General features: G+C 32.0%; 3 protein-coding genes, 2 long non-coding RNA genes and 1 pseudogene across 8 annotated transcripts in view; 2 read left to right on the forward strand and 4 right to left on the reverse strand.

Annotated features, from left to right (window-relative positions):
* The window catches only part of LOC115987610, a 1,593-nt gene extending 646 nt beyond the window's left edge, over positions 1 to 947 (reverse strand). Inside the window, exon 1 of the mRNA XM_031111197.1 lies at positions 534 to 947. Within this exon, the coding sequence (XP_030967057.1) occupies positions 534 to 867 (334 nt within the window). The 5' untranslated portion in view covers positions 868 to 947. The remainder of the gene's footprint in view (positions 1 to 533) is intronic.
* A 4,539-nt stretch (positions 948 to 5,486) lies between these two features.
* Positions 5,487 to 7,594, forward strand: LOC115987611. Its single transcript, XR_004091159.1, has 2 exons — positions 5,487 to 6,120; positions 7,342 to 7,594. It is a non-coding gene; the product is annotated as an uncharacterized LOC115987611 (long non-coding RNA).
* Positions 7,595 to 22,963: 15,369 nt separating this feature from the next.
* Positions 22,964 to 35,083, forward strand: LOC115983308 (crossover junction endonuclease MUS81). 2 transcript variants are annotated; one of them, XM_031105953.1, is made up of 15 exons: positions 22,964 to 23,275; positions 25,909 to 25,997; positions 26,108 to 26,186; positions 26,262 to 26,348; positions 26,445 to 26,570; positions 27,136 to 27,361; positions 28,773 to 28,974; positions 29,051 to 29,163; positions 29,626 to 29,774; positions 30,659 to 30,716; positions 31,639 to 31,797; positions 33,302 to 33,381; positions 33,546 to 33,783; positions 34,376 to 34,462; positions 34,699 to 35,083. In XM_031105953.1, the coding sequence occupies exons 1-15, from the start codon at positions 23,079 to 23,081 to the stop codon at positions 34,801 to 34,803; spliced, it is 1,995 nt and encodes a 664-aa protein (XP_030961813.1). In that variant the 5' UTR covers positions 22,964 to 23,078; the 3' UTR covers positions 34,804 to 35,083. The 2 variants fall into 2 exon arrangements, with proteins under 2 accessions (XP_030961813.1, XP_030961814.1); XM_031105954.1 differs by lacking the exon at positions 34,699 to 35,083 and adding an exon at positions 34,191 to 34,287 and having other exon boundaries at positions 34,376 to 34,463.
* Positions 35,084 to 35,944: 861 nt separating this feature from the next.
* LOC115984038 (probable inactive purple acid phosphatase 27) lies at positions 35,945 to 43,558 on the reverse strand. Of its 2 annotated transcripts, XM_031106914.1 has the most exons (13): positions 42,983 to 43,556; positions 42,782 to 42,869; positions 40,184 to 40,450; positions 39,809 to 39,917; positions 39,341 to 39,455; positions 38,827 to 38,959; positions 38,307 to 38,494; positions 37,747 to 37,933; positions 37,555 to 37,622; positions 37,055 to 37,145; positions 36,774 to 36,962; positions 36,506 to 36,592; positions 35,945 to 36,293 (listed from the first exon to the last, which is right to left on the reverse strand). In XM_031106914.1, the coding sequence occupies exons 1-13, from the start codon at positions 43,333 to 43,335 to the stop codon at positions 36,237 to 36,239; spliced, it is 1,932 nt and encodes a 643-aa protein (XP_030962774.1). In that variant the 5' UTR covers positions 43,336 to 43,556; the 3' UTR covers positions 35,945 to 36,236. The 2 variants fall into 2 exon arrangements, with proteins under 2 accessions (XP_030962774.1, XP_030962775.1); XM_031106915.1 differs by lacking the exons at positions 35,945 to 36,293; positions 37,055 to 37,145 and having other exon boundaries at positions 42,983 to 43,558.
* Positions 43,559 to 49,089: 5,531 nt separating this feature from the next.
* LOC115983950 lies at positions 49,090 to 52,523 on the reverse strand. Its single transcript, XR_004090314.1, has 3 exons — positions 52,208 to 52,523; positions 51,907 to 51,992; positions 49,090 to 49,310 (listed from the first exon to the last, which is right to left on the reverse strand). It is a non-coding gene; the product is annotated as an uncharacterized LOC115983950 (long non-coding RNA).
* Positions 52,524 to 62,893: 10,370 nt separating this feature from the next.
* Positions 62,894 to 72,089, reverse strand: part of LOC115987174 — a 12,030-nt pseudogene continuing 2,834 nt past the window's right edge. The window contains exons 3-13 of the transcript XR_004090997.1: positions 68,343 to 68,609; positions 68,064 to 68,169; positions 67,736 to 67,850; positions 67,083 to 67,215; positions 66,498 to 66,685; positions 65,781 to 65,967; positions 65,603 to 65,670; positions 65,148 to 65,238; positions 64,876 to 65,067; positions 64,691 to 64,771; positions 62,894 to 63,206 (exon numbers count right to left, since the gene is read on the reverse strand). The product of XR_004090997.1 is annotated as a probable inactive purple acid phosphatase 27 (transcript). The remainder of the gene's footprint in view (positions 63,207 to 64,690; positions 64,772 to 64,875; positions 65,068 to 65,147; positions 65,239 to 65,602; positions 65,671 to 65,780; positions 65,968 to 66,497; positions 66,686 to 67,082; positions 67,216 to 67,735; positions 67,851 to 68,063; positions 68,170 to 68,342; positions 68,610 to 72,089) is intronic.

Raw genomic sequence — 72,089 nt, forward strand, 5'->3', positions numbered from 1 at the left:
TTTTTTAATGCTAAACTATGATACACTAATCCCAAAAAAATAAAAATAAAAAACATTATAAAATAAGTTAAAAACTTTAAAAAGTTGTACTTAACCAAATAACCAAAATAAAAAACTAATCCAAACTATGCTAATTTACCAACTCATCACCAAACAAAAAACATACGCACGCACAACATTCATTTCCAATTACCATACGGAATAAAAGGAACACATAAATCGTGGAGAATAGGTTCATATATATATATATATATATATATATATATGAGAAATGTTAACAAATACCAACCAGTGTTTGTTAAGGTGCAAAAAAGACAAAAAAAAAGTTAAAAAATACACCAAGCAGTATTTATAAAGCTGAAAAAATGAGATAAAATTGTAAAAAAAAAAAAAAAAAAAAAAAAAAAAAAAAAAAAAAACAAAACAAAAAACAAAAAATTTGTCAAAAAAATTTCAAAAAAGTTGTTAACTTGCCGTGCCCATTAATACAACCCTCTCTCTTATATATATAAAGAGTTTTAGGAGTTTCTTACTTCCACAGGTGGTTCCAGGGGCCACTGGCCTGCCACAGTACTGTGCTACAAAGATCACTTTGTCCATGTCAATCATCTTCTCAACATCCGCGGTCATGTGCTGGCACACGCATGGCATGTCCGCCTTCTGGATAACACTGCAGCATTGTTGAGATGGGTTCATCTTTGGCATACCCTTTTGAACGTACATAGAACATTGAGCTACCAAACCCTGCATGTCACCTTGGCAGTCGTCGCCAACAACCATGTTGTTGTTGTTGTTACCGGAGAACAGAATCCCAGTAATGGCGAAGAAAGCCAAGAGCAAGATGTTAGTATTGAAGTACATTGCCATATCTCTCTTACTATATTGTATGTGTGTGTGTTGGTTGGTTCATTGGGGTGGTGAGAGATGGTTTTTATAGGGGTTTTGAGGGAAAGATTAGGATGAAAAACTTAGCTTTTGAGCCTTGAAATTGGGCTCATTTTATGCAGAACCATGCGTTACTTACGGTTTTGGTGGTGCAAATGGGTTGACATGCATGTGAACAAACTTATTTCGTCACACTAAAATACAAGCAAAAAGCTTACTTTTTTGTTACCTTTTTTGGAAGTAGGAGCCTTTCGCATGCAATGCATGCATAACGTTCAAAATTCTCTGTCGATGACGTGTAAAAAGCTAGCTTAAACTTGTTTGTTTCCTTTTTATCTTTTTGGACTGAAAAAGAACATGATAGAAACCCCACTATTTTGTAAAAGGAAATGAGGAATATATAAAATTGATGTATAAGAAAAATTTATAAGAGGTACAAACATATTTAAAATTTACAGTCTTTATAGCAAAGTAATATTACCTGATCTATTTCATAAAATAAAAAATAAAAAAAGGTTTGAATAATTTTTTCCACTCTTATTGTAACAATTGAATCAGGGACTGAAGAGTATATATAGGTAATTAACCACTAAATTACCAATATATAGCTAATATATATAGGTAAATTTTTTTTTTTTCCGTTCTTACCTATATTTAGCTAAGGTTTGAGTAATTTGCTTTTTCCATTCTTATTTGTACTGTTAAAGTCTAACTTTTTTTTTTTGGGGGTTGATGCTTTATTTCAATTGCTTTGAATGCATGAATATTTAATTATTTGAAAGTAAAGACTTTGGGTCTATTTGGATACTGCTTATTATTGAAAACTAAAAACATTATAGCAAAATAATTTTTAAATATATGAATAGTGTTGTGGGATTCAATTTTAAAGTTGTTTTTGTTGAAAAAAAGTAATTTGTAGGTCCCATGAACAGTATACGGGACTCACTGTTTTTAAACGCAGACGCAGACGTGCACTGAATAATCTGTATTCAAACTCCACCTTTGTATTTGTTTGGATTTGGCGTCTGCATTTTCCAAGTCTGCGTTTTTGGCATTTTTTTTTTTTTTAAGTCCAGCGCCTGTTGCACTATTCATGGGACATGAACCATGAACAGTGCAATCAAGCATATGAACAATAACCAAAGCTCAAATAGTAACTTTTTCATTGTTTTCAATTTTCAGTTTCTAATTTTCAAAGAAATAGCACACTTTACATTAAGTTATTGTAAAGTTTTTTGAAAAGACATTTAATGTGAAGTTGATTGAGTTTGAAAGTTTTGACTGGTTTGTTGCTGAAAGTTTTGGTGTGCATTAGAGCATCCGTAGCAGCTAGTGCAAAAATTATGCCATTTTGTCACACCAAATGCTTACTTTATTATTTTACCACATCATTTTACAATATCTCATTTATCAGATATTTTATAATTCAATTCTATATATTAAAATAATATTTACTACACATTAAAATACATTATTTTGGTTTACCACATTTGTCCGTACCATTGCAAATCGGACACAAAATGGTATATGTGCCAAATATATGCAACATATGCAACATCTGCTAGGGAGCTATTTTTTGTGTTTGGTGTGAGATATGTGCCAAATATTTAGCATTTGGCACATATTCCATATCTACTGTGGATGCTCTTAGACTTACTGAAATTTTGAGGTGTACAGCTCAAATTTTCAATAAGTCTAAACCCCGGCCCTATGTGGTCTGTGTGGATTGTAGTGCCGTGCACACTGCGTAGTGTTGGAGTGGGTATCTTGTTTGTTTGTTTGTCCTCCTTTTGTTTATTTATTTGTGATTTGTCCTGACATACTTTATAATTAATTAATCTTAGTAGTATAATTAATATTTTTGTTAGAACATTATTGAAACTTTTATTGGATTTGTAGATTTGGGGGAAAAATAACTACAATATTTGACTTTTTTTACAAAAATAATTCAAATAATATTAGTTCATTGAACCAGCATCTCAAATTGCGTATGCATATATGTGAGTATCATGCTGTTCAACGGGACGAAATTCAATTCAACAAGATTACATTAAATTTGTTCCATACTAACCTCCTCTTACAACATTCAAAAAACTCAGACAACCAAATCATCATTGTAGCTTTTAAGACTCTTTCTTTCATAAATTTTTTTAATACTTCACCCCACTCCCCCCACCCCCAATCAATGTCCTGGCCCCATCCCTGAATTGAATTATTAAAAAAGACAAAAGAAAAAAAAATATATTTATAAGTTAAGAGATCATGATCACATGTATTCAATCTGACGATCTTATTCTTTTATTGTGTAGTTTTAGCCAAATGTTTCTTTTACAATAAATTTTAGGAAAAATTACAAATTACTCCCTTTTAGTTTGGTTTTATCATAATTCAATAAATATTTGAATTTTCAATTGCTATATTTGATCTCTCAAAAGTTTGAATTAAAATATAAATTGTTTGGGTTTCTTCAAATTATTAGATTTTGTAGTTGTGGATAAAAATTTCCCCTTTTGGTATGGCCTAACACAATCTAGCTTCACAAGTTTTCTCAATTAATTACTACATGTTGACTCCCTAAAGTTTGATTTTTTTTATTTTTTATTTTTTATATTCAATAGTTACAATAATGAGGAGGAGAGATTCAAATTGTACTTCTCTTAATAAAGAAGAATGTGCTATGCTACTAAGTTACATGATTCTTGACCCTAAAACTTGGATTGAAATGAAACTGTTAGGGATAATTTGGAGAAAACTCTAACGATTTCATTTTAGTGTAAATCTTAGGGATCAAATGTAATATAAATATTTGTGATTTTGTGTTCCAAATTGTGATAGAGTGCAAATCATAGAAACATGGTACGTAATTATCCTTAACTTTTATTTTCAAGATCATACTTGTTTTAAACCTAAAGTAATTATTGAGGCAACTTGTTCTCAACTTAGATCAACTAGTCTAATAATTTACTTATTCCATTCCTTTATATAAGTTGTAACAACGACCAAGTTTGTCACAATATAGTAATCTAATATTTTATTTTCAGTTTTTTCTAATATAAAATGTTTTATGTTGAAAAATGCAAGAAAAATAATATATTTGCTAGCAGGGCACACTACTTTTTGTTAGCTTTAAAGGACCTACACACGGGAAGAGTGATGAACATATATGAGTTGATACCTTCTCTAGTTGGAGTTCATATTAATTTCTTTATTTTAAATTTATGTAGATTTATTTCTAAATGTACTCAACATTAAATAGATCTGCTAAGATAATATATTTATTGGTCCAGAGCCTTGTAGTTTAGTTACATCGTCAAATTCTTCCATGCATGAAAGAAAATATAGGCTCAACTATACGAATATGTTAAATAAGATATAGCACAAGCTGAATGTTAGAGCAAAAAATGCGGTCGCTTAAGGCTCCAAGTAAAAAAAAGGCCCCTCAAATTTTAACCAATAGGGTTATTTATAATCAATAAATAAAATAATATTTTTTTACCAGATAAAAAACAAATAAAAAAGAGAGAAAAATGCAACGTTCACAATATTTTTCACAACACTTTTACAACTAATGTTAAGTAGTAGGTTGTTATTGATGACAAAAAAATAATTATAGTGATATTTTCAAATAGAAAACAAAAGGTAACTTAAAACCAAGGATTTGTTGTAAAAAATATTATGAATGTTGCACTTCTAAAAAAAAAAGAATAATAATAAGAGTTGAGTTTGCAAACTTTTACTAGTTCTCATCTAAATCTACTACTAATATTATTTTTTTTACTTATCACTATCAATTTGCCACATCAACAAGTATGAAAAATTTTGTCAAACTTTTTCTATCTATAAAATTTCTAAAAAAAAAAAAAATTCTATGTAGTTCATATTAATTAGTAGAAAATTTGTATTTAAAATAAGATAATCAATTTTCGTCTTAGGCCCCCAAATGCATTAAGCCGCCCCTGATAAGATATATGCTTAAATGATTAACTCTAAACTACTTACAAATAGCATTGCCTGTTGTTTGGTTAGGTGCTTAAATGATTAACTCTAAACTACTTACAAATAGCATTGCCTGTTGTTTGGTTAGGGAGAATTTAATTACGTAATACTTTTGTTTTTCACTTACTTGATGCGAAAATCCTAAGTTTGATTTAGTCTAAAAAATCGCCAAGAATAAGGCATTTCGTGGAAACTTCACAGATTCCCAATACGAAAGCAATCATGAGTAATCACGCACGCAAGCAATTACTCTTGTTGACCAATACGAACACCTAAAACTCTCCACCTCTACCTTTTTATCTTCTTAGCTTTCTTTTTCTTTTCTTTTTTCTTTTTTTCCAAGTACTTGAAGCTTGAAATGGACTTTTCTCTGTTTCCAGCTCCTCTCTGCCCTATAAATAATAGCCGTATTCTCTTCGTTTGTCTCTCACTATATACATTATTAGACAATATCCATATTATTCATAGAGCTAGCCAATGAGCTTTAAGAAAAAATATTGGAATCTCAAAAAGAGAAACAACATATTATTGAAGACATGGCGTTGAGTAAAGAATCAGCAACTTTCTGTCTAAGATTGCAACCAAAAACTGTTGATTATTGCAATCTTAGGCAAAAGTTGTTGATTCATACTCAACGCCAAAAGATAAATCCATATCCACAATGCTATGTTGTTGTCTAGAAAGCGAACATTTCATGCGTGTGCAAGTTTGCGCCTGCAAGACGATTGACATAGACAAAGTGGTCTTTGTACCAAAGTCCTGTGGCAAAGCCACTAGCCCCTGTGGAGGTAAGAAATTCTTTCGGCCATAAAACTCTTTATGTAAAAGTCTTTTCCTCCACAATTTATGTGTCCCTTTTACTTCACATGGTAATTGGAAATATCAATATTCTACTTGGATTAATAATATCAATAATCCACACATACAATGTCAAGATCCCATATTTCGATAGAAGGTCCTATTGAGCCAACAGCTTTCACCAAGCTTTGAAAAGAAAAAGCATCAGATTTCTTTGGAGACCCACCTATCCCATCTATTTGACTATTTCCCCGCCGCCACACAAATATCATCTCATATCTCTCTCTTGGCTGGCCAACTAAGCATAAACACAAACACACTCCTCACACCTCTCTCTCACTCTCTCGCCGGTGCTCACTCCACCATTGTTTTTCTGACGGGATTCACCCGAAAACACCATATATAGGAAGCTCTTAGGCTCCACTATCTCATTTTTTTAAGGTAAACTCTTAACTTTTTGGTGGATTTTCATGTTGTGGTTAGATTTCTTTCTAATATGAGCTTCTTGGGTGATATCTATGTGATTCAATTTAGGATTTTGATTTTGTGTACTTTCATTGTGAATGGTTGTGGATATTTTTTTTTTTTAAATGGTGGCCAGTTGAGGTTTACCGATGGTAAATTTGACTTTGGCCTTCTAATGTGAAATAATTGGTAAATCTAATTTTTATTTCTATAGAGCTTGATTTGGAGCTAGTTGAAAGTTTAGATTTGGCTTGTAATGGTGGATTTTGTGATATATCTTGTTTCATGGGTCTATATTAGTTATGTTCGGTAAATCTTTTTTTTTTTTTTTTGAGAATGATGTTCGGTAAATCTTAAGGGAGCAACTTATAAAGTATTAGGACTTTTATTATAAAAGGAGTGAGTAGGATGGAATCCAAGACGTTTTAAATATTTAGGTTTGCTAATTTAGTTGCTTAGTTAGTAACTTTCCATTTCATAGCTAGACATATTATCAAGAGTGATACTTATCGTGATAGGTTTGCTTGACATTGTTTAGGTCTTAGTTGACTCATTTTTGAAGCTTTGGAAGTTAGGTTTTTTGCGGATTACAAGGTAAATAGCTCCTTAATGGGATTTTTTTAGAAAGATAATCATATTGCATAAAACTTTGGTTTTGGGTAACATATTTTGGAAAATTATTTGTGGAGCTATGTTTTTCTAAAAAGTGTCGTGTTGTAACCCTACTATATATGATTATATATGAAAAACACATTATATTTAATATTGCATATGGGAAAATGCATAAATATTTGGCATGACAAAGACAAGCATCTTTGAATTCTTTTGATAATGGATTTCATGAAATTATTGTATTGTTGCAATTTCTAAAGATGCGTTTACCTTGACTAGTAATATTTGGAAAAATTGATAGAAAATATTATTGATAATGAACAGTTTTAGAGACCTTGTAAATTTTATGGATGTCTTGGTTATTGGACAATTTTATGAAAATACTTGAAGTAAAATATGTGTTTTGAATACTTGTGAGCTTTTGATATGATTTTGCCACTGTAACAACATCTTTTTGACGTCTTTGTGGCTATAATCATCTTAATGGAATTTGCATTTCCTCCATCCCTATTAATTATGTTATTTACTGAGCTATGTCTCATCCCATTCTTTCACTAACTTTTTAGAGCGACCCTTTTGTAATAGGTTTTTGTGGCTAGCAATAGTTAGACAACTACTGATGGAGGCTGGACTTTTGTGGCAATGATCCTTAGGTGTTGTACATTCTAGAGAATACTTGACACATTTTTTTGTAACTAATAGTAGTGATGACTTTTATCCCTAATGGGACAAGTTATTGATGTGTAATTATAATTTTTCAAACCTCCATTCTTTTGTGGTCAGTGGTCCTTATAATTATTTAGACCTTTAACTTACTTTGGAAGCACTCTTAATGAAATTGTTGTCAAAATTTCTTGATGTTGATGGAAATTCTTTGGATTGAATTGTAAAAAAATTTACAAGTACTTTTGGGTTGTAGTTTCCTCAAGCTTTGGACCTTTTTTTGGGTTTGGGGCATGACACTTCGAGTGTAAAATATGTTGTTATAAGTGTAACGCTCCAAAATCATAAATAATAAATGTCTATTCAATCTAAATGATCCATAAAAATATTAAATAAATGTAATGAACAAACTAAAATTTCATCACAATTGTCAGAGCTCTAATTCCACCAAAAATAAAATATCCTCAAAATAATTCTCTAATACAATATTCAATACCATAAAAATAATAATGAAATCTTCAGTTTCACAATATAATTTGTAATTGTTGGCTTCCAAGAATCTCTACTCCAATGATCCCTCTAATGTATCTTTAAGGGGGAATAAAAGGGGTGAGATAACTCAATAAGTGGAATTCACTAACATTGGGGTGTGGGAATAAATAATTCTTACAACAAATTCATAACTTGTAACTCATCAACATTTTATCATCAAATATTTCATATAAAAAAAATATCTTTATATTGTGAGCCATCATGATATATATATATATATATATATATATCAATACCATCATATATAACAATTTCCTAGGCTTTTCTCGTGGTCAACATTTACGCCCCATTGTTAGGGTTGTGTTGTCCCCTTTTAAGACTGGAACCCCATTTTCATCCCCTTTCTTAAGAGTGGCTCCTTTGGAACCTAAATGTGCACTTCCTTACTAAGGAGCTTACTTTTTGGATCCTTAATAGTATCCCTTGCCACTGTCCCCTTTTCTAGGACCGTCCCTTACTAAGGACTAGTTGCAGTATGATTATCCCTTACTAAGAACTAAATACAATACTGAGATTTTAATCACGACTTACCATAGGTTTTCAAAACATATTCTAGATGCTTACAAAAATAATCCATTCAAGATGCTCACAAAAATAATCCATTCATAATTCTAAAAAAAATGTAAGGATATATTCACACATACAAGTTTAAATAAATTTAGATAGTCCCACAAGTTTTTCATAAAACGAATAGTCAATGTGCACATCAAATATTTATAAAATATCAATTTATTTAAAGAATATCAACATATTTCTTTGATATAGAATAGTTTAATGATCAACACTATTTTGGGAAAACCCCCAAAATTAGTAAACACCACTTACCTTTTATTTGCAAAAATAAAAGAAATCAACCACCCTTAAGTCATAATAAATCAGTAGAATTAGGACCTAGCAACACAAAAAATAAGTCCATCAATACAAAATTTTCCCACTTAAGAATCTGTTTTCACATTTAAAGAGTTTAACCTGTCATCATTAAGGCCTACGGAGGTGTCTAGTTTCTTTGAAATACATTTCAGCTTTGTCAATGGGCTTGGCTATTGAATTCGTGGCCATCACTACTTGGGATTGCAATTATTAAATTGATAAATGGGAGCATTGAAATGGCCTGTTTGATGCCTGAACTTGTCAATCAGGTTTCAAAAATTTTCACAACTATTCTAATTATAGTGTCCGCCTAGATCTGCCACCAAAAATCCCTTGATGCCACAAAACATAAGATATTGCTAGTCAATTTTCTGAACAATGGCAGTGTGTGGATGGCAAATTGGTTAACTTAAATAATATATAATTTCTTATTCCTTCGTTATAGGGGCTAACAAGATATTCTAGGCTTGAAAAGCATTGCTGCCTTCTACAATAATTTAGAGTTGAATACACGTCACTAGAAGGATGATAAGAAGATAAATATCAATCATAAAGCAACCTTTTCCCTTTCACATGGTGACAAACTTGAATTGATAAGGTCCAAGCCTATTACTGTATTAAGTTCAATTTCAAAGCATGTGGAGTACCCTTTGCTAACATACAGCCATATTGAACATTCCTAATCTAATATAATAACAATTATAGGAGCCTTTTTTCTATTAATATAATGATAGTTTAGGTTTATGACAATTGCTAGCTATTGAATATTCAAACTTCTTAAATTTAGAGCATAAAAAAATCATACCTGTAGGTTTCCACGCACAGCCGCACAGAAGAAAAGAAAACTTTAATAGTGTGTTGCGGCTAAAACAAAAGAAATCTTATATACACGTGTAACTTAAGAGGTAAAAGGCTAGGTTTTTTAAAAGCTTATCAAGGCTCATATATTTACTTATGCCACCTTACTTGAGCTTCATATACCATAGTAATTATCTTATTTTTAATATTTTAGCCCCAAATCAATTAAATCCATTTAATTGAAATTCTCTCCAAAAAAAAAAAATCCATTTAATTATGGAACTCCTCTTTAATTTACGCATATGAAATAAATTTATATAAAATTATGGGGTGTTACATCCTTCCCCCCTTAAAAAAAATTCCTTCCTCGAAATTATACATATCTTCATTAAAAAACAACTCTGGATAATTTGATTTCATCTCATCTTCTCGCTCCCAAGATGCCTCCTCCACTGTGCGATTCTTCCAAAGGACCTTAACCAATGATATGGTCTTGGTGCGTAGCACTTGATCCTTGCGGTCAAGAATTTGGATTGGAACTTCCTCATAAGTCAAGTTGTCTTTGATCTTGAGTGGCTCATAGTTCAAAACATGTGAAGGATCCGGGATGTACTTCCTTAGCATGGAAACATGAAACACGTTATGCACTCCTACAAGTGTAGGCAGTAAGGCCAACTCGTAAGCAACTTTACCAATGCGTTTTAGGATCTCAAATGGACCAACAATTCTGGGACTCAACTTCCCCTTCTTCCCAAATCTCATCACACCCTTCGTTGGGGCGACTTTCAAAAATACCTTATCTCCAACTTCAAATTCTACTTCCCTTCTCGAGTAGTCATAATAACTCTTTTGTTGACTTTGTGCTGTTTGCAATCTTTTACGAATTAGATTAATCTTCTCAGATGTCATCTGAATGATTTTTGGTCCCAACAATTGTCTCTCACCAATCTCTTCCCAACACAATGGGGACCTGCATTTTCTACCATACAAAGCCTCACAGGAACCATCTCAATACTAGAGTGGTAACTATTATTATAGGCAAATCCCACTAAAGACAAGTATTTTTCCCAACTTCCTTTGAAATCCAATACACAAGCCCTTAACATATCCTCCTAAGTCCAAATAGTCCTTTCTGATAGTCCATCTGCTTGCGGGTGGAAGGTTGGACTAAAACTGAGATTAGTACCCAAGGTCTTATGTAAGCTTTCCCAAAACTTAGAGGTGAATTTTGGGGCTCGATTAGACACAATTGATACCGGAACTCCATGAAGACTCACAATCTCATCAATATATATCTGTGCTAATTGATTAAGTAAGTAATTTATCTTAACTAGAATAAAATGTGATATTTTCATCATCCTATTCATAATTACCCAAATGGCCTCATGTCCCTTTAGAGATCTTGGCAAACCAGTCACAAAATCCATACATATATGCTCCCACTTCCATTTGGGAATAGGAAGTGGTTGCAATAATCTTGAAGGTCTATGGTGTAGTGCCTTAATTTGTTGACAAGTCAAGCATTGCTCCACAAATTGAGTTATCTCTCTCTTTATGTTATTCCACTAATAAGTTTCTTGAATGTCACGATATATTTTAGTGGTACCAGGGTGCATGAAATATGGGGTACGATGGGCTTTTTCCATAATCTCCTTCTTTAATGCAAAATCATTTGGCACACAAAGTCTATTTTCAAACCTTAAACACCATCATTCAACACATTAAATTCGGGTTTCTTCCCTTCTTGTACTTCTGCTATGATCTTTACAATTTATGCATAATCAACTTGTGAAGTCTTAATTCTCTCAATCAAAGTGGGTTGTATTGTCAAACTAGCCATAAAAGCTTGGGAATCACCCTTGACAATTTCAACTTCCATCCTCTCCAAATCATCAATAATCTCCTTTTGAGTAGTTAACAAGGCAGTTAAGCAACTGGAAGGCTTCTGACTAAGTGCATTAGCCACCACATTAGCCTTGCTTGGATGGTAATTGATTGAGTAATCATAATCTTTAATCAACTCAAGCCACCTTCGTTGTCTCATATTCAATTTTTTCTGAGTAAAGAAGTACTTCAAGCTTTTATGATCTGTATAAATCTCACACCTTCCACCATACAGATAATGTCTCCAAATCATCAATGCAAACACCACTGTAGCCAACTCCAAATCATGAGTGGGATAATTTTGTTCATAACTTTTTAATTGGTGAGAAGCATAAGCTATGACTTTACCATGCTACATCAACACACAACCAAGCCCTTTTCTTGAAGCATCACTATAAATGACAAAGCCTCCTAAGTTGCTAGGGATGGTTAGTACTGGTGTAGTGACCAACCTTTGCTTAAGTCTTGAAAACTCTTTTCACATCCTTCTGTCCACACAAACTTGGCATTCTTACAAGTTAATTGAGTCAATGGGGCTACAATACGGGAAAATCCCTCCACAAACCTCCTATAATAGGTAGCAAGGTCCAAAAAGCTTCTAACCTCACTCACATTCATCAGTCTTGCCCAATCAACCACAACTTCAACCTTATTAGGGTCTAGAGAAATCCCTACCTCAGATATCACATGCCCTAGGAACATCACTTGGTCTAGCCAAAATTCACACTTCTTAAACTTTTAATATAGCTTCTTCTCCCTCAAAATTTGAAAAAAAATTCTCAAGTGCTCTTCATGTTCTTCCATGCTTTTGGAGAAGATTAGAATGTCATCAATAAAGACAATAACAAAGCGGTCTAAGTACTTATGAAACACCTTATTTATCAAGTCCATAAATGCAGTAGGAGTATTGGTCAATCCAAATGCATTACCAAGAATTCATAGTGCCCATACCTGGTCTTGAAAACTATCTTAGGTATGTCTTCACTCTTGATTTTCAATTGGTGATACCTAGAACGTAGGTAAATCTTAGGGAAGACTTGTGCCCCTTGCAATTGATCAAATAGGTCATCATTACAAGGGAAAAGTTATTTGTTTCTCACAGTAACCCGATTTAACTCATGGTAGTCAATACACAACCTCATAGTCCCATCCTTCTTCTTCACAAATAAAATTGGTGCACTCCAAGGAGATGCACTTGGTCTGATGAACCCCCTATTAAGAAGTTCTTGTAACTATTCCTTGAGTTTTTTAAGTTCAGTTGGTGCCATCCGATATGGTGCTTTCGATATAAGAGAAGTTCCGGGGAGCACATCAATGGAGAATTCAATCTCCCTATCTACAGGTATCCCTAGTAGGTCTTCAGGAAAGACATCAAGAAAATCCCTCACAACAAGGATATCATCCAACTTCAATACCTCTTTCCTAGTGTCCACCACATGAGCTAGGCACCCTTGGCATCCTTTCCATAATAGACGCTTAGCTCAAAGGGCTGATATCACCCTAGGTAAAGCATGCATCATAGAGCCCTTAAATCAAAATTTGTGTTCTCCTGGAGGCTGAAATACCACCTCCTTTCCAAAATAATCTACACTAGCATGATCAGTTGCCAACTTGTCCATCCCCAAAATTATATCATAATCATACATGTCCATCAAAATTAACTCTGCTAACATTTCCCTATTCTCAATTTGGATGACACAAGACTTAAGCATAGAATTACACACCAAAGTCTCAAAAGAGCAACCAACCCTTGCCTCTACTCTACCTACACCTCTACTAGAGGCATGGGTCAACTTGTCCAATAGTCGGGTTACAGCTTGATCCAAAGGATTAGTGCGTGTCACCCTAGGATGTTCATTATCTTTCACGTTTTGAGTGACTTCAACCTCAGTATCAACCCTTGCTTTGGTTGACCTTTGCAAATTAACAATAGGTTCCTCCCTATTGGAATTAGCTACTCTCTTCTTTTTGGGTGGCATGATAGCTAGTTAACAAAAAAATCAAGAAATATGGACAATGCAACAATTATTACTACCAAACATAAGAAGTAACATTGCCAAAATTATTTAAAATTTCTCATCAAACATAACCTAGATACCAAATGCTCTGACAAAAAAAAAAAAAAAAAAAATCAAGATCATAACCTAGTTTCAAGTGTCTACAGGATCATAACCTAGTTTTCAAGTGTCTACAGAATCATAACTTGGCTCTAATACCACAATTGTAACGCCCCAAAATCATAAATAATAAATGTTTGTTCAATCTAAATAATCCATGAAAATATTAAATAAATGTAACCAACAACCCTAAAATCTCATTACAATTGTCAGAGCTCTGATTCCACCAAAGACAAAATATTCTCAAAATAATTCTCCAGTACAATATTCAATATCATAAAAATAATAATGAAATCCTTAGTTTCACAATATAATTTGTAACTATTGTCTTCCAAGAATCTCTACTTTAATGATCCCTCTAATGTATCTGTAAGGAGGAATAAAGGGGGTGAGATAACTCAAAAAGTGGAATTCGCTAACATTGGGGTGTAGGGACAAACCTTTCAAATAAATAATTCTTACAACAAATTCATAACTTGTAACTCATCAACATTTTATTATTAAATATTTCATTTATAAAAAAAATATCTTTATATTGTGAGCCATCATAATATATATATATATATATATATATCAATACCATCATATATAACAATTTCCTAGGCTTTTCTAGTGGTCAACGTTTACACCCCGTTGATAGGGTTGTGTTGTCCCCTTTTAGGACTAGAATCCCCTTTTCGTCCCCTTTCTTAAGGGTGGCTTCTTTGGAATCTAAATGTGCACTCCTTTGCTAAAGAGCTTTCTTTTTGGATCCTCAATAGTATACTCCCTTACTAAGGAGCTATCAAATGTCCACTGTCCCCTTTTTAGAGACCATCCCTTGCTAAGGACTAGCTGCAGTATGATTATCCCTTACTAAGGACTAAATACAATATTGAGCTTTTAATCATGACTTGCCATAGGTTTTCAAAACATATTCAAGATGCTCACAAAAATAATTCATTCATAATTCTAAAAAATATAAGGATATATTCACGCATACAAATTTAAATAAATTTAGGTTGTCCCACAAGTTTTTCATAAAACGAATAGTCAATGTGCATATCAAACATTTATAAAATATCAATATATTTCTTTGATATAGAATAGTTTAATAATCAACACTGTTTTGGAAAAACCCCCAAAATTAGTAAACACCACTTACCTCTTATTTGCAAAAATAAAAGAAATCAACCACCCTTGAGTCACAATAAATCAGTAGAATTAGGACCTAGCAAAAATAGGTCCTTCAATACAAAATTTTCCCACTTAACAATCTATTTTCACATTTACAGAGTTTAACTTATCATCATTAAGGCCTACGGAGGTGTCTAGTTTCTTTGAAATACATTTCAACTTTGTCAGTGGGCTTGGCTATTGGATTTGTGGCCATCACTACTTGGGATTGCAGCTATTAAATTGATAAATGGGAGCATTGAAATGCCCTGTTTGTTGCCTGAACTTGTCAATCAGGTTTCCAAAATTTTCACAACTATTCTAATTATAGTGTTCACCTATATCTGCCACCATAAATCCCTTGATGCCACAAAACATAAGATATTGCTAGTCAATTTTCTGAACAATGGCAGTGCATGGATGGCAAATTGGTTAACTTAAATAATATATAATATCTTATTCCTACGTTATAGGGGCTAACAAGATATTCTAGGCTTGAAAAGCATTCTACCTTCTACAATAATTTAGAGCTGAATACACGTCACTAGAAGGATGATAAGAAGATAAATATCAACCATAAAGCAACCTTTTCCCTTTCACATGGTGACAAAATTGAGTTGATAAGGTCAAAGCCTATTACTCTATTATGTACAATTTCAAAGCCTGTGGAGTACCCTTTCTTGACATACAACCATATTGACCATTCCTAATCTAATATAATAACAATTATAGGAGCCATTTTTCTATTAATATAATGATAGTCTAGGTTTATGACAATTGCTAGCTATTGAATATTCAAACTTCTTAAATTTAGAGCATGAGAAAATCATACCTATAGGTTTCCATGCACAGCCGCATAGAAGAAAAGAAAACTTTAATAGTGTGTTGCGACTGAAACAAAAGGAACCTTCTTATGTATATATACCTATAACTTAAGAGGTAAAAGGCTAGGGTTTTTAAAAACTTATCAAGGTCCATATATTTACTTATGCCACCTTACTTGGGTTTTATATACCATAATATTTATCTTATTTTTAATATCTTAGGGCCAAATCAATTGAATCTATTTAATTATTGGACTCCTCTTTAATTTATGCATATGAAATAAATTTATATAAAATTATGGGGTGTTACAATAAGACCATCGTTTATGATGTGAATGATTAACTTCATCCAAAAGAAAGCTAATGTTAAGAAAAAAAAAATGATATGTTGCATTGTTTGTAATAGTTTTCTCTTCGGATCAATCATATTATTTTTATAATTTAATAGAACAAGTATTGGGAAACATTTTCAAAGATTTCTGAAATTCTTTTTTGTGCTCTATGTAAGGGCTGTCAAGAAGCTTGGATTAGATATAATTTAGTCCAAAACTGATTAAATATATAACTAGAATTAAAACTCAAATCCATATTTGATGGACCCAACCAAGTTCGGTTTAAGAAGAGAAACAATAGTGTGGCATGGGATTTAGAGACTTCTTATTATACCATGCACATACTTGTGTAATTAGTAATTACAGAACAGCGAAAGGAGATGAGATTTGAATCTGCTCAAGTCTAAATACAACATTGGATATGAATTTTTATCGAATTTGAATCCTGACCAACCCCATTGAACGCAATAGCTATGTGTTTCTTAGAATAGGAAGGAATTAGCAAAATCAAAGTAGATGAAAAACAAGAGTGATATTCAAGTGCATCAGTGCTTTAGGATGAACTTGCATGCTTGAAAAACAAAAGCAAAATCAGTCTACATCACACCTTTTTCTCCACCTTTAAGTGGACAATCAGTACAAAGTGAATTTGCTGAAATGATGATATCATGGTGATTGGTGAACATAATACTTGTTTGGATCACCATAGTCTGATTTCTCATATATATATATATATATATATATATATATAGGGGTGTCAATGTTCGACCCAACCCGCGAACACGACACGAACCCAACACAGTTTTTTCCGGGTTAGGGTTGGGCCTTAATGGGTTTGGGTCATAAACGGGTCGACCCGAAAGTGACACGATAAGAAACGTGTCATAAGCGGGTCAACTCGCGTAACCCGCAATAGACACGTTTGACACGCCAATTTATTTGTGTCAAACCCGAAATGACCCACTTAATACAATCCGTTTAACTCGTATAACAAATAAATAATTATTTTATTTTATATTTGTCAAATACCTTTTATATCCAACATATATTTTAAATTTAAAAAGAAAAGTAAGTAATTACAAAAATTTACAAGCGATGTAATTGAAAATTAAAACTTCACAAACCATAAATCTCTAAACCCTACAAACCCTAAACCTCTAAAATTGGATGAGCTTGTGGAAGATGTTATGAACTTGGACATCAACAAAGAATCTATGGATGATAATCGTGGTCATAGTCAAGATTAGTCTACTGTTTGCTCAAATTCTTTCAATATTGATACTTAGCATTTGGCGAGTTCCAAGGATATTATATTTTTGTTGAACTATGTTATTTTATTTTGATTAAACTATGTTATTTTGAATTTGGGTTGAAGTGTTGCACTTCTTTTGGAGTGTAAAGAACTTATTTCTAGATGAATGTTATATTTTTATTGAACTATATTATTTTGAATGTGGGTCGAAAACTTAAAGTGTATGCACTGGTTTTTGGGATGTAAAAAAATAATAATTTATAGATGGATGTTATATTTAATATTATGCAGGTTGAAATGGGTTGTGTTACATTCGTGTCAACCCAACACGACTCGCTTATTAAACGTGTCAAATGGGTTGGGTCAGGTCAACCCGCCTTATTAACAGGTCGGGTTAGGGTTGAAGGATCCTGACACGATTATTAAATGGGTCGGGTTAGGGTTGAGCCATTTAGTCTAATACCCCTACCTCGACACGACACGAACCCGACACGCTAACCCGAATTGACACCCCTATATATATATAAGGATGAAAAAAATAAATAACTTTCTCAAAAATTTGGGAACGAAAAACAAACTTTTCGTAAAATTTAAGAATAGAAAATAAAATATTATAATAGTTTAGAGACTAAAAATGAACTTTTTAATAGTAAATAAGGATGAAAAATAGAGATTAAAATTTTTAGAAAAGTTTAGAGATTAAAATTGTATTTTTTCTGACAAAAGAAAATACAGAATATGGGAAGCTGAACTCAATGGCTAAGAGCCATACGACAACGTTTAGTCTTTAGGCTTAATAACTTGAAATGAGCTAGTGAAACAGCACCGTATGAATCAATGATCACACATGTGACTAACACGCGTCCCTTCTTTAAGTGAGACAACAACATTTTGGTCCACACTTTTGTGTTGCCAATTGGAAACGTTGTCGTTCACAAGCCTTTGTTTTAACAAGATCAATTTCCTTTTAAAAATAATAAACACAACCGCATTCTCAAAAAAAAAAAAAAAACTTCTACCACATCATCCCACATAAAAGGTCACAATCGACATTTCATTCAAAACTCAGAGTGACTCACTCACCTAGCACCAAAATCAAGAATCCTAAACAAATAAACCCATAGAAATTTCAAACAATCAATGAAAGAAATTCGAAAGAGTTTCTGTTTTGTTTCCATGGAATGTAACTTTCAAGTTAGCTGGAAAATTTTGAGCTTGAAATGACATTTCCTATCTTTGTTGTGAAGAAATTGAGAATTGGGAGATTTAATTGTGGAAAAAGTGGAGACGACAAAATTTTTCACAACTTCTTGTCACAATTTTGATGTGATAGATTGTGATTAGTGAAAAAAATATGATGAGTCTATGTGGGAATAATGTTTAACCACTCATAGTCTGTTATATTAGAGTTGTGACAAAAAAATTGTGGAATAATTTGTGGTCCTAGAATTACTCTTTAATTGTGTGCGAACGGCATGTGTTAGTAGAAATTCTAAATGGGTTTTCTAGGAAAAATTTGCTTCAAATTCGGTTTCTTTTTCCTTTTTGCAACTTAAGAATGTGGGAAATATTTGTTTTTGATTGCTGAATATCCATCAATGTAAATTCAATTTTGTTTTTTTTTGGGTTGTGTTTGTGGCTTTTTGTATTGGTAAAATTTGGAAATTAATACCAGTACAGGAGGGTTTATTTGTTCCTATAGTAATTAGTAAGTTTTTCCTGGCAAAGAAGTTAAATTTTGCAGTTTTTTATTTATTTTTATTTTTTGCTTTTAATTTCCCAGAACCATTTGAGGACATGTTATGGATTATGTGTTGGTCAGGATGTTGGATTGATAAGAAAATAGATTTACATTTTTATTTTCTGGGAACCCTCTTTAAAACAAAATGACATGAAGGGCTTGAGTTTTATGAGATGGAGGGCTTGAGTTTTTACTGTAAAAGTTTCTATTTTGAGTCAATATTGTGTAGTAACATTTCTGAGTTTCCTTTGACTTTGGTTTCTGACAAAATTTGCCAAATGAAAAAGGTAAAGATAGAAAGAAATTCGCCCACTTAAAATTTCGTTTTTTTTTTTTTTTTTTTTTAATTATAAAAATTATGAACTTTAAGAATGATATAATATTTCAAAAGCTTGTTTCATTTTCTTTCTGTTATTTTATGTGTCTAATATATATATATATATATATATATATATATATTTTCTATAAAATGACTTGCATTGTGCGATAGGGGTGTGGGAAAATGGATCCTAAAACTTATGGAATGACTTACGTTGTGCCATAGTGATACTTGGAATTTCACAATTTTTGTTTATTGATGTACATGGAAAAGTTAATTGATACTCCAATTCAATTCTCATTTAGGCAAGAAAAGGGAAGGAATGAAACGCTATGTAGCACAAAAGAATTCTGTGGCAAATGTGTTGTTGATTCCCCTTTACAGGTAAACTGGATAATATTTTGGTTTCTTGGGTGGTCTATTTTGTTCCCCTAGATGCAGAACTTTTGAAATATATAATTTTTTGGTTAGGGGGACTACAAATGGGAATGAATTTATGTGTAAACAGGAGCTTATTGATGCAGCTGAAGCTAGTGAGCTTTCTTGGTCGCCAATTGGCTAAAAAAACCATTTAAACATCTCTTGGCACATTTATGATGTCCAACATAAGAAAGTTTTAATTGACATTTTAGACACTAATGATTAATGAGGCATGCCCAACAAAAGATCAGATGTATTGGAGCAATATTTAAGCATGTCCATGTTTAAGACCAACATGACTACAAACAAAAATGTCTGCACCCCAAGAAAGCTATATATGTTCTCTATCTGGAAACCACAGGTTGGAATTCACCAGGCATCAAAACTGAAAAGACACTGGTTGGAATTCACATGAATTATTTTGATCTAATTACAATTGGCTCGATAGGATAATAGGGAACATCATTTATCCATCTGTTCCTATAGGGGAAATACTTGTTATACACACCTCGTTGCACATGCATTTTTTAAGATTTACACAGGTGAAAATTGCACTAAAAACGGGACAAAAATCAAAATGTTAAAATACTATTTTGATCTCTAAATTTTGTAGAAAGTTTTCTTTTTATCCCTTAATTTTAAAATATTTGTTTTTTGTCCATAAATTATGTAAGGTTCATTTTTTTGTAAACAATTACAAATGTTTTGCTTTCTTAAACTTTACCCAAAATTTATTTTTTGTCCCTAAACTTTGAAAAAATGTTATGTTTTCATCCCTATTTTTTTTGTCTTTAAGTTTAAATTCTAAAAAAAAAAAAAAATTCTTTACAAAGTTTAAGTATGAAAAATAACTTTTTAAAGTTTAGAAACAAAAACAAACTTTTGGTATAGTTTAAGTGAGTAATTTTAGGCCCACACATTATTTCACTACTTTGATGTGACAGATTGTGAGTGGTTGTCTATCACTTACACATAAATCTACCATATTTTCTTTACCACTCATGCTCTTCCACGTTATAGTTGTGACAAAAAGTTGTAAGAAAATTTGTGGCACTAGATTTTCTCATTTTGCATCCGTTTGGGAAGAGTTGAAAAATTCAACTTATCTACATTTTTAACTTATTTTTAATAATATTTATAGGTCCTATTGCATTTGTGATATTATTCATGGGTCTCACTATACTATTCAACTTATTTTTTTAGATTTTCAACAAAAAGTTTTTAATTTCAGCTAAATAAGTTGTGTTTGAAGGGACACTTTAAAGACTAAAATAATATTTTACTTAAAAAATAATCGACCACCCAACTAGCTCCTGCCACATCATCCAACAGAAAAAAAAAAAAAGGAAGGTCAAAATCGTCATTTTGACTCATAACTCTCCCAAAATCAAAAAGAAAAACATGGTGCCATAATTCCACACTTCTTCTTCTAAACAAAAACCCTAAAAAACCCAATTTCTGTAAATTCTCTCTGACACACAAATTCAATCAATCAATCGATCAAAAGAAATTCGAAAATGGAGAATCAAGATAGACGTGTGTTGTGCTTAGAGAACTCGGAGCTGGCGGCGTACCTATTGAGCAAAAGGCAAGAACTTGCCGATAAACCCAAAGGGATCACGGAGAACGTCGACGCTACACTCTCCAAAGCTTACTCCAATATCTGCAACTCCAAAACCCATATCCAAACCCTCAAAGACTTATTTTGATCTGATGACAATTGGTTTGATAGGATAATAGGGAACATCATTTATTCATCTGTTCCTGTAGGGGAAATACTTGTTATAGACACCTTGTTGCACATACATTTTGTAAGATTCACACATGTGAAAATTGCACTGAAAACGAGACAAAAAACAAGAGGTTAAAATACTATTTTGGTTTCTAAATTTTGCAAAAAAATTGTTTTTATCCCTTAATTTTAAAATGTTCGTTTTTTGTCCATAAATGATGTAAAGTTCATTTTTTTTTTTTTTTGTAAACAATTACAAATGTTTTGCTTTCCTAAACTTTACCTAAAATTTATTTTTTGTCCCTAAACTTTGAAAAAATGTTATCTTTTCATTCTTATTTTTTGTCTTAAGTTTAAATTATTAAAAAAAAAAAAGTCTTTACGAAGTTTAAGTATGAAAAATAAATTTTTAAAGTTTAGAAACAAAAACAAACTTTTGGTATGGTTCAAGCGACTAATTTTAGGCCCACACATTATTTCATTACTTTGTATTACAATTTTGATGTGGCAGATTATGAGTGGTTGTCTATCAGTTACACATAGATCTACCATATTTTCTTTACCACTCATGCTTTTCCACGTTGCAGTTGTGGTAAAAAGTTGTAAGAAAATTTGTGGCACTAGATTTTCTCATTTTGCATCCGTTTGGGATGAGTTGAAAAATTTAACTTATCTACATTTTTAACTTATTTTTACTACTATTTATGGGTCTAATTGCATTTTTGATATTATTCATAGGTCCACTATACTATTCAACTTATTTTTTAACTTATTTTCTAGACTTTCAACAAAAAATTTTCAATTTCAGCTAAATAAACTATTTCCAAAAGGGATACTTTAATGCTCCGTTTGGGAGTTCATAAGGAAAAGGAATGGAATGGAATGGAATGATCATAAGGGAATGGAAAAGAAATGGAATGTATTTAAGTATGAAAAAAAAATGAAAAAGAATGGAATGAAATGGAATTAAGTAACTTTGATTGGATGTTTTAAAATAAAGGAATAGAAAAGAATAAAATGTAAGTAATCTTGTTTGGGAGTAACATAGAGAGAATAAAATGAAATCATTTTATGACAATATTATTATTAGACCCCTATTTTAAAATAAAGAATTGAATATATAAGGGTATTTTGGGAGTTTTAGTAAAAAAATCATTAAATTTAATTTCATTCCATCTTATTCCTCCCAATTTTAGAGGGAATGAAAATTTGAGGTTCTGGAAATAGAGAGGAACGAGTGTTCCCTCCTACCTATTCCATTCTCTCCTACTTAAATTCTCAAATAAGAGAATGAACTTTCCATTCCCTCTATTAAAACTTCCAAACAAGAGAAGGGAAAAATATTATAAAATGATTATTTTCATTCTATTTCATTTCCTCTTCCAAAACGAAGCCTAAAGATTAAAATAGTATTTTTCTTTAAAAAATAATCAACCACCCAACCAGCTCTTGCCACATCATCCCAAAAAAAGAAGAAGGAAGAAGGTCAAAATCGTCATTTTGACTCATAACTCTTCCAAAATCAAAAAGAAAAACATGGCGCCATAATTCCACACTTCTTCTTCTTCTAAACAAAAACCCTAAAAAACCCAATTTCCGTAAATTCTCTCTGACACACAAATTCAATCAATCAATCAATCGATCGATCAAAAGAAATTCGAAAATGGAGAATCAAGATAGACGCGTGTTGTGCTTAGAAAACTCGGAGCTGGCGGCGTACCTATTGAGCAAAAGGCAAGAACTCGCCGAAAAACCAAAAGGGATCACGGAGAACGTCGACGCTACACTCTCCAAAGCTTACTCCAATATCTGCAACTCCAAAACCCATATCCAAACCCTCAAAGACTTGTCTCAAGTCAAGTACGCTTTCTTTCTCTCTCCACTTCCACGAAAGTTTTGATCTTGAAATCGCATGTTCTTTTTCTGTGAGTAAATTGAGAATTTGGGGATTTATTTATTTATTTTTTTGTGTGGGTAAATTAAGAATTGTTGTTGTTGTGTGTACACATTCATGGGAATTTGTATTGGGTTTTCTAAGAAAGTTTTGATATTGAAATTCGGTTTGAGTTTAAAATGAGCGTTTTTAAAAAAGCTACGAGGAGTTGTGGTTGTAAAACAGAGTTTTGGGTTTTAAAAATGCCCTTTTAAGCTCCCAAAACGGCTAACCAAACGGACCCAAGAATGTGGAAAATATTTGCTTTTGATTGCTGAATACTTAGTTTTTCCTGGCAAAGAAGTTAACTTTTGCAGGTGTTTTTTTTTAAAAAAAAATTTCCGAGGACTAATTGAAGACACGTTATGGATTATAGTGTTGATGAGGATGTTGGATTGATGTGTATATAGAATGAATTTCTGTTTGTTTATACAAGGAATGTAGCTCTTGAGTTTCCAGGAAAGTTCTGTGCTTGAAATGGCATTTCCTTTTTTGTTTCCTGTTGTGAGTAAAGTGAGAATTGGGGGATTTAATTTGATAAGGCCGTGATTGTGTTCAACGGTATTGGGTTTAATTTGTATTGGGTTTTCTAGAAAAAAGACTTTAAGTTTGAAATTTTGGTTTCTTTTGCTTCAATTGAAATTCTGTTTGTTTCCACTGAATGTACCTCTCAAGTTTCCCGGAAAGTTCTGAGCTTGAAATGGCATTGTTTTAGGTGAATAAATTGAGAATTGGGGGATTTAATTTGATAAGGTTGTGTTTGAAATGGCATTTTCTTTTTTCTCTCTTCTTTAAAACGAGAAAATGAGAGGAGTTGTGGTTGAGTTTAAAATGAGAAAATTTGATAAGGTTGCGTTTGAAATGTGTTTTGAGTTTAAAATGAGAGGAGTTGTGGTTGCAAAACAAAGTTTTGGATTTTAAAAATGCTCTTTTAAGCTTCCAAAATGCATAACAAAATGGACCCAAGAATGTGGAATATTTTTTTAATTTTGTTTTTTAATTTTTAATTTTTTGTTTTTTAATTGCTGAATAGTGAGTTTTTCCTGGCAAAGAAGTTAACTATTGCAGATGCTTTTTTTCTTTATCTTTTTTTATTTTTTTATTTATAATTTCCTAGAACCAATTGAAGACACATTATGAATTATAGTGTTGATCAGGGTGTTGGATTCATAAGTAAATAGAATGAATTTCTGTTTGTTTGTACACAGAATGTAGCTCTCAAGTTTCTAGGAAAGTTTGTGCTTGAAATGGCATTTCCTTTTTTTGTTTTTTTTGTTTTTTGTTGTGAGTAAAGTGAGAATTGGGGGATTTAGTTTGTTTGTTTTTTGGTGTGCATTCATGACAATTTGTATTGGGTTTTCTAGAAAAACTTAAGTTTGAATTTGGTTTCTTTTGCTTGAAATGAATTTCTGTTTGTTTCTGCTGAATGTAGCTCTCGAGTTTTCCAGGAAAGTTCTGATCTTGAAATGGCATTTTTTTAGGTGAGTAAATTGAGAATTGGGGGATTTAATTTGATAAGGTTGTGTTTCTGTTTGAAGTTTGTGTGTGTATTTGTGGAAAGTTTGTCTTGGCTTTTCTAGGAAAATTTTATGCTTGGTTTTTTCTTTTTATTCATTTGAGTAAAATTGAGAATTGGGGATTTAATTTGTTAATACTGTGTTTGTTTTTGAATGCCCAAATCATGCTGTCATGGGAATTTGTATTAAGTTTTATAGTAAAAATTTTAGCTTGACTTCGGTTTCTTTTTTTCTTTGGGTAAATTAAGAATGTGGGAATTATTTGTTTTTGATTGCTCAATATCCAGCAATGGAAATTAAGTAAAATTTTCTTTATTGAGTACAAATTTGGGAAATTAATGGCTGTAAGGTTTCTTTTTTCCAACAGTAAAATTTTCTGGTGAAGAAGTTAACTTTTGCTGGTTTTTATTTTTATTTTTAGCTTTGCTTATAATTTCCCAGAGCCAATTGAAGATACATGATTGATCGTAGTGTAAATTAGACCATTGGATTCATAAGTAAATAGAATGAATAAATCTAGGGACACAATTTTGTCCACAACTTGTTTAGGTGGTAGGTTGTGAGTAGTGGAAAAATACAGTGATGTAAGTGGTGTGTTCATGTGAAATTGATTGTTCACCACTCACAATTTGCCATATCAATAAGTTGTGGAAATAGTTGTGTCTGTTGCTAAATTGAAATAGAATTACATTTTTGTTGGGAGTATTTGTCCAGGGTTTTGTTTTTCCTCTTTAAAACGAAAATGACATGAAGGGCTTAGATTTTTACTACAAAAGTTTCTGTTTAGTTCTGAATTTTCTTTGACTTTGGTTGTTGAGAAAATGTGAGAAATGGAAAAGACAGAAAGTTTTTGTCTTGGAATGTTTGGGGGAAAAAGATAGAAAGAAATACCTCCACTTAAGAAAGTCCTATAGTATTTGTCCAATCACATTTTGATTTTTTATTATGAACTTAAAGAATGATATAATGTTTCAAAAGCTTGTTTCATTTTTTTTTTTAATTAAAATTTTTAATTTTATGGAATGATTCAAATTGTGCTATAGGGGTGTGGGAAAATGGATCCTAAAACTTATGCAAGGGTTCTTTGAGACTGGTTCAGGCAGTTCTGAACCGGAAGACTTGGCAGGAAAAGGTAGTTTTTGGCTGATGCTTGGAATTTCAGAATTTTTTTTTTTAATTTTATTTTATTTCATTGATGTACTTGGAAAAGTTAATTGATACTCCTATTCAATTCTCATTTAGGCAAGAAAAAGAAAGGAATGAAACGCTATGTACCACAAAAGAATTCTGTGGCATATGCGTTGTTGATTACCCTTCACAGGTAAACTGGATAATATTTTGGGTCTATTTTGTTCCCCTTGATACAGAATTTTTGAAATGTGTACTTTTTTGTTAGGGGTACTACAAATGGGAATGAATTTATGCGTAAACAGGAGCTTATTGATGCGGCTGAAGCTAGTGGGCTTTCTCGGGTGCCAATTGGGTATGTTCATAGTTGTTTTCTGATTTTGTTAAATAGTTGTGTTTAGGTGGTTTTGGAGGGTGCAATTGATGTTTACGGGACTGGTCTTGTTCTTAGGCCAGAAAAGGGAAAAGGGAAACCTGCACAATTTGGAAGTTCCACAAGAGATTGGTATACGGGATGGAGCTGCATGAAGTCATTGATAACCAAGGGATTAGTTGCAAAATCAAGTTGCCCTGCAAAGTAAGATCATCATTTGCACATTTCGTATCTCTTTTTAATATGTATATCTTTCATTAGTTATTGTATGTGGATTTTTTTATTCCTTATTGAATGACATGCCTTGTGTAAAAGCATTCTCCTCTATTGTTTGTTTAGAAGCAATTTAGTAGGGCATAGAGATATTCTTATTTAATGGTAGCACTCATCAATGAATTTATGCATGCTAAGTATTATTTGTTATATTATTGGATATGTCCAGTGACTCTTAAAACTTTCTTGTTGCTGCATTAGTAGAAAATTTCCCCCCAGTGCTCCCTGTCTACTAGCACAACGATTATGATTCTATCTTAAGGTGGAAGATAATTGTTACCAGTTTGACTTGTGTTAATTCAAGATGAGAGTTATGGTATAACTTAAATTGTTTCAAACCATATAAATATTATATACGCAAGCAGTTATTTTGTCAACCCAAAAAAATGTCATTTAACTCCTGAATCACAATCTTAGTTGGGAATTCTGCAGATGTGAATTTTTTACGTGCTGTTTTTGGCAGACACTGGTGAGTTGTGACCTAGTTATTTTGCAGGTACATGCTAACGCAAGAAGGTCAGGAAGCAGCACGTGAATGTCTCATGAGATCTGGTTTGGTTAATCCAGCAGAGAACTTGGCTAATGCAGAAGTTTATTCTGATCAGGGTGCACATACACCAGATATTGATTTTACTCCCCCTGAGAAAAAAGTGCCATCCGCATCTACTGGTTTGAGTAGGCGTAGGAAATCAATGGATGTTCCACTTGAATCACTTGAGAGGGTAAATTCAAATTACTTTTTAAATTGTTACTTGTACTGTGAGGTTAAATAATTGTATACTAAGAAGTTATCCCCACATTCAATTTTCCTTTTTCCTCCCTTGTTTGGTTTAAATTATACACACATATATATATATATATATATATATGAAAACACTCTTCCTAAACTTTTCCCTGAAGCCTCTGCCCTCAGTCTCTTTTGACTGCCAGTCATTACTTTCAATCTGGTTGAGATTTTATAGCCCATGATATCCTACATGTCATTAATGAGGACGGATATCTTTTTTGAGTTTATAAGAGTCAGAATTTCATTTAACTGCTGTTATTTAGTCAAAGATATTGTTACTCCTGCTAGATATGGTTATGATTTGCTTGATCTGCACCAGACAGACTATACAAGTTAGCCAATAAACCAGTAACCTTGGGACTCACTTTTTCAGGACAGCAATCAGGAAATTGTCATCTTTGATTGCGAAAAAGAATTAAGATTGCTAGAATGGACTTATATTTTTATTTATTAGAAGAGTAACGAAGACTTATATTTTGAAGGGCCAACATGTTATCCATAGTTACAACAATAACAACTGTCCCAAAATTTTGGGGGTCGGCTATGGATCCTTAATAGACTAGTCAGGGTCAGCCACATGTATTCTTTTCTGTCTAAAGTCATACTCTTTGTCACCTATTTAATTGACATGTCATTTTTTACTACTATTAATGTTGTTTTATCACTTTTATGTCCTCCTCTACCTTTTTTCGTACCCTTGGCTTGAATAAATTTACTATTCTCCACTAGTGTGTTAATTACTCTCCTTTGTTCATGATGCTGTCACCCATAGTTAAATTTGATCAATTAATCACTAGTAACTAGAATAAACACGACAAAATTTTAGTTTCCTATCAGTCTAATTATAGATAAAGTGGAACATTCATTTCCTAACTAGAAGAACAAAATTAAGATAACCCCCTTTGTTGGTGGGTTTGAGCTCTAGATTGGTGTTATACATTCTTTTGTTGCTTTGAGTGTAAATTCTGTAGGCATATGTATGTAAAATTATTTGTTTTAGAGCATAATATCAACTCACACCTTATATATGCATTTTAGCGAGAAAAGTCTATATATAATATCTTTCTTCCTGTTATTTGGTTTGTAATCTGCTTGTGTCTGTGTATTTTTGCAAAGACAAACACTTGCTTCAGTTTGTTACTTGCTTCTTGTTCTGTTCTTTTTTGTTTAACCTTTTTTTCCCTTTCATTTTTAAACATCACATTGGACATGATATTTATGCAATAGTTATAAATATGAAAGGTCAATATAATCCTCTTGTGGTAATGTCATTTTTCTGTTGACTTGTTGTATTATTACTAGTTTTTTTAATATATATTTTCTTGTTCAAATTTCCAACACTATAGTTTATGCGCATGGGTTACTCCAAGGAACAAGTTCTTGCTGCTTTTGCTGAAGTTTCAGAGAGTTCTCAGAAGGAGATCTCATCACTCTGGCCAGCAGTTTTATGTTGTCTTCGAGAGGATCAAGTTTATGGTTTGCATTCTGGGTCCCAATCTGTAAGAGAGGATTGTCATGCAATGTCAAATGCTTACACTAATTCAAATGGTAATAAACTTCATCTTATATGTTAATGGATGATACTGAGTTTTTTATCTTGATAAAGAACTTTATAAATTCCCAGGTCAAGGTGAGGGTAGACTGATAGAGTCTTCTCATGATGGTGGACATATGCCAGAGTTCTATTCTTCTGTTACTGCACCGAACTCTTTTACCTTGAGAGCTTGCTCATCATCAGTAAGTGTGCATATGCTTGAGAAAATGATGCTTTCTTTTGCAAATTTCTCTCTTCTTTGTCTCAAAAACCCTTTTTTTTCAAAAAAGAAAAGGCAGTTGAGGATCCTCTTCAGCTTAGGGCCTACTTCTTGCTTATGAGATGCCAATGCATGGGTGTCGAGCTGTTTTGGTTCAATGATTTGAACCATCTCTTAGAAATTTTTTCAAATCTTGATATCACACGTTAAAATAGGATTGTGAAATCAAATTTTCCCATTTTGTCGGTTCCAAGTTACACTATGAGAGGAACTATGGTTAGATGGTGATGATTTCTGTTTAGATATGCAATCTGCATGTGCAGAACATAGTGTGCTTTAAGAAACAGACTGCCCAAGTTTTAACTTTGCAGTATTGTTGAACTTATTTACTTATAGATTGTGCAAATTATTAATAATGTAATGCTCATTGTCTTGCTGAGTTTAGGATCAACCTTTGCAAAAGTCAAGGACAGATGGTTTGAAAGTAAATATGAATTCTTTAAGCATGCCACCTTTAAGCTTTGGGGAGAGATTTGAGGATGCATATGAAGTGGTCTTGATATTGGATGATCGAGAACAATTTGCCACTCAGGGGTCAGTGAACTTGATGTGTTGAGGATATCTGTTATGCGGTCTTGGAATTGGTTATTGTTTTTCCTAAGGCATTAAATATTATTTATTTATTTAGACTTCAAGGGGTTGCATAATTGATTGGGGACCATGCCTCATGAAGTGGAGGTTACTAATTTGAATCTCACCTTGGCCCTCCCATTGGGGCGAAAATTCACTTATAAAAAAAAAATTTTTTAGACATAAGATGAGTGAGGTTTGTTTGCACGCGGGTGAGTGATATATGTTTGCTCACTTTTTTCAATAGTTACTACTATTCCCAATTTAATTTTCTTCTACCATTGTTTTCTATTAAACAATTAACTTTTCTTTTCTTTTCTTTTTTTTTTTTTTTTTCATTTTTTTTCCTCATTTATAGACTGGAATACAATATATTGAGAATAAATTAGACCCTCATATAAAGGCTTGAAAATCCATTTGCTTAAATTTTAACTTGGAAATCTTTGTAAATATTTATCATTTTCTTTACTGATTCACTCCCTAATCTGGGGTAATGCAAGTAATTTATCGAACTTGCCCTGTAAATGTAGTTGGAGAAAACTTCTTTCATGAAAATACATGATTGAACCCATGACCTTACCTTCTACCCCTTCTTTATGGAGGAGGAGATGCCGTTAGGTCCAAAAAAACAATTCTATTTTTTTTTTTTTTGGAGTGGGGGAGGGTTTGTTACCATAAATTTGTAATTTGTGATGTTGTTTACCGTAACTTTGTAATTTGTGGTATTGTTGTCTTTTGTTCTTATTGTATTGTCTTGTGTTGTTTGTAATGATTGACTCTGATTCTTATCTTACCTATAAAAAAAATGATTGACTCTAATGAAGATAATATATTTTGGATGCTTTTAGATCGCGGTCTAGGAGAATTATTGAGAATATTTGTAGTCAATACAAAATCAAAATAGAGGTGAGTTCTCACGAATCTTCTATCTATTAGCTCTCAATTCTTCTTTTAATATTCAAGGGCATTGATATTGTTTCCCTTGTCATTGTTTGATGTGTATAATGGAAAATAATGTTAAAAACACATCACCTTTTAGTGAACCTATATACATATGCATAACCATATATACGTGTGTACACATACACATGCACGCACATCTATGAATATAATTCATTTATTATACCTTTTTAACTAATATTTTATCTTTTTTTGATACATTTGCTTGGTAGTGATTCTAGACCAACACTAGTAAGGAGTGCTTTCATGATTCAATGGCTTAGTGGAGGTCTTTGTAGTTATTTGCTGACTTTCAATGGAGAGTAATTTCTCAGTTAGAACTTTCACATGATATTGTAGTCAGTAGGTGATGTGATTTCTAAGCAATTATCCATTGTTATGGCTTGAAACCTCATCTAAGGCGATATTAGCATTAACATGGCGTCAAAGAATGCTTTATTAAACAGTCTTGGAGAACTATCACACTTTAGAAAATGAATTAAAGTTTTGGGATTTTTCCCTAAACCTATGATCTCCTTTGACAGACCTCCCCCAATCCTATCTCAGTGTCTGCCCAAAATATGTGATTAAAATGTAGAGCACATTAGTTTACAAGTGCCTTGGATCTGTGGCTTCGTGTTGGTGATTATAAAGGTTTTCAATAATTCATACACTGATACACTTACATATGTACATGTAGGATATAAAACAAGTTTGCTTATCTACACATACATTTGAGGTTTTTTGTAACCATATGAATCTGTTATATATATATTTATATTCTTAGCCTGCATCGATTTTTGAGATTTGTTAATCAGTTCTCCAGATTTTGACAGGTTTCTTTTGTTCAACTAAATACTAAAATGATATAAATATTTTCTCTTCGCAGGTTAGGCGGTTACCAGTTGGTGATGGGATCTGGATAGCTCACCATAAATATCTTGATAGTGAATATGTACTTGATTTTATTGTTGAGAGGAAGAAAGTTGATGATTTACGCAGCTCAATCAGGGATAATCGCTATAAGGATCAAAAATTAAGGCTTCGGGTACTAATTCATATTCAAATAACTCAGTGCTTTGTCTTTCATTGTTGAAGTTTCTCAGCAGTTAGGATATTGTTTTTGTTTTTTGGTAGCATACTTATACATACATATATTGTTGTTCCTCTTTTTACTGTCACAAATTTTGCTGTTGTGATTTGTTGTGGGCATTCTTAAAAAAACTAGACCATTTAAGTTCTTTTGTTAAGTTATGTGAGAATTAGGATTTTTCCTAGTTTAGTCTCTATCAGTCAGTATAGGAAGAGTTTTTTTTTTTTTTTTTTGGGGTTGGGGGGGGGGGGGGTGTGGGGGATTTATAAGATAAAGCACAAACTATTAGAAAGATATGTCTCAAAATGAGCTAAAATAGTGATAAAATCTTCCCCCTTAATTTTTTTGGCTACCCCCCCCCCCCCCTCCACACGCACACATTTTTTTCTTTTTAAATGTAAGAGTTCCTACTTTAATCTATATCAATTAGAAAGCATTTCACTTTCGCCCCTTAGCTAATGAAAATCAAATTATTTAGGGTTCTTCCAAAATATTTGAAATTTGTATCAGAATATAGAGATATAATCTAATGCATTCCATTCCATTGGATTGATTAAACTCTGAATATGTGACATCTTAGTTAGATGATTTACTGTTTGGAATGTGATTGGAGGATAAAGAACTGGTTTTATTAAGGAAATGAAAGTTACCGATAAAATGGAACGTCCTTCCCTAGTTCTTAGAAGTCATGAGAGTTGAATTTAGATTTTTACTTTTCTGCTCATCTTAGCACAACCCTTTTTTGCATTTTTGCCATGAAATATTTATTTATTTATATAAAAGAGGCACCCCCTTCCCTTATAAGAGCAGGGAGGATGATGTTGTCATGATCCATTGGGTGCATGGCTTATTGGTTGTACTCAGTGCACAAGACTCCCATTTTTGTGGCTGCGCAAGTTATTACTAATAAAAATTTTTAAAGATGAAAAAGATGTGAAAGTCATAAATTATGTATTTAAGGGCTGAAGAGAAGCTGTGAGAGATAGAAAGGTAGCCATGGCATCATCTATATTAAACACCCCCCCCCCCCCCCCCCACACACACACATACACATGTGATTTTGTGTAGATATGCATATATTTTGTGAACTGGAGGGTAATATTTCTTGGTCAAGATTTTGCTTTTTGTATCAAATATCGTAGATGGTATCACCTCATTTAAAATTTTAAATGACATGGTACCACATATATCTTTAGATTTGTAAAGTTTAAATGTGTATCATGAAATGGACTCTCTACATTTAATTTGAAATGCAGAGGATCCTGGTCCAGATAATTGTATATGTAGGTTTTGTTTCCCTGTGGAAGAATTTTGTCATTGTTTAGGAAGAAGTTGACTTTTGTTAGAATGATAGAAATGATGCAAATATGCTGTTCTGCCTCATTATGATCTTGTTATTTTCTATGCCATTGAATTATATCATCCTAATATTTTTGGACATGAAATTACATATTGTAAGAGGTGTGGACTTAAGAAGCTGATTTATGTTGTGGAGGGCGACCCAAATTCTTCTGAAGCTGCTGAAAGCATCAAAACAGCGTAAGCATTTTTCTAAAAATCTGTTTCATCTAAGTTGACAAGGAAACTTTGAGGCATCAGTTCAGGCAAATCACCCCACTTCCAATGCCTTTATTGTGTGTTAATGAATTTAGAGAATTACTTTATTTTTTGTCTTTTCAACCTTTTAATCCTGCACTGGGCAGTTGTTTTACAACAGAGATTCTGGAGGGATTTGATGTGCAGAGAACAAGTGGTTTGGCTGATACTTTAAAGAAGTATGGTCATCTTACCCAAGCAATATTGCAATACTACAAATCAGTGCTGCCTGAGGATCATTCTAAATGCACTGGAGTATGTCCTCCTTTTGATGAATTTGTCAAAAGGTGTCAAGACCTGGATAAAATGACGGTCAGCGATGTATTTGCCATTCAGCTCATGCAGGTATGATTTGCTTCCATGTGAAGGGAATATTTGTCTTATGAAAATCTTGCAGTCATTTGAGCCAATACATTAGCTGCTTCTTTTCTTTTCTTTTCTTTCTTTTTCTTTTTTATTTTTTATTTATTTATTTTTTTATGTGTGTGTGTGTGTGTGGCTTTTTTGGCGGGATAAATTACATATACAACATCTTAATACTGTTATCAATGGTTTTAGTGAACATTAAGCCCATGATTTTCTGGTTATATCTTCTGTTGCATTTGTAGAAACATCTGGCTCCATGCCTACACAAAAATTGCGCACTTTTACTTGGAGATATAAAACTGCCCTTTAATTTTGGTCTTTTTATTTCTGGAAGCATTCTTGTCCTTGATGTATTGGAACCTTAAGTTTGTTCTGAATTGTTTTAGCAATTTAGAACCGTAGAAAATGGTGAATGTGGTTTACACCTGTTGCACACCTGGGTTCTTTTACCTACAAGTCTAAAACCCTGAGTACATACTTCAAGTAATTTACTTGAATTTAAATAAAGAATTGTCTGTCTTGATCAGGTGAATAACTGTGATGGTTATATCCTTAAAAAATTTGAATGCAGGTCCCACAAGTTACAGAGGAGATTGCTGTTGCTGTTTTAGATTTGTACCCAACCCTTCTATCTCTTGCCCGTGCCTACTCTCTTCTTGTGAGTTCTCTTTTCCTTGGTTTGAAATTTATATTAGGAAGTCAATGATTGCTTATTTGAAAGCATTTGGCATTTGGGATAGTGAAAAGGGTAAAACCACAATAACTGTTTTTTACCTGTCTCAACTTTGCTTCAGTTATTTGTGCTCAAGGACTCTGTTTGCCAAGAAGATACTTTATTTGGTAATTTTTCCATAATTCATCTCACTTTGGGTTCTACTATCTGTATTTCGCTAGGAGGGCAACACAGGTGCACAAGAGGAGATGCTTAGGAGGCAGAGTAACAATGTGATCAATGCAGTTGCTAGTAGGAATATATTTCAGTTAGTTTGGGGCAACTAACTAATTTAAGTTTCCTTGAGGTTAAACAAGGATGAAGCTTGATTCGATGAAAGCAAAAGCAATCTGCTTCATTGGTTGAAGTTAACCTTCATGTTTTGCAATGTAAATGAGATGCACAGCTTGTGTATGCATGTAGAAAAGCTTTTGATGCTAACCAGTGTTCTTTTCAACTAGTATAGTCAATGTTACAACTGCATATTGATGTAGTACCATAGAAAAGCCTTTGATGATAGGACTTGGGACTTTTAGAATATTTTTATAAGCAAATCAATCTTGTTCATATTGTTTAGCATACAATTAGTATAGTTACAGCTGCACATTGATGGATTAACTTAACTAGTTCTGTTTTCATTTTGGGCCAGTTTTGCCTAACCAGTTGGAACTCCAATGTCTCTTAGAGTTAGTTCAAGTGAGAGTTATTCGTTTGTGGCAAATAGTTGTTTTCATATTAAGAGGCACTTCAATGGTAATCAAGCCTTCTGATTAATTTTTTGACTCCATCATGGTCAACTAGGAAATAATTGCTTGTTTGAACTCATTTTTCCCACTGAGGTGGCAATTAATTTTTGTTGCAGAAGAGGAAACTTAGTCCACTATTTGCTTTGTTAATCCTTGGAAGTTGTTCGATGTTGAATTATTTTCTTTACTGAAACACTGCCAAATTAGGAAAGCATACGGTTCAACCGTTTAAGACGATGCTAGATTCTTCAATTCCAGTATTTAAATGCTTACACACATAAGGTATCATTGATGCTCTTCAAGACCTCTCCGAGGTTATTGCTCCCCTTCTTCCAGAGTTAAAGACTGCCCTTAATTCTGTCTTGTTAGATTTTTTTTTTTTTTTTTTTTTTTGAGAGATGTAAACTTTGTGCTTCATATCTTGGCCCGTTGGGCCGTTAGTTGTAACTCAGATGGGCCCATTGCCATCTTCTCTCTTTCTCTAAGATTAAGATGGATTGGGTTCATCCTGTGTATATTTTTTTCTCTAATATGTCATCTCAATGTCAGCTCTTAGAATAAAAGCTTCTTCATATTGAATTTGAGTTAATGTCTGGATTTCTATTATGTTGGAAGTCAATGTAATCAAGTAGTGACTACTATATTTTTTGAAGGGAAAATGTTAAAATTTTCATTACTGAGAAATATAAGTTACATCTAAAAACAGTTGATAAAATAAGAACAAAGAATAATCCTCAAAGTGGCGACTACTATTATTCAGCCAAAAAAAAAAAAAAAAAAAGAGTAGCCACTACTATTTTCTCTTGACCTTCTATACATCTTTTATTTTTTGATGTAAAACCTTCTACCCATCAAATCATTATATTTGGACAAAATAAATCAAGTGACATTTGTAAATAACTATAAAAAGAAATCATCCAACGATCCATGGTGGAGGGAGGAGGTCCTTGTCTCCCTCTCTTTTCGAGTTACCTTCACCTTTTAATGATGCGAAAACTGTCCCCAACTTTCTTTGTATTTGAATTTACAAACTGCAAAATTACAGGAGTTGAGTGAGGCAACTTTAATAAATCTAACCCAAAGAAAAAAGCAGAATATACACAATTACTAGTTGGTAAAGAAGAAAAAGTTCATACTCACATGGGTAGCTTTCCAAAACTCTTAACTAATGTTCTCTCTTTTCAAATAAAATAACTCTTTTTCCATTTTCAGGTGGATTTCAGAATTGTTCATCCAAGCTTACCTCTAATTTTATCTCTTTCTTTGTTGCATGCGCTCTTAGATAACCATACTCAGAAATCCTTGATAAACTCCATTTATTTGCTCGTACCTATGGACAAAAATACGTTCACTTAGCTATCATGTGCATGTGCGTGCACGCACACACAGATAATTTTTGTGTTTGTTATTAATGTCATATATTTTGTTTATAGATAGTCTCAAACCCGGACCCGGAAAAAAGAGGACACACAAATAATAGAAAATGGAGAAAGAGATTGATATCTGCTTACATCATTTGTGAACTTATCCAAGGAAAAGCCAGCCATTCCAATCACTGCATGCACAGGGGCACTATAATTGCTGTGGTCATATGTGTCAATCCCATTTCTATCTTTTGTAGGCATGGCCTTGCATTCTTGTTGGTAAATCGAGCAAGTTCTCTCATAATTATGAATGTGGCCAAAGAATGCCAAATCAACCTGGTTCAAAGCAACCAAAAATACCCATTTTCATACCTTGACCTAGCTAGTTAAGCTAACAAAGTATTAATAGATAGGCCAAAGGAGCTTACCTTGTTTGCTAATAGTAATGGTTCTACTTCCTTAACAAATTTATTATCAACGCCCATGAATGCATTTAAAGAAGAATACATAGGTCTATGCCTGCAATTTTTAAATGTTTCATTTTATTAGGACAAAAATAAATCATATTCCACCATCATAGTTGAACATCCCTCTCTTTGATCATTGTAACCACTTGATCATAAATAAAGCTAATATTTGATCATATAGTGCAAGAACATTGCAATATTGTCATTGTTAATTTTTTTTAAATTACATTGTCTTAGAAAACTATTTTTGATCAGCAGAGTCTGGTATCATCAGGTAGAAATAATGAGAATCACAGATTGAAATACATAAGTTGGGCCCGAATCTAAAGGAATTTCCTATTGCAAACATGCACAAGCCACAAAAAGTGAACAAACAAAGATGCACAGATGCTAAAATTACACCTTCAAGAATGAAAAATTTAATTTGAAAAACATTGTTGCTACATGTAAGATTCACTTACCCTGTGAAAATCAACCAAGGGGTTCTTGATCGATCAACTGAAGCCATGTCCTTCGTCATCCATTGATACTGAAAGATACAGTATGTCCATTACATATATGTAAAAGAAGGTGATATCAAATTAGATTTAAAAAAAAAAAAAAAAAACTCTATACATGGAATATAAAAGACATAAGCATTTGATTCATCTAACCTGCTCAGAATTTGGTGACCAATTGTGCTCTGTAGAAATCACAGTGAAGTGAATACTTCCTTGATCTATGGAATACCATGGCTTATCCTTTGCTGGGGTTGGCATGGGAAAATAAGTTTCATAAGGAACTCCACATTCTCCTCCTGAGTCAGGAGTATTATACACAGATCCTGAGGATATGTAATCCCTGAAAAATAGAAGAAAATTTTATATGCACATATGCACGTACCTTACATGTATTTTGTTTCTGACTTCTTTAGGGTTTTAAAATAGTATGTCATGATAAATCAATGTGTGTAGTTCACATTTGAGGGAGTGATGAGGCCTATATGGTGAGTTGGAGATGCAGAGCTGAAAATAAAAATATGCCCATTGTCTAACAATTTGTCTATAATTTTTGAGCCTCTTAAAGAGATTGTAGAATTTACTTAAACCTTAATCCCATTGATAGTGTTTGCATGTATTATTATCAAGAATGACAAGTGACATGCTTATTCAAGTATGTATATGTAGATGATTTTAAGCCAAAAAAGAAGTATATATTTTGGTGATAAGGATACCTCTCATGGTTTCCAATTGCAGTCATGTAAGAAACTCGCGATGCCACATGGCTTATTTGATGAAGAAAAAAGTCCCATTCTACTAAAAAGCCAGTGGCATAGCTTATATCTCCAATGTGAAAGACTGAGTCTATGTTGTTTGAATTCACTTCATCTGCAATGGCATTAATCACTGAGAGGGATCCTGGCTGTGTCACAAGATTAAAAAAAAAGGGGGTTAGTACATGACTACATGAGCCTTATTGATAATATTAATAAGTTTGTATTATATTCAATAGGTTTGTGTTGCTAGAAGTATCAATTTTCAAATTCAAGTTAAAATCAAATTAAAAGTGTGAATTTGTTATCATGCGTGGTTGTTTTATTTGAATTAATGCAAGCTTGATCATACATGAATGAACAATGTATAGCAAGGTACGTAATTTCTGAGAACTTAGTTAATTTACAGGACTTTGATCTAGACAAGATTCTCAAAATAAATTTTGGGGTGTTGTATTTTGCAATAGCAAATGCATCCTACCTGAATGTAGTGCTCAACAGAAGGATCACGAGGAGCCTTTCCCATATCACCGTATGCTACAAATTTGAGTTCATCGGATCCTCCAGCAGGTGGAGTTCGAAATTGAATTTGTTCACTCCAACCAGCTGAATCACTGTATACAATATAAATGATCACTACACATATTATATATATATGTACACAAATGAGATTTTTCTTAATTTTTTTTTTCTCTCAATCGCTATATAAATTTGATAGATATGATAAGATTTTAACCTATAACACATATTTTATATTTATTATCGTCTGACCAAGACATCGATGGATCTTAATTTTATGGACCCATTGATAATGTGGCCTATGCATTATGTGTGCATGTTTATTTGAAAATGATATGTAAATTATGTCAGGCATTATTTTACAGTATACAAGCCAAGTGATGGAATAACATTTTCTAAATTCAATAATAATTTGAAGTAAGAATAGCATTTTCCTAGTAAAGATTATAACTATTTGAAGTAAAAGTATTCTTAACCTTCCATATCTGTACCAAAAGGTACTTGAAGGTTTGAGTTCTGTCATCACTGCGGAATGAATGAATCCAGGGTCATGCCACCCAAAGTCCTTTGCTGGACTTGGTAAATCTGAAGCTATTAATTTCACAACATAACACACACAGTGTCAGTAGAAGATGTTGGTAAGAAAATGGTACAATATGACTTTCAACCATCCTATTTATATTTGAAAAACTCTATGCAACTTCCATGGCGCATTTCTGACTTTCTGTGTGTGCATTTCTGACTCCCTACGTTTGCATGGAAGTTAAAGCATTGCTATAGTAGCACTGTTGCCTTTGGAATTTTAGTTTTAGATTAAAAGGAAGCAATCATGTTTACAAATAATGTATAGAGAATAAGATATAAAGAGTTGAAAACTTGAAATCCTAATTTTGGGGACAAAAGGGAAGAAAAGAAGAAGAACAAAAGTAGGTTGAGGAACTTACTACACATATTATCTTGTGAAAATGTAGTTACTTCTGATAACTTTGTTTTTCCATCCTTATATTGAACTTGTTGAGGTTCCTTATCCCCACTCACCCATGTTAATCTCATCTGTATGCACAAAAAAAGTCACTTAAAGTGTTAAAATTAGAATAATGATCACATGGATATGAAAATTTGTTAATTGAGTTAAAGAAGCTGTTCTTATGTCTAAAACTCAATTTTGTAATTAAGAGTATAGTCTCATTGCAAGATAATAACTATATATTATTGTGTTTTAACAGTAGGTTTTCCTAATGTTTCTCAAAAAAAAAAAAAAAAAAGTAGGTTTCCTAATTCATATATCAAATAATGATAATTATACTATGGTTGCTTACCGAAGTTCCAGTTGAATCTACACTTGAGATATGTCCATATAAAGGCTTCTTTGGATTGGCAAAACTGATAGGGCCTGACCTACTTAGAACGCAAGGGGTGACAAATCCCCCACCAAACAACAGGAATTCGATGTCGGTTCTGATGTTAATAACATGAAGTGTTAACGTACCACTACAAGTCCTCACTACACATTTACCCTTGTCATATTTCTTGCATTCCTGCTTCTTGCAACTGAGATAGTCAGGATCGTTACTCATGTACATTGCCTGCAATTTTAATATAAACGTATGCATAATGTTAGGATTTGATATGCATAAATGTTAATGTACCACTGCATGTCCTCACTACACATTTACCCTATACATAATTTGAGTTCAAAAAAGCAATAAGAACATGGGAGATCATAGAAAATCAATGATTAATTAATAACATTTAAGACCAAAAAGTAAACAAGTCAATTAAAGACAACAATGGAGTCTAAAAGAGAAAGTGACAAAGTTGAAAAGTCTATAACAAATGAATTTCACCATCATATTTTTTGGGTTTGGCTTATGTCTAGTATTTTTTTAATTGGAATTTCTTTTTGTTTTAATGAGAAATTATCATATTATCTACTAACTAAATAAAAGATGGAGATAAAACCTACTATCACTTACTATTGTATATTTAAAACAAAAGGACATGTTCAGTTAAAAAAGTACTGGAAGTAAGTCAAACCCATATTTTTTTAGTTATTTATTGTAACTTCTTTCCTCAACTCCACTTCTCTCTCTCTCTCTCTATCTCTCTCTCTCTCCTTGTACATTCATTAAGAGACCTAGCATTTGGGATATCACCCATGCAAGTTGCAATCCTACCTCGGTAAGGAAAAAAATTAGCTTCAAATAAGTTTAGAACCATTTTCCTCCAAACCACTATGTGATAATTGGAGAGACAATCTATATGTAGTTTTAGTCATATGAATTTTTAAATGGATTATGTGACTTGTTTAAATAATGTACATAAATAGTTTTAAAACTCTAAACTAATTTGGAGCTAAATCTTGTCCTACTAAATGTGAAGTGTGTAACCTATGAGCTTAACAAAATTGCACTTGCTACAATTATTACTGATTTTAGGTGGAAAATCGTTACTGTTTTTAACTTGTGCTCTTATTATTAGAATTATTTTTTTGCGTATCAATAAAACTAATAACAATTTGTCACTTTAAATGTGTTATGAAATATTAAGAAATATGTTGTGGATGATTACATGTACATTCTAGAAAAGGAGAGGGAAAGGAAATGTACACTCCAGAAATGCCTTTGTCGCTGGAACTAATTAAGAGCAAACCTTAGAAGCAAGTGAACGACGTATTTATGACCATTACGTCATGCATTGTCTGCTAACTAATTTCCAATGTCTCCACTTTGATATCAGCCACAGCTACAGCCACCCTTTTGTCACTTGAACATAATGACATTTAGACGTGACTTTTTTAGTTACGTTATAAATGTGACCACCTGTGCCGTTTTTATATGATGCTCCTACTTCTTGACCAATTTAATTTCATTCATTAACCAAAAAAAACAAAAACAAAAAACAGATATATTTTGTTGTATGATTACAAGGTAGCACCAATATTAAGGAATGAGAGAAGGGTAACGAGGCTCTAAGAGCATTAGTTTAGAAAATATTTTTAAAAATTTTTTATGGATAAAGAAAAAAGCAATTAATTTTTTTTTTACAGTTTTTTAATATTTCGCATAAAAGTGGTATTAAAACTTTTTTAAATGGTCTATTAGTAAATGTGTAAGGACACTCATTGGTGGATTCATAGATACTGAGATGATTATATGGTCAAGAATGGAATATGTTTGGTATTTAGGTTTTGTGAGTTAGCTGTTGTGCATAGACGAAACATTAATAATTGTTTTCAAATTTATACATATTGAAGTCTATTAGTACTTTCCAAAATTATCCCATTTATATGTAATGTCTTATGAGTAATTCTTAGGTATTCCTGGAGTACGGAGAATGGTATTCCCTCTTCTCATATTCATGGTGGTATCTATTCATTAAATTCATGGTAGGGTTCACCATAAATGTGAGAGGAGAGAGCACCATTTCTCTGTGCTCTGAGAATACCTAAGAATTTTCCATGTTTTACTACTTAAAAAAAAAAAAAATGTAATGGTAGATATAAAACTTGAAAATCATCTATAGTAACAAAATACTAGCTTAGTGATGACATTTGTAAATATTTGATATTTCATTTAATTAGTAACATATGCGGACTCAATCTAAAAAATTGTGTCCTCAAATTTGAAACTAACAAATAAAAATTTATACACTTATAATTAACATGTGGGTAATAATGAAAAGAATAAAATTTCAATAAAACTTTAGTTGGAGCATCACACAAAACTTGAGGATCTACATTGTATAATTGTACAGATAAGACATGCTGTTGATGCTTTTTATTTTTATTTAAAAGTAATATATATATATATATATATATATATATACTTGGAATAAAAATAACTCTTGAAGAAACAAAGATACAAGTAGCATTAGCTGGATTTTATTTTAAGACTACTGTTGTGTTTAGTGTTTACCTTAACAGGATAATGGCAGAGTAGAGGAAGTGAGCTAAGATCACCAGTTTGTGCATAAAGAATCTCATTTAATGGACAATTTTCAACACTGCATGTGTAAGGAAAAGAGATCCAAGAAAAGAAGGGGGGGGTTAAAAAAAGCTAAACATAGTCTAATACATACTTATAAATGAAATAAAGTTATTTAACTTTTATTCTTACTTAGAATGAGAAGGTGAAATCATGGCGACCCAATCATGCTCTGAGGGAAGCAAAGCTCCATTGACAGTAACATTGACATATTCTTCATCTGAAAGGTTGGAACTCAAACTAACATTCACTTGGAGATAAGGGCTTCGATTGGGGCACTCCCTCAAAGTTCTTCTATTTAGTAAGCGGAACTCGGATATGGCAGTGTAATGATGGTGCATGGCTGTGGAGTTTATAAGTGAAGGGTGCAATGACCAAGATAAAGAAAGAGAAGAACCAAGAAAGAAAATGAGTAGTGTGAAGAATACTCTGAAAACCCAAGAAAAACTACAAGGTTCCATGAGAGAAGTGCAAGGAAAAACCATGTTTGGAAGGATAGAAAAAATATTGCAATTCTAAGAGAGAATATAAAGGTCATGACTTGTGAATTGTGATAATTGGATAAGCATTTTTTTCCCCTTCTTTTTTGTGCCACCGTTTCTTTCTAGGACGTTGATGCTTGGAATGTCTGAATTTGGTTGATAAGTTTGATAAAAATTTATTTTTGGTAGATAAGAACAATAATGGAGATGGAGAATTATATGGTCCAATACAGCAAGCGATGCATATATAATTCGACCAATTCAATAATACTGGTTTCTTGACGTAACATCTTTGATTGCGTTGATACTTGAAACTACTTCCATTTCGTCTTGTTCACCTTTTGTGAATTTTGTTTTGTTTTGGTGGTTACCCCATCTTTTGCCTTATTTCAAGTTCATCATAAATTCACTCTTTTACCAAAAATAAAAAATAAATTCACTCTTCCATCATAGATTGTCCCAAAATTTGTTTCCAATCTAGAAGTAAGATTCTACTAATGTATACTAGCTTTCTTAATGTAAAATTGCTTTATTAAATGATTACCTCTTAAGTCTTACCTTTCTAGCATAGTTATTAAATAAGTGATATTAGTAATATTATAAATTTTATTAAATATGTCTTAAATAAGTCTTCACTCTAGGATTTCTATAAATGCATATTCCTCATTCTCACATGAATTGTGAGTTTTACCATGAATTTAATTAGTGAGATTATATATGAAAGAGAGAGTACACATTTATGATACTTTCAAAGGAATCTATAATTTTCCTTTTAAGAAGATACGGAGTATTTATTTATTATTATGTATTGAGGTGCTTTCACATTAGTTTGTAAACTTTTTATAGTAAAAATCTGTATTAGTATTTTTAGCATTTTTCTTATAAAATTCTCTATAATAATTGGGCAAGCAATGATATTGTAGGAAGGCTTTAGCAACCTCTTGTTGGGTAGGAGAGAGAAAGACATTAAGATACCGAAAAAGGATAAAGACTTCGTAGTTCCCACATGGGTTCTAGCATTTTCCCTTCCCACAATATCATTCTTGTGCATTCTCAAAATTCTTGTTCAAGAACAAAGAAAGTTTTCATATCCATTTAATTAATTACCTAATGTTTTCACTAGATTTCTATAAGGGTAGTGTTAAAGAGTGCTCTAAGAATACATGTTAAAGATTAAACCTCGTATTGAAATTTTTTTTTCTTCTTCTTTCGGTGTACTGTGACTTTATAGATAAAATCTCAACACAGTTCATCTTTAAATTATTGGGCTCTTGGCCTCTTCATTATGGTGTATTGATACCATTTGGTCATATATGTCATTTTCAAAGTCTTAATAAATATGAAATTTTCACTAACATTTAGTTCTCTAACATGTAAAGAATTTAATATGATAGTGTTTAGCTCCAAACATGTTCAGAGTATTGGACTCCAATACCACCGATAGAAAGATCACATATGTACTTGTCATGTGCATATGACTCACTTAACCCAACTAACTGAGTCATGTGCATTGCACATTATAGGGCATGTGTCATTTTCTTATTAGTGCTTGGAGTCATTTTTTTTTTACAAATTATAATTAGTCATAGTAGAATTTAGACATTTATAAAAGATAATCATATTTATCAATTAGACAACTACAATATAATACAATTTTTTGTATGATAACATCTTTATTATTGTCATAAGTATAGCTTCTTGTTTTACTTTTTAGAGTATAGCTTTCCCTGGCTAGGTATACATATGATAGAGATGTTTATAATAAAATTTAGTCTCCATCAAAATTTGGAGAAATTTTATACACTTGATGTACTATAGATTCTCCTCCCATTCACCTATCAACCATTGCATGACAAAGTATAGGTTAAGCACATTTTCCCCCCCATGGACATCCTATGTAAAGCCCCAGGTTCCAAAAAAAATAAAAAAAAAGTCAGAATTTTTATGGCTCACAAGACCCCACCTACCCCCTTAATTCCCAACCACTCATTTCTCTCAAAATATCTCCCTCTTGGCTGGCTATTGATGGGCAACTCTCATTCCTTTTCATTTCAAAAAACACACAAACACACACTTCTTCCTCACTTTCTCCCTCACTGCCCCACTGGTGTACCTCCATACCACCACCACCTCCACCATCTTTTTCTGGCAAAGTTTACCAAAAAACACAATAGAAAAAAGCAAAAGTTCACTCATCTCTATTATTTGAGATAAAAATTTCTAATCTTTTGGTGCATTTATATGCTTTTGCTAGAGGCTTTCTTTATCTAAGTTTTGATAATGACACCCATGTGATTTATGAGTTTTGGAAGTGATATTCATGTGTTTGTATGTATGGATTTTGTCTTGGTGGATTTATTTGATGAGTGGGTTTATAGTTATTACAATCAGTGGTGATGCCACGTTGGTCCCAGGGTGTTCCTAGGAACACCCTGAACTGAAAAAAAAAAATATATATATATATATTATATATAATAATTAATTTTTATTTGTTTTCCTTAAAAAAAATTAGGAACACCCAAAAAATTTTTTTTTATTTGTTCTACTTTCAAGAAAAAAAAAAAGCAAAAAAAAAAAATTTGAACTAAAATCTGAAAGAAAAAAAAATTGTAACAGAGCAAGCGGCAAGCCCACGACAAGCCCAACAGATGGTAGCAAACCAAGTAACCCACAGATTCTTAAAAAAAAAAAAAAAAACTAGCCTAACATTGGAAATCAGATTAGGCCTCAAACACTTCACAGACACAAGTCATGCAACGACCAATGGAACGGACAGAGAAGGAGATCGCTTGCCAAATCGGGCCTCAAACTCGATCTCCCATTCAAACGGACGGAAGCTACATCTCGACGTACTGCTTGATCGGTCTTCCTCACCTCACCATTGTGCCCGACGGCGCCGCCTATCAGCCTCAAGCCTCCCTGCTCCGTATTTCATCTCTATCTCAGTCTCTCTCTCTTCATCTCAGTCTCTCTTTATTAATATTTACCCTGTTTTTGGCTTTATTCGGTGTTGGTGTTGGTGAGATTATTAATTGTTTTTTAGTGTTGGTGTTGGTGTCTTTTGGTGAGATATAATAAATTGGCTTTATCTGATTGACTCTAGTCTTGTGATTGAGGGCCATAGGGCATTGGGGCTTGTCTATTGAATTAGGGGGTGGATGGGGGCATGGGGCCGGGGTAGTGCAAGTGTGTTGTGTGCTAGTGCTAGTGCAAGTGTGCAACTAATCATTAATAAATATGGTTGTTTGCTGTGTGCTAGTTGATTAGTTCAACTAATGGTCATAAAATATGTAATAAATCACTCTTTTTTAGACTTGGACTTAAGCTATACGGCCTATATATTTTTGTGTTGCACAATTTATTGACCTTTTTTTTTTGTTAAGTAATAGTGTGATATTCCAAGTAGGGAAGTATCAAACAACCATAGTAATTAGTTGAACTAATTAATTTTGTTTGTTTGGAATATTAATTAACCAATAATTAATTGGGAAAAGCAACTAATAAACAATAATTAATAATTTAATTAATCAATACATTATATAAGACAAACAAATTAAATTATGTTAGGTTAAACAACAATTAATAATTTTATAATTAATAAAACAACAATATAACAAATTATAGTTTATAAAAAACAAACAAATTAACGAAACAACTAAACAACAATACAGTTAGGAAAAATTCCTGGAGGTGCTACTGGGAAAAATTATGCTTCTTAAGGAACATCTTGGGAAAAATTCCTGGAGTCGCCACTGATTACAATGGTGGCTATCTAAGTTGTGAAGATTTGAGGGTTTTTGCTTATAATGAGAAATAGATGGTGAATATAATTTTATTGATTATTTGGAGCTAGTTAAAGATTCAAATTTTTTGTCTTTGAGATATTATGATTTTGGTGTCATGGGTCTCTTGATGATATTAAATAAATCTTATGGGAACTACTTATTAAGTGTTGAGGTTTTGATATTAGAGATTATAACTTGAATGGGTTAATTTTATAAATTGGAGTCTATGCCTTGTAAATTAAATTGTTGAGTAACCTTGGAAGTGGGATACTTTACTTGTGAGGTTGGATACTTAGGCCTGCCTAAGTAATTGCTTATTTAGTGATCTCTAATTCATAGCTAGATGCAAATTTCATAGGATTCAGCCTGAGTAATTGCCTGAGTAATTGTTGAGTAATGAGTATTGCTCAGAAGGCCGTTTCGCTTCAGTCTGCCAAATTTCATAGAATTCTAACTCTAAGGCCCATGATTTCTACAAGTGTTTTTTTGCCTTGCACGATGATTTCAAGCACGTGTGAGAGTCCAAAAAGGACATGGCGGTCTGTTCTACATCAGGTTTCTTTGGATTGGCAAAATTGAAGGGGCCTGACCTACCTAGAATGCAAGGTGTCTTGAATCCCCCACTATACAACACAAATTCGATGTCTGTTCTGATGTTAATAACATGAAATGTTAATGTACCACTACAAGTCCTCACTATACATTCATTCTTGCATTCGTGCTTGTTGCAACTAAGATAGTCAGGATCGTTACTCATGTACATTGCTTGCAATTTTAATGTAAACATATACATAATGTTAATATTTGATATACATAGATGCTAATGTACCACTGTAGGTATTCACTACACATTTACTCTTTACATAATTTGTGTTAAAAAAAACCAATATTAACATGGGAGATCATAGAAAATCAAAATTAACATTTATGGTCCAAAAAGTTAACAAATCAATTAAAGACAATGGACACTTAAGGAGAAAATGACAAAGTTGAAAAGTCTATAAAAAATGAATTTCACCACCATATATAAACCTGATGTACTATACCTTCTTCTTACATTCACCCATCAACCAATGTATGGCAAAGCATAGGTTGAGAAATTTTTATTATTTCCATGAATATTTAGACCTCCTAATGGTTCTATAGTTCTGAAAATAAGGCCATTTCACTAAAACAACAATGATTGGCTTTGGGATGAGAGAACCTTCCCAAACCCAAATAGACTTTAGCAAAATTCTATTCAAAAACTCATTTCACTTATATATATTTAAGAAACCTAAGCAATTGGCACTACAAAAAAACTGGGCTATTGCGGTGGGCCAAAACTGCCGCAAAAGCCCAAAAAACTGCCGTTGAAGGCCTATTGGGCCTATTGCGGCGGTTCCTCTTGCTAGCCTTGCACTGTTGCAATAGTTCTATTGTGGCAGTGACAAAAAAAAACACCACTTAATACACCTTTTAGTGGCGTTTTTGGTTTTTTGTGGTGAGTAGAAAACTGCCACCATATGAGAGTAGAATTTAGGTCAATTGACCTTTAGTGGCAAATTATGTGTGCCGCTATAGGTGACAACCTTTAGCGGTGGGCAATAAGTGCCACTATAGGGTTTCATGTAAAACAGAACATAAGCACCTTTTAGCGGCGGAGATAACCGCCACTATATGTGTGAAGCTTTAGCGACGAGCTATAAATGCTGCTATAGAGCTTCATTTAAAACATAATTTTAGACTTTTAGCGGCGCTTTTTACCCACTGCTATAGGTTAATTTTTTTCCCCCTAGGTTTTAAAACCACAGACCTATTACAAAAATCCTGTAATAATTTTAACTCTACTGAGATAATACCACAAATGTAACTAATTAACAACACCACAAATGTCTCCAAACTAACATTATATTAACATAGAAATATATTATCAAATACATAACATTGTCTATAACCTTCATCATAAGATTAACAAAAAAAGATGTGGTCCTTTGAATAAAACAACCACTCAAATTAAGATAATACTATAATCAAAGTTCCAAAGTGTTTAAAAATATCCTTCAACACTTGCAAAAAATGTGGTTGTTCTTCCGTAGTTCTTTGTATACAAAAAAGTCCTCGAACACCAAGATAAAGCTTATAAGTTGCTTGGTTGATGGGATGCGGTTGATGATTTTTGAGAGTTGGAGATTGTTAGACCAGAGGAACATCCTACATATAAATTATGATTACTCAATAAGTGCGTATAAATGGAATAGAATGACAAGAAAATGAAATCTCTCACAGACATGCTCAGATTGTATGATTGAAAAGTAGTTCAAATTCCAAATAAAAAGAAAGAGGCAATGCATGATTTGAAATAGTGAGAAGGTGAGGATTTTGATAAGGAACACAAACATTTACATGAACTAACTAAGTAATTTATATAGACTATGTATATATCTTTAAGCTAAGGTTATCAGTTAAAGCCCCTATTTTTCTTGCCATCTGGATTTGAAATAGCACTTGCTAATTGCTTTCAATATATGATAAGTTTCAATAGATAAAATATGGCTGAACTCGACATGAACATGATAGTTGCATGCAGGCCTCACACAGTAGCCCACCCGAAGTTTCAGGTTCAGCCCTCAAAAAAAGTAGTTCATTTACTTCTTCTTTAGTGATCTAACAATCAGATTTAAGTTATAGTTAAGGATACATACTGGTGACAAACCATATTATAGATAGGGCCTGAATCATATTTGAAGCAACAAGAATTTCAGGAAGCTTATATACCCATTCATTTATATGTCTTCAAACTCTTCACACAAGAATTCAAAACACTCAAATATATAATTAAATCATGAAAATTTAAAAAGCTTAGATATAAATAATAATAATTTTTTCTCCAGTAAAAAAATTATAATAACAAGGGATATTATCTGCCAAATCCCAATGCTGCAACAAAAAAAATCCACAATAATTGACTTCCAATTCACAACACAACCATGCCAGAATATAAAAAAAATCGTTATTTATGCTATTAACATGCAAACTTTGCTCTATGGTGGAAACAAAGGGTATAGCAAAACTTGAATTAACATGGAAAATCTAAATACACAACACAAGCAACCAAGCAAAGGGTAGTACACTTGAACCTTTCTTTGAAGCTTCCTTTTTTAGTAGTAAGTTACAAACACACCTGGTGAGACTTGAACTCACGACCTCACCCTCCACCTTGCTCTAACAAAAAGAAGTAGTGCCATTTGAGCTAGACCTCATTGGCATAATACTCTTAAAATTTTAATTTTATCAAGAAGAATGCTCTTAAATAAGTAAAAAATATCACAACTTAATGCCACAATATTAGCTTATTATGCAAAAAAGAATGACGATATAATACAATTGATCTATTCAAGTACATTTATAATTCTTGGAGGGGGTTATTACATGGAAGATGCAACTTCCAAACAACTATAGGAATAAAAATTGATACCATCACAACCAAAACAAGAGATTATCTCGTAATAAATGTTTAATGCGGTTGTCAAGAAGACCATATATAATTGGAGTGAGATGTAGTAGAGTATAAACAAGGAATGAGTTCAACTCATGGACATGAGGCAATTGGACATGAAATAGAGCAGTGCTTCAAGAGTACCATCTCATTGACACATTTGATAAAATGATACAATTGATGAGGATTTTTAAGATACTATAAGCCTAGCCATGGTTAGTAAATTAGGATTAGGTACACAAAATCAGCATTCTTATACCAAACACCAATCTTTGGATTGGTAGAGGGAGAAGAAAACAAAGAAATTGAAAATAAATTACGGACATCATCAATAGAGATAATAAGAGTAAAGACAATAGACATGGTTTATCTTTATATTAAGAAGTCCAATGGTTACACTAGTAAAATTGTTTAGCATCAAGCAAATTGGACATAACAAACCGCCAAGAAAATAAAAGGAAACAGAACAAAAACAAAAAAAATTGCAAAATAGAACAATTATTTTGACATTAACTAATGAACTCAATAAAGAGGTTTGAAAAGAAATCCTAATCAACTTATCCAAGTAGTTAGTTGGGTTTTTTTTTTTTTTTTTTTTTTTATAAATAAAATCAGAATAGTTAGTTGGTTTTTTTTTTTGGAAATAAGCATGGATGTTGGGCATTGTAAAATAGGAAGCTTCCAAGAAATTACCCAACCCCACGTGATTATCTTTTCAATGACTTTCTATTTCTACTTTTTATACAATTTCATCTTTATTTACTTATTACTCGGATTGTGTGGTCAACTCAATAAAGCAAATAAAACACCACCCTTACTTTGCTGGAAGTCTGAAGCTCCATCTCTAGTTCACTTCTCAAAGATCTTCTCAGCTGGGTTCTAGTGGAGTCTTTTGCAAAGACATGGGTTCTAACTTCTAAGAGGAAGCATACATAAATGATAAATCTCATTACCAAAAAGTCACTACCTTTACAAGGCTCAAGTGAAATTTTTTTTTTTTTGCATACTACGGTAAGTATCAGTTTTCTCTAGGCTCTAGTTACACAAAGTCTAATTCTACAGGGGTTATAGCCAATCTATCCATATTAACCATTCGACCTAAATATGTTTTCTCTTTCTTTCTAATTTTCTCATGTGGGACTTGGTATTATTATAAGGAAGAGTTAGACATTTCTTGACTACTTGATGTGCTTATTTTAACAAGGAACCCCAGATAAACATATCCCAAAATTCCAAAGGAATTTGTCCCACAAGAAATGATCATATAGTTTGTCCAAAAATGATCAAACCCAAATGCCAAATTTGAAGTACCCATCAATAACAGCGGTCCAAGTAACAACTTTCTTCCTCGGCATTTCATCAAACACTTTATGAGCGTCGGTTAATTTCCCAAAACCCTAGATAAGTAGTAATCAAATTAGCAAAAATTTAACAAGAATCAAATGTATTTCTCAAACCTCTTTACATATAACAAACAGATAACAAGTTAAAGCTTAACTCTAAAAATCGAAGGTAAAGTTGGAGAATTGAATTGTAATGTCATTGTTTTCAGCGACCAAACAAACAAACAACATTAAAAGAGGTAAAGGAAGAAGAATCTTTGTGTTTGTACCCGGCTAAGATCGTTGAAATGAAAGGAACTTTGAATTCACTGAGCAATCGAAAGGAGATTTGGGCCGGAGGAGGGCTGAGTTGGGTTCGGCCTCGGCGGCGCTGGGCTCGGCGGCGCTTGGTTGGTCTCTCCTCCTCGGCGCCAGCGAAAGCTGTGTGTGTGAGTGTGAATGTGAATGTGAAGATTTGTGTGTGTGTGTGAGTGAATGTGAGAGATAGAGAGAAAATGAGAGAGAGTTTTGTGCAGTAGGAAATGAAATATTTGTGGGAAAATAAAATGTTTTGTGAAGTGGGAAATGAAATTTTATGCGGGCAAAGTGATGAATAGAAATGTGTGGAGTGTGGACTTAACGTGCGGCCTTTTTATTAAAAGGATTCATTTAGGGAAAGTTTTTATGAGAAATTGAAAAAGCTGTCAAAATAGTAAATTATTTTTTTATTTTTTTATAAAAAAGTTTCCTAAAATGGTTTGCTAATATATGCCCTAAGGACACACATTAGTAAATCCCTTATTAAAAATTAATGATAAAAATTTACTTAAAAAAAAAAAAACTAATCACTAAAATGTTCCTAAAAAAATATATATATATATATACACACACACTAATGGAGTAATCACTGTAAGTATTTTTAAAATGAAAATTAATTAGAATTTAATGAATTAGAATAATAATATCTTAAATTAAGATTAGATAGTGTATTTTTATTAAAATAAATAGAAAGAGATAATGATAAATTAATGAATATTCATAAGTAACAGATAAAAATTAATAATATCTTAAATCTAACCATTGGATTCGAAGAGTCTTATAAAAGGTTAATTCTAGTAAATTATGATCACAATCAAACGGTTGGATTTAGAGAAATGCGCGATCAAAGTTTAGTTAAAGTTAGTCAAACTCAGTCAAACTTAATAGATGGTCCCAAGACCATTGAAATTGTTGAAATTCATATTCGAATCTTGATCATTAGGATTGAAGAGTATGATAACATATTAGTGTTGGTGAAATCTGAGACCAATTGGATGGTCAAATTGACTGAACATAATCATACAGGTACACAACAAATGTCCATCACGTGTCATACTTAGATTTGAAATCTAACCGTTGGATTTGAAGAGTGTAATGAATGGTTAATTTTGGTAAATTATGGTCACAATCAAACGGTTAGATTTAGAGAAAGGCCCAGTCAAAGTTTAATTAAAATTGGTTAAACCCAGTCAAACTTAATAGATGGTCTAATACAATTTTATATCCTAAAAGAAATTCCCATTTATATTATTTTCTTCTACTGCTAAGTTTTATTTTTATTTTTTAATATTTTGAAAAATTAATATAAGGAACACCCACATAGTTCTATAAATTTAGCATAACACAAACAAATTCACAATTTATTTGCAAAATTCCTTAAGACCCAGTTCAAATATTACCAATACAATTATATGTTCTTAACATGCATGCCAATTTTCATGTCAATCGGGTGTAATTTACCATTTGATCTTTAAACTCATCTTTTATGCATTATTTTACTACAAAAACTTGAATTTAGACAATGGATTGATGATATACCTATTAATCTTTAATCACCTTGAAATTTTGTAAGCATGAAAAATATATGAAGATAATGTAATCTAACGGTAGATTTATCAAAATTAACATCGAATTAAGAAATATAAGGCTGGGTTCACGTGATACCTGATGTAACTCTAAAAAATATTACATCAATCAATAACTTATTATTGAATTCATACTTTGAAAACCCAACCGTTGGATTACATGTTCTATATGTTTTTAACATGCACGCCAATTAGGTGTAATTTACCATTTGATCTTTAAACTCATCTTTTATGCATTATTTTAAACTACAAAAACTTGAATTTAGACAATTGATTAATGATATGCCTATTAATCTTTGATCGCCTTGAAATTTTGTAAGTATGAAAAATATATGAAGATAATGTAATCTAATGGTAGATTTGTCAAAATTCACATTGAATTAAGAAATATAGGGTTGGGTTCATGTTACACTTAATGTAACTCTAAAAAATGTTACACCAACCAATAAATTATTATTGAATTCATATTTTGAAACTCCAACCATTGGATTACATTTTCTATATGTTCTTAACATGCATACCAATTTTCATGCCAATCGGGTGGAATTTACCATTTGATCATTAAACTCATCTTTTATGTGTTATTTTAAACTACAAAAACTTGAATTTAAATAATTGAATGATGATATGGCTATTAATTTTTTATCAGCTTGAAATTTTGTAAGCATGAAAAATATATGAAGATAATGTAATCTAACGGTAGATTTGTCAAAATTCACATTGAATTAAGAAATATATGGTTGGATTTAAGTTACACCTAATGTAACTCTAAAAAATGTTACACCAACCAATAAATTATTATTGAATTCATATTTTGAAAATCCAATCATTGGATTACATGTTTTATATGTTCCTAACCTACATGACAATTTTCATGCCAATCGGGTGTAATTTACCATTTGATCATTAAACTCATCTTTTATGCGTTATTTTAAATTACAAAAACTTGAATTTAAACAATTGATTAATGACATGGCTATTAATCTTTGATCACCTTAAAATTCTGTAAGCATAAAAAATATATGAAGATAATGTAATCTAACGATAGATTTGTCAAAATTCACATTGAATTAAGAAATATAGGGTTGGGTTTAAGTTACACCTAATGTAACTCTAAAAAATGTTACACCAACCAATAAATTACTATTAAATTCATATTTTGAAAATCCAACCATTGGATTACATGTTTTATATGTTCTTAACCTGCATGACAATTTTCATGCCAATCGGGTGTAATTTACCATTTGATCATTAAACTCATCTTTTATGCGTTATTTTAAACTACAAAAACTTGAATTTAAACAATTGATTAATGACATGGCTATTAATCTTTGATCACCTTGAAATTTTGTAAGTATGAAAAATATATGAAGATAATGTAATCTAATGGTAGATTTGTCAAAATTCACATTGAATTAAGAAATATAGGGTTGAGTCTAAGTTACACCTAATGTAACTCCAAAAAAATGTTACACCAAGCAATAAATTATTATTGAATTCATATTTTGAAAATCCAACCGTTGGATTACATGTTCTATATGTTCTTCACAGGCATGACAATTTTCATGTCAATCAGGTATAATTTACCATTTGATTTTTGAACTCATCTTTTATGTGTTATTTTAAATTACAAAAACTTGAATTTAAACAATTAATTGATGACATGACTATTAATCTTTGATCACCTTGAAATTTTGTAAGCATGAAAAATATATGAAGATAATGTAATCTAACAGTAGATTTGTCAAAATTCACATTGAATTAAGAAATATAGGGTTGGGTTTAAGTTACACCTAATGTAACTCTAAAAAATGTTAGACCAACCAATAAATTATTATTGAATTCATATTTTGAAAATCCAATTGTTGGATTACATGTTTTATATGTTCTTAAAATGCATGACAATTGTCATGTCAATTGGGTGTAATTTACCATTTGATCTTTAAACTTATCTTTTATGTGTTATTTTAAACCACAAAAACTTGAATTTAAACTATTGATTGATGACATGACTATTAATCTTTAATTACCTTGAAATTTTGTAAACATGAAAAATATATGAAGATAATGTAATCTAACGATAGATTTGTCAAAATTCACATTGAACTAAGAAATATAGGGTTGGGTTTAAGTTACACTTAATGTAGCTCTAAAAAATGTTACACCAACCAATAACTTATTATTGAATTCATATTTTGAAAATCCAACCATTGGATTACATTTTTTATATGTTTTTAACATGCATGCCAATTTTCATGCTAATCGGATGTAATTTACCATTTGATCTTTAAGTGGTAAGGCGAAAAAACAAAGGGAAATTTTGGGGTTGGGAAATTCAAAGGTCTATAGTGGCGGTCTAACCTACCACTATAACCAAGGGAAAACGCCGCAAAAAGGAGTACCTATTGTGGCAGTCATACAAAACGCCGTTACAGCTCACATATTGCAGCGTTTTTCTCTACCACCGCTATAACATCTGTGCAAGATGATGTATTTATTGCGGTAGGTTTCAAGAGCACCGCTATATCTATGTTACTGCCACTAAAACATATATATGGTGGCGGTTTTATGTCCCGCCGCTATATGACACCGCAAAAGAGTATACCTATAGCGGCGGTCCCAAAAAACACTGCAATAGACCCTATGTACAGCAATGGTCCCATAAAACACCGCAATAGGCGACATATAGCGGCGTTTTTTACACCCACCGCAATAGTACAGATTTCGTTTAATGTGGGCCTGTCCCAAGTTGCTTGTGATATAATTTTCTTGTGCTTGGATAGAGTTAACCTAACATTATTAGTAGTTACATTCAGACATTAATGAAGTACTGTAAGACCACTAATTGAATCATAAACATAAATTGAACAATATCAATAATTCAATTCATATAAAACTCTATCTCATTTCGTATTTAACAAATATCGTCATATTTAAGAACAAAGCCATATAGTAATACTGAAATCCAAAATAGCAATTATATTATTTTAAATATAATGGATTAGTTACAAAAATTTAGGATGTTTTTACACAAAATTTATTATTATTATTATTATGAGAAATATTTTGGTAATTAATTTATATAATTAAGTTGGGGTTAGGGGTTTCCAAGATCTAAAACCCAAACTTATCCTAAAGTCTATTAGGTTTTAAAGCTTAAACCTAAACCCATCCTATTGGGGTCTAGATAGCATCAAACCTGCTAGGATTGAGCATGAATCAGGTTTAGACCTGACCCAAAACCCGACCCAATAATAATGTCCTGAAAATCAGCTCACCTGAATTTACAAGTGCTGGGCTGGGTCAGATCTCAGGCGGGTTTTAGGGTCCTAGAACAGGTCATTCTTTTTTTAGTTTTATAAAAATTAATTTTAATTAAAGAGTCTAATCCATAGAAATATATATATATATATATATATATTTATTATATAGAGAGTTTCAATCTATGGCGTCTGCTCTTAATGATAGCTCTTTATCATTAGACCAAGACACCAATCGGTTTTGGTGTAGGCGAAAGTTGAATCTCGAATTACTTATTTAAGTATTAAAGACTTTTCCAACTAAACTAACTAGAACCCACTATTTTTTCATTTCTATGTGTATTGCTTGTCTAATAATGGTAGTTTTAAAATGTTGACACATGAAATGACCAAAAATGGTAGTTTTTATTTTGTGTTTCCAAATAGACTCAGATCCGTCAATGTTTGGATTTTATATTTGAATCCTAAAAATCAATTTGGAAAATGTAGATGCTTTAATGAGGTAACTAAAGATAAGATCTTTCCATTGAAATTAAGCTCTTATTTTCAAATTTAATTTGACATTTATATTAGGAAAGTTTTTAATGAGTGATTGAATATTTTCTCTTTGAATAAAAGTTTAATGGAGGAAGATGCAACTCAGAAACTTTAATTTCAAGAGATAGTTATGGTTGGCAAAAAATTGAATAAACGTTAAGATGGAAATCTATATATATTAGAATTTTTTTTTTTTTCAGAACACTATATTAGGAATATAAATATATAACATTAGATATACCAAACATACATTTAAAAAATGAAATTGATACATCATATATCACTGTTTCACATTATGATTTCTCTCTAAAAAAACTATGATGATAAAATGCTAACCCAGTAGTACTAGTTACTTGTCTAATTGCACACAGTAAGCATTTTTAATTAAAGTTTGGTTAGGGAAACCAATCCCTTTAAATTCAGTCATATGTGTAAGGAAATCAAATTGGCTTTAACTGGTGAGTGAATTGCAAGTTGCCTAATTCAAATTTACTGCACTAAAATTTGATATGTAAACTCAAATAAGTTAAGTCATTAATGCCAAGAGATTTCCTTTTAAGGTTTAATTCAAATTTGAATTAGAAATAAACATGGAGAGTATAAAAGATGTCAGATTTGGTCAAGGTTTAAATTGGAAAAAGAAATAAGTGGAAAATCTATAATAGGAATTTGCTTTATATTTATATTCAGAAATAAAAACTTTCAATTTTTTTTTTTTTTTTGGTAGAACGCTATATTAGGAAATATAAGAGGAAACCCGTCAAAGGTGTAAAAACTCAAGAGAGGGGAAAAAAAGGAGTCCAAATCATCTATCCCACTTTTCCTGTCCCACTCTATGCTCCACCAATAAAAATTTGCCACATGTTCACCTAACAAATTAAATACTACAATTATTGACTTATTAATACTACTATTATTAATTAATGGTAGTAATTAATTAATTAGATGAACATGTGGCAAGTTTTTATTGGTGGAGTATAGGGTGGAGCAGGAAAAGTGGAACAGAAGATTTGGACTCGAAAAAAAGAAGAAGAAGAAGAATTTTCAGGATAAGGCAGGTTGGATTAAACCCAAGACCAATTTGAAACCTGAAAATAGCGCAAGACTCGAACCCAACCCGAACATCCACTTGACCTACCCAAAAAGAATCTTAGCTCCATTCTCCACCCCATATTTGATTCCTCAAGAAAAACTAAAGCCTCATTTGGGAGGAGAAAATGGAATGGAATGAAAATGAATAAAAGTTTTAAATGTTTAAATAGTGCCATGGGACCCATTTTTAATGAAAGTTTTATTGAAAAAAAGAAGTTTGTGGGTCTCGTGAATAGTGTATGGGACCCACTGGAAAAGCCACCAGTCACAGAAAAGCGCTTCAAAGAAGAAAAAAAAGAAAAAAAAAAAAACTTAGTCGCAAACACTGATAAGCTCAATCCAAATGGGTACTTAATTCTATTTCATTTCATTCTGTTTCATTCTTTTCCCTTACTTAAATACATTCTATTCCATTTCATTCCCTTTTAATTATTCTATTCCATTCCCTTATGAACTCCCAAACGGAGGCTAAGGAAAAAAAAAAGGTGGTTGCCATTTTTTAACCTCAGCTGAGCTTTAATCTAAATGAGGAATGTAAGGAGAAAATGGGCAAATGCCCCTTTCAAAAAAAAAAAAATCTAGCATTTTGCCCTCTTTCCCAAACTAATTAGGGAAATACCTTTCTTTTGAAACTCGATTTTCTCAAAATCGAGTTATAAAAAAAAAAAAAAATTCTAGAGCCCTATAGTGGCATTTTGTAATCCGATTTCCATGAAGTCGAGTTACATGCAATTTTTTTTCTTTTTTTTACCTATAACTCGACTTCATGGAGATCGGATTACAAAACGCCACTATAGGTCCTTAAAATATCACTATAGACTTCTTAAAAACGTCACTATAGGGCTTAACTCGATTTTGAGAAAATCGAGTTCCAAAAGAGGGGAATTTCCCTAATTAATTTGAGAAAGAGGGCAAAATGCTGGATTGTTTTTTTGAAAGGGGCAAAAGCCAATTTTTTCCAGGAATGTAATATTACTTACTCCCTTTCCCCCTTCCCTATTTTTTGTTTATGACAAGTAGGTGAGGGGAATTCGAACTCAAGTTTTCCCTATGAGCTAGAGAAACTAGATAATACCACCAAACCATAAACTTTGACTCACAAACAAAGTGAAGAATTAATATTAATGATATCAAACTCAAGCGAATTGTTTGTTTATAATAGCACATGCATACTTGAAAATAACTAAATAGAAGGAAGTCTATCACATGCGTACATAGAATTCAATCATTTGTATTACCTTAACAGCATGAGAGGCTGCAATCATGCGAACCCAATCACCGTTTGAAGGATTCAAAATTCCACTAACCGTTACATTAACGTACACTTCATCTCTCCATGGTTGGAATAGGGAGTGACTGTAATTTGTTGATAAGGGCTCACGTTGGGGCAATTCGTAGAGTTGCTTATCAAAGATTGCAACAATGTGTTTGTGGAATTTGAAGAAGAGGAAGAAGAAGAAGCAAGAGACACAAGGAGTAAGAAAAAGAAAAATTTGAAAACCATAGTGGAGGACTCCAATAGAGAAGGAAAGGAAGGAGGAAAAGGAAGCTTAAATTAATAATGAAAATTTGATGGTTTCATATTTATAGAAATGCATGAGTACGTATCTAGCCTTGTTGGATTATTTGAAGTTCTAATACTAGGAGGGTGGCTGGCTAATAACTAAATTCAGGGCGGGATTTACTATTGAAGTAAGAGGAGGTTGCATTATTCCCAGAATAATGAATAATTTTTCTGCTAATTTTGATCATTAAACTTTTTTTGTCTTATGGCTTTACTTATCGATTCTCTATACCATTCTTGAACAACATCGATATCAAACTCTTCTTTTATTTTCTCAAATCTACTAAAATTGTTCTCAAGTTTAACTAAACATGTCCAAGTATGTTTATAATAGCACATGCATACTAAAATGGTTCCAGAGTTCCAGAAATCCTCATGCGGATTGATCAACTCAAATTTGCTATCTATGGTTTTCTTCTAAACCAACTTAGATTTGACTATTTTGGGTACGTAGAACCTGATTGTCTCTTACACGCTAAACAAAGTATAATATCCATCAAACTTGTTGAAATCTATTTGCAAACCAAACATCCATTTGTCAAATAAAACCAGTGGTATATGTTAATGCAATTATCAAATAACCGAAGTCCTGAAGTACAATAAAAAAAATTTCAATTGTCTATACAATATATCGTAATAGATATTTTGTATTTAATTTTGTTAAGTTTCTGTTCCGCCATGTCACTGGCAACATGTGTTGTCACTAGCATATCGATTTATGTTATTTTAAATTTTTCGCAATTTAATTTGCCAATTTATAGTTGCACTTTATACACCTTTTCATCTCCATATTCTTTTATTCTTCTTCTTCCCCATAATTTTACAACCTACCACGTACTCTTACCCCACACTTCCACTTCGGTCTTAGATTACTGTTGCACTTTGTTCAACCATTCTCGATCTCTTTTTCGATTCTTTTTCTCCCTCATAATTTCACACCTTACTGTTACTCTTCCTCCATTAATCACTCTATCTTCTTTTCCATATAACTTTGCTATTTGTTGGGAAAATTTTAGAACCCAGTCATTGCCAAAATCTAATTTTAAAATTGAGTTGAATTTATTAACCAAGCTACCCTCAATTTGCTTTGTGTCTACATTTTCAATTGACTTCTACTTGAAATAGAATATCAAATCTCTTACACTCTAAACTCAATTTTTCTATGGTCATGGTTTTCTTCTAAACCAACTCAGATTTGGCTATTTTTGTGTAGAACCTGATTGTCTGTTACACTCTAATCAAAGTAAAATATTAATCAAATTTGTTGAGATGTATTTGCAAACCCCAATTTGTCAAAGGACCAACGGTATATGTAAATCGGACAAAGCTTGGCTCTTAATTGGTTTGAAGTTATTTTTGCTAACACATTATGTGGTGATTTATAAGACTATCCATATGTATTATTTAAGTAAGTCACATAACTCATTTAAAAAATAATGTGACTAAAACTACATGTAGGTTTTAAATATTTAGGATTAAATGTTTAAATTTCTAAATTTATGTATGTTGACATACCGAGATCAAAACATGTTTAGATTAGGTGTTAGACATTGCTCATGATGGTTCAAATCAAGATTCAAGAATATGTAAGCTGCCAAAAGAAGAGTTCAATTTCTGTGAAGCTCGACTGATCGAAAGATAGGTTTGACTGATTGAAAGATGGGTTCAACCTATCAAAAATCGTGCTTTGCAGATTTTAAATCAATCCCAAGCCTGCGAAAACGTTTAGGGTTTTAGTCCAACACTACAAGGTATAAAAGGAAAACCCTACTTACATTTTATAAGCTTTTGGAAGTCTTGTGAGTTACTTCTGTGAGATCTATGAGGTTTTTGTAACCTTTTATTTCTAAAAGTGTTTACAGGAATGAGATCTACAATCAAGAACTGGTGGAAACAAGTTGCTGCGTAAAGATCTACTATAGATGGTGATTTGAATCCTTTGAGTGGGATCTTAAAGCCATAAACGGGGAGTTTGTGTTTAGCAAATCCAAGATAGAAGAGTCCATGGAGTTAGAGTTGTATGTGGTCGTGTTAGTAAGTTCTACATGAGGTAACTTTAGATTTAGGGTTTAAATCTATTGTAATGGATTTGTTTACTTTGAGGATAGTTAGGTTAAATCCTTCCCATATTTTTATCTTGAAACGGTTGGTTTCATTAGTTTTCTTGGGTCATCATTTACTGTCTTCTTTACCTTTCCACACTAAGCAATATGTTTGCATGTATTTAACCTAGATCTCATAATTAACCTAAGTAAATACTTGGCTAATTCATTAGGTTAAACTAATTTGTTTTCAAGGGGTCTAAACAAACAAACACTACACATGATGTTTTCTTCAATCCACATCATGGGTTGGAACAATATAGCTCCAAACAATTTTGGAGCCAAAAGTACAAATTGAAATTATTCAACTTGTAAAGTCTCTTGTGTTTGAATCCGACATACACCAAAAATCGATTAATATCTTAACATGATGATAAAGAGTAATCATTATAGAATAAACATCATAAATTGAAATTATATTTATAAAAAATAAATAAATATAATTACATTAAATTATGAATTATAAAACAACTATACCTTTTAATAATTTATTGGGTGCACAAAATTAAGGTGAGTGTGTGTGTGTGTTTTCTTTGATATTTGTATATACAATTTGACTTTATTATTATTATTTTTAAATCAAATACACATTAATTTGTGCCCTTAGTCTCTCTTTAACAAAATCCAAAAGAATTCGTATTAGAGATATTCTTTGAAGATCATCCTATAGATAGAAAGAAGAGGTACTATATGTCACTCTGTGTGTTGGGCTCATCCATTGGCATCCCGGCAAAGCGATTCATTATTTGTGAGACATCTACAAATTCAGAACTTTGCTTTTTAATTATGCGGAAGTTGTCCTCAATTTGCCTTGTGTTTGCATTTACAAACTGAAAAATCCAATGAAAGTGGTGAGACAACTTTTAGACATGCTCAAATAGATATACAAAGAAGCATAAAGTATGTGTCATCAGCAAACAAAGAAGCATAACGTATGTGTCATCAGCAAACAAAGAAAAATAATATGTGTCAGTAAATTTTCAAAAGAAAAATAATATATGTTTGTGTTGTATACTACCATTCTACAGTTCCTTAGTTGTCATATATAGGGTTCATAAATGGATTGGAAACTCTTACTATTAAAACATGTCAATTGTTGTGTTAATAAAATTGTGTTGATTCACATTAAATAGAACTCAAAGCCTGTAAAAGCATTTTTTTTGTTGGTTGATACATCGATAGTTGGAGAAGGAAAAATTTGAACTCTGAAAGATTCTATTGAAAACACCAAGAAGTGCCAATTAAGTTACAATGCTCTTGGCAAAGGAACATCTTAAATTCAATAGGATGGTGCTTTAGCTAGCTTGTCAGTTTAACCTAATTATTCAAGCCAGTAGATCATTAGGGGGTTATGTGCAAAAATGTTCATTTCACCAATATAGATAGGAAGGTACATCACTTTCTAAGTTCTAAGTTCTAACTTGAATAGAACTTAAATCCAAAAGTCCATATAAGAATCTTTAAAAATACCCCATTGATGATTTGCTTTTATATAGTAGGCCACAGACCTTGGCTTGGGATGTCATTATAGTACTTTTGCAGTGAATGAATTTGTATCTGTCTATCTTTCAAATAATATTTCTTATGGAAAACCTTTATGCATATGTTGCAGCCCTTGCAGCAGGGAAGGATTATCATTCTAATACTTTTGGAATGAATGTTGTGCAAATTTGACCAGATTCATCATCCATGCCCTGATTAGTCTCTGAGTCGTCTCTCATACCAAACTAATAAATGAAAGTACATAATAATCTAACTTTTCTTAATTTTCTATGAGAGCATGTTGTAGTAGGCTCAAATTTGATATTGGGCCAGAGTTGTGGGCCTTATGGGCATAGTGAGAGTAGAGTAGAGTAATTGGAATGGAGAGAAATCCATAAGGCCTTGAGCATCTAATTAGAGTCTGTTTGTCAAGATGAATAACAGGGGTAATTTTGGAATTTGCATTAGGTAAGGTTCTATTATATAAACACTTGTTGTAACTCTATTTAATTTCTCATATGGTAGATTATTAGCTGCTCACTTATGTGGTGTAGGCACGTTGCCAAACCACCTTGTTGATTCATCTCTTTTCTCTTCTTTAATCTTACTTAATCAGATTATTTCACAATAGAGCATTTCAAATTACATAACATTATGTTTGAGTTGATTATACTTGACAAATTCTTTGAAGAAAAAACCAAGTGTAGATAGGGAAGAACAAAAAAAAAGGGAACTCCTAAGTGTGGAGACAAAAATATCTGATTTCCTTTTTGAATTAACCTCAATATATACATCTAGTCTGAGTTTGAATATTAAACTTGAGCAAACTAACCTCGAAATTTATCTCTTCCTTTGTTGCATGCCCTCTTACATAACCAAAGTTAGAAATTCTGCGTAAACTCCAACAGTCCACCTGCCCAAGAAACCAAAGAACATTTAATTTAAAAGCTCACCTTGCTACTACATACAAAGGCATACATATATACATAGTTGGGAAAGAGAGAGAGATCTACTTACATCATCAGTTTTGAACTTGTCCAAGGTGAAGCCAGCCATACCCATAACTGCATGCACTGGAGCACTGTAATTGCTGTTATCATATGTGCTGATGCCATTTTCATCCATTGTAGGCATGGCCTTGCATTCTTCTTGATAAACAGCACAAGTTCTCTCGTAATTATGAACATGGCCGAAGAAAGCCAAATCAACCTAATTTATAGTCCTATCACTATTAGATTAGTGAAACCAAAAACGGCTTAATAAGAATTCAAGAAGGCAAGGGAGCTTACCTTGTTGTCAAGTAGCAATGGTTCCACATCTTTAACAAAATTCTTATCCACACTAAAGACTCCGTCTGTTGAAGTATACATGGGTCTGTGCCTGCATCAGCAAATTTTATACTTATTTCTAGCAGAAAATTCAGTTTGCAATTGAAATTGGACAACTTTGTTTTCGGTTGCACTTTAATGATAGTTCACATATATGGAGGAATTTGTGAAATAAGACGAGCACGCTGACAAGGAACAAAATCCTTTTCATTTCATGGTTCAAATAAATATTTCAAGTCTAAAGTTGTCTTTAGCACCATGCCATATAAAATGACATGACATTATGTACACTGTTAGAAATAAGAAATAAATATTTTACTCAAAATCCATTGACAAATAAGCTATGCACATAGAGTAGTGGCCTATTATGGAAACATTTCATAAAACAAAAAGAAAAATAATTGATGTCTACATACCCCATAAAAATTAACCAAGGAGTTTTTGATTCATCAACAGTAGCCATGTCCCTTTTCATCCATTCATACTGTGATAGTACATTATGCCAGTGGCACAAGTAAGAGATAAACAAACATTAAGTAATTAAATCCCAGCTGAATATGAAGAATGTGAATAGAAGTACTTGTTCCATCTAACCTGCTCAGAATTTTCCGACCAGTCATGCTCAGTTGAAATTATTGTGAAGTGAACACTTGCTTGCTCTATTGAATACCATGGCTTATCCTTTGCTGCAGTTGGCATTGGAAAATAAGTCTCATAAGGAACTCCACATTCTCCTCCTGAATCAGGAGTAATGTATACTGACCCTGACTCTTGATAATCCCTGCAACAACAACAGCGACAACCAATATTTAGTCCCAGAATGTTGGGATTGACTATAGATCCTTAATAGATAAGTCAGGATTAGCCACATGTAAATGGTGCATAATTTGTAGCAACTAATTCCCATATGGGGATTAACACAGGTTTTGTAATCATGCATGCCTAAAAGTGGCAACCAATTTGAAATTTAGACACTACTTGAAGCCAGTCTTAATTTTCAACCCAAGTACTAACCAGAAAATATTGAATGAAAAAGTTTTCCACTTAGTTTTGAAATAATTGGCATAAATTGTTCAACAATTAATTTGGTTGACTAATAAAATACATGTAAGGAAAATGCAATTTCTCCAGAATTTTTTGAGCATCATAAAGTGATGAAGAACATATATATGTGCTATAGTTTTTGAGCATTATAAGAGATGGTGAATTTTTCAAAATGTTCCAATAGTTTTAACAAGACCTTGTTCATGTACGCAAGTATTTGCATCAACAACAGCAAATAATTTGAAGAGAATCAAAAAGAAAAGATACCTCTCATGGTTTCCAGTAGCAGTCATGTAAGAAACTTGGGAAGCAACTGGGCTTATAAGTTGAAGGAAAAAATCCCATTCTACTAAGAATCCAGTGGCATAACTAATGTCTCCAATATGGAAGATGGATTCAACATTTCCAGAGTCTACTTCATCAGTCAGAGCTCGAACCACTGAGAGGGCTCCTGGCTATATGTATCATAAAATTAATTAAAATTTATGACATCTTTGGTTCATTTTAGTGGTAACATTTTGCATATATTTCTTCAATTGAAATAATATGAATTTAAGAGTTTTAATTGATATTATGGTAGTGCTACTTGTATGCATCAATATTGAAGTAACAAGTAACAATGGTTGATGTATGAGAAACTCATAGTTAGAAAGATACTGGAAAATGAATTTCACTATAAAGAGGTGGGATCTTTTTGACAACAGGTGGATGTCCTTTCAAGTTTCAAGTATTATATTTCTTGTGCCCTAAACAAGGAAATAGCGAAAATTGAGGTGCCAAATAATCTCTTAATTCTTGCCTTTTGATGTACCAATACAGTACCATATAGATTATTCCTAATAAAATGCATACCTGAATGTAGTGTTCAATAGAAGCATCATGAGGAGCCTTTCCCATATCACCATATATAAGAAATTTAAGTTCATTTGATCCCCCTGCAGGTGGAGTCCGGAATTGGAATTGATCGCTCCAACCAACAGAATCACTTTGTAAGACCAAAAAAAAAAAAACTTAGTTATCAGGAACCATATATAATTCCCACCAATACCATTCTTGATTCATGGAATCATAATTTGAACACATTGATCAAACTTTTATATTGGTGCACACTTTTTATGTGTTATTTTAACTTAATTTCTTCATTTTTAATACCATGATACATAATTTTCAACAGCAATATGTGCTGTAACATGCAGCTCATTAATGACACTATTCACTGCACAATATAGTATAAGTCTAGTTAGTTTTTAAAAAGAGTTAAATTCAGTTAACTTGAGTTCAGTGTTAGGTGAGTTGTATGGATTAAAATTTGTTCATGTGTATGGTCTTCAACAGCTGTAAAATAAAGTATATAACTCTTTTGTTCCCTCAATGTTTTGCAAAAAGTGCATGTATGTCTTTTGTGCTTTAAACTAATTTGTGTATCATTTCGGGAGAGGGGAATATTTCACTTGAAAAAAGGCTGAAACCACAGCCAACAAAACTAAATGCTATTATTGCTATACCTTCCATATTTGTAGGAGTAGATGCTTGAAGGCTGAAGCCCTGTCATCACTGCGGAATGAATGAACCCCGGGTCATGCCACCCAAAGTCCTTGGCTGGACTTGGTACAATTAAACCTATCCATTTCACAGTCACCGAGAAATTCTAAGTAGAAGATTGATAGCCATTATAGAAGAAGCATGTGAACAACCATGTGTTTTCAATAAATTCAAGCATGCAAAGGGTACTAAAAAATCCTTCACTTAATAATTTGGGCCAGAGAGAAGCACATTGTTACCATAAATAATTGATTATATATGTATTGAATGGAAATGGGATTAGTGACTCACTACACATATCATCTTGTGTAAATGTAGTAACTTCTGATGTCTGTTTTCTATTCTCATATTGTACTTGTTGAGGCTCCTTATCACCGCTAACCCATGTTAATCTCATCTGCACCACCATAACAATTTTTCAATTAATTTCTAAGTATACAAATTTTTTATTATATAAATTTATTTACTTCTTTTGGAAACATAGATGTATGGACCACAATAAACTTATTTTGGTCTGCTCTATGTAACTGAAAATAGACAAGTGTTATAGCAAAATTTTTTTTTGCTTACTGATGTTCCAGTTGAATCTATGCTTGAGAGATGTCCATATAATGGTTGTTTTGGATTAGCAAACTTCACAGGATTTGACCTTGTCAAAATGCAAGGTGTATCGAATCCACCAGCAAAGAACACAAATTCAATTTCTGTTCTAATATTAATGATATGAAACTTCAATGAGCCACTGCAAGTGTTTAACACACATTTTCCATTGTCATATTCCTTGCATTCTTTCTTTGTGCATTTGAGATAATCTTGATCAATGCCCAGGTACTGTGCCTGAAATTAAAAACATAAAAGTAATCTTAGCATTCTCTTCTATTTTATTTTTAAGTTTGCAAACGAAATATTGACTCCTAGTTTCACTTAGAAGTGTGCTAGCTATAGTTGTTATTTATTTTCTTTGACAAGGGAAAAAGCTGCTAATATCTAATTGTCCCATATTGAAGAATTTGAAATTGTAAGTGAAAGAACTTTTTTTTTCAAAGAATTTTAACAAATGATGATTCATGATACCCCCATAAATCAGCATTCATAATGATGTCAACCAATTACCTACATTTTGAAATGAAAAACAAATACCATTAGTTATATGACCACCATTGTCATAATATGTGGTGAGGATCGAAACCCTGAACATCATCATTGGAGAAGGTGACAACTGAACCAATGGATCATTGGCATTTGAGTTCAAAGGAAAATGATCACTTTCATTTTGTAATTTTGGCTCTAGCTTATTGACATGTTCCAAAGAGCTTACCTAAATGCATACTTTTCTTTTTTCCAATTATAATATCCGAGAGAGTTCTTAATTTTTTCTCCTTTCTACAAGAAATAATTACTACTTAAATTTTTTTTTATATGACATAATTCTTTGATATTTTATGGGTTAAGGGCAAATATTATTTGATATGATTCTTTAGTAATATTACACCACTTAAAATAATTTTATTTTATTTTTTGAAAATCCTACAAGTAGATTACAAGTTTTTGTTATTCTTTACTTGCACATCATCATTAATGTTACATCTAATTTCATCAAAAAAATGTTAAGTACATCTAATTGACAAGGTTACCTGATCATGATTTTTTAAATATGAATAATTTTTTTAAATATTAATATAATAAAAGTTAATAAGTGACATAACTTGATCATGATTTTATATAAATTGGGACATATCAAGGTACACCTAACCTAACGTAAATCTTCATTAATGTGGCACCACTCAATAATTATTATTGGATTAAAGGTTCTTGCTTTTGCCAAGAGTTTTATAGTTCAACTTATTAGTATATTTTCGTGTTTCTAAAAATAGACATTCATGATTCAAATCCCACCAACCCCAATTATTGAATTATTATTAAAAAAAAAAAAATGATCTTGTTCTGCTTAATATGCATGCTTGTTAAAATTCATATTTATAAGATGTTATTTACTATTTTCTTTGTAAACTTATATTTCATGTATAATTTTAATGTAGGAAAAAAAAAATTTTAATTTAAATATTTTATCAATTTAATTTTTTAATAATTCAATATTACATTGGGGGAGAGGAAATTTGAACTTTAGATGAAGGTGCCAACCAATTAGATAATTATCATTTTTATTTTCATATTGCAAGGAAAATATCACCGCATTTTTTCACTTGTTATGATTTCTTCCTGGGATGAGTCAATAACCCAACAAGTACTGGAGAGATATATCTTTTGGCCCTATATATAAAAGAACCGTCAAACATTAAAAGTCATAATTGGATAAAACCTCATTTATTATATATAAGTTAGCCGCCTACCTTCAGGTTTGATGAAAAATTGTATAGTTAGTGTATAAATTATAAGTTTCCACAAGTATAAGTGCTTGTAGGGTGTGGGGGGCAAGGGTTGGGGTTCAAGTCTCTAGGAGGGAGCTTCACACACATATACACTTAGATTAGACTAAAGTAGAATTCTATCTTGTATCAAAAAAAAAAAAAAAAAAAAAAGTTAGGCGCCTACCTTCATCTTTAATAAAAAATTGTTTATTTATTTATTTATTTATTAAACAGTAATACTTATTAGAACATACACAAAAATAATAATATTAGTATTTTATATTGGGTTTATAATATATTACATAACTAAATTACAACTATAAAAGGGCCTGAAAAATTGTATTGTTAGTGTACAAATTGAGGCAGGCAAATAATAGCTTAAGCATGGCAACATTGAATTTTTTTTATTGAGTAAATAATGGAGAAGGAGGCAGGCAAATAATAGCTTAAGTATGGCAACATTGAATTTTTTTTATTGAGTAAATAATGGAGAAGGAGAGATAGAGTTTGAACCACATAATGGGGTAACACAGAAGATACCATTACTGTTAAACTATCACTTTAATCTTGGCAACAATATAGTAATACTCAATGATGAAAACAAATCCGGTTTACCTCCAGTCCGGTTTTTAAAACCATGATTATGATTTGCTTTTTCATGTAAAAATTGGAAGAAAAGAACATGACTAGAAATGCCATCATTATTCATTACCAACAAGGAATAAACCATTGGAGAGATGGAATAATTCCTTACAAATAATTTTTTTTCCTTTTTTTGTTTTTGTTTTGTTCTCACAAATAATTAGGCATTAGACAATTTGAGGCCACTTTATTACCAGCCATTTTCCATATTGCGTGATCGTTTTTGGCTTCTATTGATTACTGATAATTACGTTACAGATGTGGCTAATTGCTAGCTTTATATCAAATAAATTGAAAAGAAGTAAAAACAAAAAAGTGGCTAATTGCTAGGTGGGTAATACTTGCTGGTCTTACTTTCATTTGTTCACACTTCACACTCAAACTTTTTTTTTTTTTTTTGGGAGAAGATTCACACTCAAACTTAATGAGATATAATTACAAAATTAATTTCATTGACATTTACAACCAAGCTAAAAAATAGATAGAGCTGGTCTTCCTCCCCTTCTTGGAATGTACTTATTTATTTATTTATTTAGTAAAATCTTGGAATGTACTTAGATTAACCCACTTTCATTTGTTTATGTTACTTAAAAATAAATTATGTATAAACACAGTTATACCTTATAAAAAATGATGCTTTGAAATAATTATAGATAAGTTAGAACATTTTAAATTAAAGTAAACAGACCTCAAATCTCATACTTTTTTATTTATTTTTTATTTTTTTATATATATAAGATAGAAATTCTACTTAATTTAGAATAATCTAAGTGTATATGTGTGTGAAACTTTTTTTTGGAGACTTGAACCTTGACCCTTGTCCCCCCACACTCTACAACAAACATTTATATTTGTGGAGTGATCATCACGTTAAGAGTGCGCAGTGGTAAATCTCATACTTAAACATATGTAAAATAATATTATTTTCCCTTTAACTATTAAGCGGATTGGTTTGCCTCTCTTAAGTGATATGATCGTGAAGGCACAACTAACAGGCAGGGACCATATATATATGCCACATGGTGGGGACCGTAGACTTCCAAAGTTTTTTATATTTTCTACCAGAAAAAATAAGATTTTAAAATTTCCCAGAGTTGGATTTTCAAATTGCAAGAACAAGGTAATTTTTAGTGAAATATTATAATGGTCTTCCAAAATAAAAATGTAAATTGAATATGGCCCTCCTAATATGATAATTTCAGTATTATATGTCGTTATTTTATTCCCAGAATATTGTAGAATTTTTCCATTTTTTTTAGTTAGTGATGGCATGCAGTAATTAATGGTGCTCTCACTGTCATGCATA

The sequence above is a fragment of the Quercus lobata genome, chromosome 4 (assembly GCF_001633185.2).
Source record: "Quercus lobata isolate SW786 chromosome 4, ValleyOak3.0 Primary Assembly, whole genome shotgun sequence".
In the NCBI taxonomy this organism is placed as follows: Eukaryota; Viridiplantae; Streptophyta; class Magnoliopsida; order Fagales; family Fagaceae; genus Quercus; species Quercus lobata.

Coding starts and splice junctions, on each gene's coding strand:
- LOC115983308 (XM_031105953.1), top strand. CDS start 23,079: ATGGAGAATCAAGATAGACGCGTGTTGTGCTTAGAAAACTCGGAGCTG. Junction 25,998..26,107: donor GGAAGACTTGGCAGGAAAAG/GTAGTTTTTGGC, acceptor ATTCTCATTTAG/GCAAGAAAAAGAAAGGAATG. Junction 26,571..27,135: donor AAATCAAGTTGCCCTGCAAA/GTAAGATCATCA, acceptor GTTATTTTGCAG/GTACATGCTAACGCAAGAAG.
- LOC115984038 (XM_031106914.1), bottom strand. CDS start 43,335: ATGGTTTTTCCTTGCACTTCTCTCATGGAACCTTGTAGTTTTTCTTGG. Junction 40,451..42,781: donor TCTGCCATTATCCTGTTAAG/GTAAACACTAAA, acceptor TTAAAATTGCAG/GCAATGTACATGAGTAACGA. Junction 37,146..37,554: donor CCTTGGTTGATTTTCACAGG/GTAAGTGAATCT, acceptor TAAAAATTGCAG/GCATAGACCTATGTATTCTT.